We start from the raw sequence: 63,584 nt of genomic DNA, 5'->3' as shown, positions 1-63,584 counted from the left end.
TCTTTGGATCAGAAGGGACCTCTAAATGACAGTTAGTCCAACCTCCCTGCAAGGGACATCTTCAACTAGATCAGGTTGCTCAGAGCCCTACCCAACCTGACCTGGAATGTTTCCCGGGATGGGGCATCTACCACCTCTCTGGGCAACCTGTGGCAGTATTTCACCACCTTCATTGTGAAAGAGTTCTTCCTTATATCTAGTCTAAATCTACCCTCTTTTAGTTTAAAACCTTTATCCTGTGTCCTAACACAACAGGACCTGCTAAAAGGTCTGTCCCCATCTTTCCTATAAGCCCTGTTTAAGTACTGCAATGCTGCAAGAAGGTCTCCCCAGAGCCTTCTCTTCTCCAGGCTGAACACCCCCAACTCTCTCAGCCTGTCCTCCTGGGAGAGGTTTTCCATCCCTCTGATCATTTTTGTGGCCCTCCTCTGGACTTGCTCCAACAGGTCCATGTCTTTCCTGTGCTGATGACCCTAGAGCTGGGCGCAGGTCTCCAGCTGGGGTCTCACCAGAGCAGAGTAGATGGCCAGAATCACCTCCCTTGACCTGCTGGCCAACACTTCTTTTGATGCAGCCCAGGATACAGGTTAGCTTTCTGGGCTGCGAGTGCACATTGCCAGCTCATGTCTAGCTTTTCATCCACCAGTACCCCCAAGACCTTCTCGGCGTGGCTGCTCTTGATCCCTTCATCCCCCAGGCTGTATTGATACTGGGGGTTGCCCCGACCCAGGTACAGGACCCTGCACTTGGCCTTGTTGAACCTCATGAGGTTCACACAGGTTCATTCCTCGAGCTCGTCCAAGTCCCTCTGGATGAGGTCCTCTCTGCACCTCTCCACCTGTTGACTATGCTATCATAACGTGCCACACAGTGTGCTGTTAGCTTCCACTGTTATAAGGGTGCACCATGGGCTGGTGTGCCAGGAACCCCAGGGTCTTTTCTGCTGAGCTGCTCCTTAGCCTGTGCTGGCACATAGGATTAGCCTTAGCTGTAGCTCTGACTATGAAGTTGCAGTGTGGCTGTGGGGTGGGCTTACCTGCTGGGAACAGGCCTTGGGGGGCATTGGTTTAACTTTAAATTACGTGTGTTTGCTCCTGTCTTCCTTTCCCTATCCCACAGTGGCAAAGGCACAGATCCAGAGAAGGAAGAGGAAATAGTCTTGCAAGAGCAGTTTAACTGCACATTGGGTAGTGCAGCAGAAGATGGAGAGAGTGTGGAGAGTAGAATAGATAAGGAATTAAAAGAATGAAGGAATCATTTGACAGAAACCTCACAAAGTTCAGAAAAACAAATGCACCTGACATAACATGTAGCTTAACATGGGTCTAAGGAAGAACTGAGCCAGAGTCACTTCAGAGGTCTACAGTGAAGCAGCAAGAAGCAATGGTCTCAAGCTGCCACAAAGGAAATTTCAATTGTACCGAAGGGTGATTCACTGTGGGAACAGGTGCTTAGAGGGACTGGGAAGTCTTCAGCCTTGGAGGTGTTCAGAAGATCCATGGACAAGGCCCCCAGGCTCACAGAAGGTGAGAAAAATGGAAATTAAAAGTAATCAGTGCAGTAAGGAAGTGCATGAAGAAGGGGAGATCTTGGCCTTGACCTCCAGAAGTCCCCTGAAGGCACTGTAAGTTGCGGAGTAGCAGGCCAAGATGGTTAGTAGGGGTTTTAAAAACCCTCCTGGATAGCTGACTCCATCATGTTAGACTTCATAAATAAGTTACTGTATTTGTTATCCCTAACTGGTCACTGTTTGCCAAACCTTTTGCAAAGTCCAAGGACTGGCTGAACATCAATCTCTCATTTCCATGTTTAATTGGGTGTTCATGGTGTTTATGCCAGTTTTCTAAGTAAATGAGGCCTATATGATCATGCTGACTCTCTATCCCTCCCCAGTCATGTTTGACAAGGAATGGCCATCTCAAACTTCTATGTTTTTAGAAGTTTCATGAAAATGGAGAGTAAGATTGGAGAGAGAGTCCTGTTAGCATCACCGCTGAAGGAATCCACTCCATAATCAAGCTTCCTCCCATGTTTGATACAACTAAATTATCCCACAGATTTAACACTTCTGGGGTTATAACCTCTTAAAGTCTCAACTATGCTGTTGTCTGATGGGATCATTGTTATAATTTTATTAAAAGTCCATGAATGAGTTAAAAAGTGATGATAACATTAATGTAAGAAAGATCCACTGACGACATGTGAACAGTCAGATACAGATACAACCTCTGGCTCAGTAAGTCTTTAGGCTTTAGAGAGCCAAAAATGGGAGAATATACCAGGGAAATATCACCATATGCTTGCTTCCTTCCTTAAACTTCCACATCTGGCTTCCCCTCCCCTCGTCCTTCCCCTTCCCTTCTCATCCCTTTTCTTTAAAAATTTAGATCATGCCTGGAGGATTACGTAGATTCTGTGGCAATGGCCTTGCTTTGAAAGTCAGACTGTAACCTGGCACCAACCACTGGTACTCTGCTGGGCTTGCCACGAAGGCTTACAGTGTTGGGCTTAGCTTTCCACATGTGCTGGTACATCTCCTGCCCAAGTAGATCTCCGTCTCCTGGCAGATGCAGACTCCTTCTGCTTTTGGAAAGACAAGTTGTTATATCTGATTTTGGAGGCCACATTTGTAGCAGCAAAAATGGCTTTGGACCATAGTCTCCCTCAAGTGATGTCCTCCTGTAGACCTCGAGCAGTCCATCCACAACTCTGACCTGACCCTGCAGAAAGAGGGAGGCTGTATGTCGGGTTGGACAAAATTCTGGTCCAGGTTCTTTGTGTTCTGGAATAGCTCAGAAAACAAACCCATGACACATAGCCTTTGTGCAGAGAGTAACCTAATTGAAATGTCCACTGTTTGTAAAATAGATTTCAAAAATACTGTAGCATTTAAATACACTTGTGGTCAGTTAGCTACGTGTATAGGGAAACAGTGCATATGAACTTCTAGACTTACTTCATTCTGTAATTTACTATTGTCAGAGAAGGGTTTCAGAAGCAGCATCTGCTGCTGAGATTGCCTAACAGGTTCCATTGCAAGACTCTTGTTTTCAGTTGCTTGAAATATTGCTATATTTGACCTCTTTAGATTAAATGCTAGATAGCCACTTTGGGTCAGAGCATAGTAGCTGTTTTTGAGACTCAGATCATGATGAGTACCATTATTTTTCAGTATTTTTTTTTTTAATAATCAGGGCAGTGCTATGCTTGGGAGGAGGGGGTATAACCAAAATCTTTATTTACTGTCCTCAAGATATGGCATGGTTTCATGACATTAGATAGGTATTAGTGTGAAACTTGAGGTTCACATCAGCTCAGTGTGGCAATATGGGAATCTAGCTGCTGAAGCTTCTGCAAATTCATTTTTGACTGTGTTCAAGTGGTTCATGCAGCTTTCCCACAGATGACAGCTGCACAAGACCCCGGATGGTTCTTCAAGGACTCTTGCAGCACTTTCCTTCCAGGGCCATTCCTTCTGCACTGAGGAACTGAAATGGGAATCTTGTGCCCTGCCTTGCCAGTGCCTCTTCTTCCAGGCAGGCACAGGAGCCTATCCTGATTGAAAAGGCCGTGGGAGAGGAGCAGGCTACTAGGGACAAGGTGACTATCTGGAGAGTGGGTGAGTCTGCAGTTTAGGGTTGAACACTGACGGGGAGGAGGAAGGTCCTGGAAAAGCAAGAGTCAGAACAAAATTAAATCCAACTGAAATCTGCAGCTGGGAATCAAATTGTCAAGGGAAGAACACACAAGAGGGCAGGGAGAGAAATAACCACTAGCAAGAGGTGGAGTATGGAGGGAGAAGGGTGTCTGCTTGGAAAAATAGGCAGGGGAACGTATGAAAATAAGTTTTCATTAGAAGGATGAATAGGACACCTTGGAGGCAGTAGGGAAAAAAGTCAGGAATGGGTGAATGACTAACCAGAGAGAGTTGGAGAGTGGACTGGGACTCGGTGGACGTTTGAGATAAGGAGGGAATGGTATGCTTGAAAACAATTCACCTTTTCGGTGTGGAAATTATTGCACAAATAAATGTCACGTCAGAGCCTGTTTTTCAGACATCACTGGCTCCGTTCCCCGGCCCCCCTCCACGAAATGAGGCAGTTGCAGTTCGTGTCCCCTGTTTAGGGTGGGTGGGCTCGGACACAGCGTGACCGGCACATGAGGTGTTCGCTGGTGTCGCCGGGGGAGGGGGGGGTGTGTGTGACACGCACGCCACACCGGTGACATCCATTTTGTCGGCGGGAGGGGCGGGCCTCCGCGGGCCCGGCCGGTCTCTGCTGCCGCCTCTCGGACCCGCCGGGAGCTGCGGGACCTCCGGGACTGGTGGCAGCGGGCGGTCTTCAGCGGCGGGCTGAGCCTGCGCCGTTAACTTCAGGGTGGGGGAAGCAGGCGGGAGACCCTCGCCCGTACCAGTGGCACTCGTCACTCGTGGGGCGGCAGCTCTGCCCGGGCTGGCAGGCGCGGCTGGTGCGCCTGAGAAAGCTGGAGCACCTTGTCGCTGCTGCCAGCCCAGGCTAGCTGTCTCCTGGAAGTTAGTGGTCCTGCACTGTCATGTTTCCTCTCACTGCAGCAGCTGCTCCGCTACTGCAGTTTACAGTCTTGTGGTTTAAAGTAAGCCGAAGTATTTAGGAACATTTTACTCTAATAGACGAAAGTCTAAACTGATCCTCTTCAGCCACTGGTTCACTGCTGGTGAAGCCATGTGTGCGGTGAGGACGGGCATCCCTGGGAAGGTCATGGCAGAACCCACACCAGTTGTCCCACGGTGAGATATCTCTAGCTGTGAGTCAGAGGCCCTCGCCCACAGGGAAAAGGCCTTGGGTGTAAACAAGACCATAGGGCTTCTGTTTTGTAGGAAAGATGGTGCATCACCTGTGCAGGCATCGTCTGTGCTTAACAGTCATGGCTGCTTAAAGCTACACCCAGGGCTGTAGGCGAAGGGAGTGCAGAAGGCAGCAGGCATCTCGGTGTGGTACAGTGCATGGAGCAGAATCGTCCAAGGCCCAGGTTTTACTGGGAGGCTGTGGGAGCTTTGCATTCAGACTCGGTGCTGGAGGGAATAAAAGAGGTGAACAGACTCTGGTGAAAATCGCCCTGGTACAGTATGCAGAGGTGGAAATGAGTAAGCTATACTAAGCAGTTCTGAGCCACCGCACAGGCAGGTTTTCCTGGGGCTTACCCAAGGCTCTGAATTTAACCACTGGCAAGAAAACCGGCCTGGGTCAGAAGAGTGAGGCGGGGAAGTGCAGAGTACAAGAAACCCACCGAATCTTTTTACTGGAAACAGGCAAATTACTGCCAAGGTCTTGGTAAGTCAAGGATATTTTACTTGCTACTTACATATCCTTGATTCCCTGCTGATGGATTTCACCTAGTTAATGTTTTTTGATATTTACTCCCTTTGTTTTATGCACTGACTCAGTGTTTCCAGATGGGAAAGTGTGGCTTTTCTTAAGAATTCAGGAAAAGCTTTTTTTCTCCCAACTTCCTGGGGGAAGACAAGCCAGTCAAGCCTGTTTTAGATGGTAATTTTATGAAAACTGGAACACTACTGCTCTTCATAACATCTGGCAGAAAGGTTGCAGCTACACAGCTCTGAGTCATCTTAAGGAAGGCTTTGTCTTATGCAATTTGGGAAAAGTAGTATGTGGTCATGTAATTTAGGAATTTAAGAGAATGCATGTGCCTCTGAGCAGAATTATATTGCATTGGCAAACAATGTTATAATTTATTAACCTTAATGGCATGATTTTGCCTCTTTTAAATTATTATTTTAATATCATTTCCCACATAGTTTCAGTGAATTGTAAAATATATTATCTAGCAGTTTCATCTTATGTATTGTAAAAACAACACAGATCTGGGCAAACAAAATCAAATGCTGTGTATGTATTAAATGTAAATATATACATCAATATCACCAGTTTTCTGCATAAATAGTTAATATTATGCAGATATGTGCCCAGATAAAATGCAGTTTTTTTATTTAACTAACTTCAGCAATCTTTTTCTTAATTAATAGATATATGTCTTCTAAAGAATTATTAATATTCACACACATTATTAATTTACCACTGCTACAGACAAGTTGAGTCAGATTTCTATGAACATATACAATTCCCTTGCAATGACATGACATGACATGCATAATATATCAGCTTGTATTCATTTTACTTCTGCCATGCCCATTTTAAAATATGATTGTGACTTGAAGAGTTGCTGGCAGAGTCTTTACTTTGCCCAGGTTGGAGGACCAAACGTCTCCCCGTGGTTTGTTGGGTATCCTTCATCACTGTTTTCCTGGTTCTCAAAATTTCAGTTAGAAGCATCAAACTGTGCTCCCAAGAGACATCAGAAGTGGGATGACATGCTGTTTTCTTTGTCTATCCATTCTCAGTTTGACAAAGAAAACAGACTAGGCATGTTCTTCAAGTAAAGCCTTTATCCTGACTACAATGAAGTCAGTTATGATTCATCTGTAGGTGTTTCTCTCCCTTGACAATATAAAGGAGTCTTTCAGCTGAGCTTTGCTGGCATGCTTTGCCTATGGCCTGTTGAAACTTGAATAATTTTTTTCATGACTAAAACAAGCTCTGGAGCATGCTGTGATGATTGTAAAGGGTAGAGGTTGTAATGGGGTTTTACATTTTCATTTATAGTCTGGTCCCAGTGTAGCTGGTTTGTGAGGACGAGGGGTTTTCTAGAGTATTAGTGATGGATTGTTTAACTTGTATGGTGGTATTTTGGTCTTGACTTGTGGGCACTGTCTGGAGTCCTACCTGGTGTAAATCTTGAAACTCCTTTCCATAAGAGTCTTAGACCTAGCTTGCTCTAGGGCTAGGTCTGATGAACAGTTGCTCTTATCTGAAGTTCACTTGGAAAATAGTCATAAAGGGGTAGTTATGAGTTCTTAGCCAAGTTCTTACTTGTGGAGTGTTCCCGTAACAACACCCAGCAAAACAATACACTCTTAGTCCTGCTGGTAGCCTCAGAGAGGTACAACATTGAATAGGCCACTATCTTTTCCTTTGTTTTCCCCTAAAAAAGGATCCCTGAAGCATCAAACAAGGAGCAGTGTTAGCACCTCTGTGCCTACCAGGTTGCAGTTAACAGAGTGGCCTCTGGCAAAGTGGTCTTTGGACAGGATGATCAAACAGTTTTTTCCACGCAAAGGCATTGGACCAGTTCTCACGTGGACTCTCCCTTTTCTACACCCTTTGGATTTTGTTCCTAACTTTTAAAAAGGAGGGGGGAGAGGAGGAGAGAGGAGGCAGCCGAAAACTCAGTTCCCCTCCCTTTTCCCAAAAGTCATCTGGTTTCCCGAAAGTGGCTAATACAGACCAGATCTGCGTGCTCCCCCGCGCAGCCTGAGCCAACAGGATTGTGCAACTTGCTGTGGAAATTCCCCTCCCTGCCCAGCGCCGGCAAGCCGGGCACCTCACGCCAGCGGGGAGGCCGGGATGCCGCATCCCACAGGTAGAGGGTGCTGCGATATTACGAATTAGAGCGGTCTTCCCCAGACCCAGCCTTGGGTACGTTTGGAGGAGGGTGTGCACAGGAAGAAAAAAGAAAAAAAGAAAGAGAGAAATGAGAAGGGAAGAGAGAAGAAAACCAGACACGACCTAGGGAGAGAAGGTAAATAGGGCAAGCATTAGAAATGGGAAAGGAAGATATTCTTGAGCATTGCTGTCTGACAGCTAGAAGAGTCAGGACAAGCTGCTCCCCGACCCCAGGGTCTTAGCATAATTTTTGGGGTGCTGGGAAGAATGCATTGGGGGGGAGGTGCTTTCTATCTCAATTTGCTGTGCACCAGCGTGGTGTTTGGAGACACTGATGGTCATAAAGGGAGAACGTGAGTACCAGTGAGTACCAAGATAGAGATCATCTCTCCATTTTGTCAGTACAGAGCCTAGCATCCCTTCTTCATGCTTGGGGCTGCTGTGTGCAGAAAGGAACAGAGATATGAACTTTCTTTTGAGGCAAATCATTGATGTATTCTCCACAAGCTGGAGTTTTAGGGTCTTTGACCTGCCTAGCAGACACGCAGAAGCACAGGTGACATTAATCAATCACGCTGTTTTTTGTCCCAGACACAACTCCAAAGTCCAATTCCTGAGTTTTCAGAAAGGAAGATCTGCTTTTTCCAGATGTGGTGAGTTATTGAATCTCCAATGTGAACTCAGGTTTATTAATAATTTCATTTTACAAATTAGGTATTTCTCCTATAGTACTGTACTGTTTCTCAAATCTGAATGTCTATAGCCCAAGTAGCCTTCAGAACAAGGCAGTGAAGTAGAGAATAGCACTTCTTCATATACATGAACTTCATATATGTGAAGTTCATATACATGAACTTCATATACATGAACACAATAGACCCTTGTGTTCAACTCCTGCAGCATTATCTGCTCTTACAGAGCTGGAGAGAAGCAGAGAGCACAACTGAGGTTGTACTCCTTCTGTGTGAAAGGAGATAGGAGAAGGACAAGCCCCACATAGCCACAGCGTTGGTCATTAAAACTGCAAAGCCAGAAGCTATGCTGCATGCTATGTACCGTCAAAGACTAGCTTTTTCACTAGGGTCTGTGTGCATATGTGGACAGAGAAGACTACTGCAATGTCACCTTCCTTCCTCTTTTCTCAGGTACCTTATCTTCTTCTGTCTCCCTGTCTGGGCTGATGCAGCCTCCATGTATGGTGAGATCTTGTCACCCAATTACCCTCAGGTGTATCCAAATGACGTGCAGGAATCTTGGGAAATCCAGGTCCCTTCGGGATATGGCATTCGCCTTTATTTCACACATATGGATCTTGAACCGTCGCAGAACTGTGAATATGACTTCGTGAAGGTACTGTCCCTGTCCTCAAGTGAGAAAAAGACAAGAAGGCAGGTTAGAGCACAGAACAGCAAAGCTGTGTACAAAGCTCAGGGTTGGAAGAGGAGGTAGACATGTCCTTCCTGTTCTGATCTTGAAGGAGCCCAAATGAGTGAGTGTATCTGCACTAGCAGTCACTAAATTGATTTGAGTTTTCTTCATAACCATGTGAGCATTGTCTGCCAGCTGAGTGTCCCATCTATGCCCCTCCACCATGTGTCTCCTGCATTCGTAGGAAAAGCCGCCTTAGCCATCACTGACACCTCTCTATTGCAAGGCATATTCTTAGTCAGTGAACCATAGGTATAAAAGGACCATTTTTTTAGGGCATTGATTTTCTGTCCCTGAAATTATTCAGAATTAATCCATGAGTGGGCATAGATGATTTAATGCAACCATAATTTGGTTGGAAATGATGAAGGCTAAAAAAAGTAAAGAGATTTGTGTATGGATAGTAGGCACTCAGATAAAGTGTCATGGTCCATTGCACCAGAGTTTTCTATGATCTAGGCACCACAGCTTTCTTAAAACTTAGAGACCCACTAAGATGCACCTGAACTCCATGTTGTTCCAGAAGGCACAAAAGATCAGTCATTTCCAGACAAACAGACAGAAACAAGACCATCCTACCCTGCAATAACTTTGTGTGAAAAGGGGCAATAAGATCACGTGCAGCACCAGAAGACGACCTTGCAGAAGGACCAAGGTGGGACAGTACGATGGATGTGGTCTGCTGAGACCTGTAATAACATATGTCCTTTTGCAACAAACTGATGAACCCATTAGACTGCTCTGCAGACAGTCAGTGATTGGTTTTGCCATTTTGAACCACGCTGTTAATTTTTTCCACAAGTGGTCCTGAGGAAACGATGTTAACAGAGAACTTTCTGGATTAATTTGTATCTGAGAAGTGAAGATGGGTATTTCACAGCTGGGAAGTCAGTAGGAGGGAACACTCCTCAAGCGTCTTACAAATGTAATGAAACTGATTGTCTAAGACCTCCATTCAGCTCTACCTTGGCTGTCTGTCTTCCACCCTTGACCAGCTCTGTGGATCACACAGCAGCCTTGGTCTCTTCTGCTACCTATGCAACATAGCTGTGCCCTGGGAGATCTACCGAAATGTCATGAGAAAGGCATGCAACTAAGGAGCCTTTGGTTAGCCACCTATAAGCTGAAAGGCTCAAGTGTTGGTAGCTACACGTGTTCCAGTAATTAAATGAGACCTCTCTGCATTCTTCTGCAGATCCTGTCTGGCGGCCATGTTGAAGGCATGCTTTGTGGGCGGAAGAAACCTCGTGCCCCTGGCTCCTTGATTGTGGAGGAATTTCATGTCCCTTATAATACCCTCACTGTGAGCTTCCAATCAGACTTTTCCAATGAGGAGCGTTTCACTGGTTTTGCAGCCTACTATGTTGCAGTAGGTAAGGTTAAAACAGCCTCCTCTGAATCTCTGTAAAGTCCAGGCTGGGGGTGGGAAGCTGACAGAAGGGTTTTCCTTACAAGAATTCCTTAGAAGAAATTGCAGCAGTCAGGACTGCTTTCCAATATGGACAGTCTAAATGTTGTCTTAGAGATACCTTTTCCTTGTTGTACACCAGTGTTTGCTTCCCTTTCTCATCTTCCTCCTGCCCTTAGGGCACTCTCCTAATCTTGGCTGATTCATCTTTTCATGCTTGCAGACTTGGATGAGTGCATGGATTTTGTGGAGGAACCTTGCAGTCATTACTGTAATAATTATATTGGAGGTTACTTCTGTACCTGTCCACCAGATTATTTCCTCTATGAGGATAAGAAAACATGTGGAGGTAAGAGGTCTACATGAGCTGTGGTCAAATGAGATATTGTACATGGAATACCTTCTCTATCAACCTTCTCTCATCCACTTGTGAGAAAAGTTTTCTTCCAGTTTTGGAGCAAAGAACATCCCAGTGCAAATCTGAACTGACCATGATTTTTGGGACTTTCTATTAACATATCCTTAACATTCTTCTTTTTTGTGTTAAGGGAATTAAGAAACTATTAAATGACATTCTCTAAAGACTGTGATGAAGGCTCTTCTTAGCATACTGCTACCTGTGAATCTTTTAATCTCTGACAAAACAGGGCGGTTCAATGAAGACACAGAAATGGCCAAGGGGCTGCTTGGCTTGAATAAAAAAATTGCAGTCACAAATAGTGCATGTTGAAATGTAAGGACCTGAGCATGAGAGAAGGAGGCTTAAATCGCAGGTGGAAGGTAAAAGAAAGATGGGTGGAGGAAGAGAGGACACTAAGAGAAATTAAGTGAGACTGAGCAAAATTAAAGATGTGCTGAAGCTGTCCCCTAGTACTGAGGACATCAGGAAATTGCCTAAAGGATGGGCAAGAGTGCAAGGTGGCTCAGACCACTAGAAGTTAAAGTCCCTGGCTAACTGGGTAGAGAGTGGTTCTGGTTTCAGTTTCTTGAAAAGTTGCAGTGCTGTGACATGGTTGATGCAGGTGACTGGGGAGACTGGAGATGTAGTGGAAGCGTGAAAGCTTGTCGGCTTTGGACTGTTTCCTTTCTGAAACCAACCTGTGTTCCTTCCTTAATCCTAGTGAACTGCAGTGGAAATGTCTTCACTGAGCCCTCAGGGGAGATTGCCAGCCCCAACTATCCCAACCAATACCCAGAGAACTCGCGGTGTGAGTACCGAGTGGCTCTGAGGCCAGGCTATTTTGTGGCATTGACCATACACAGCAGGGACTTCGACGTGGAACCAGCCAACTCAGAAGGGACTTGCCGCGACAACTTAACAGTAGGTGTGGGGCTTGGGGATGCTCTGGATCTCCCCTCAATCTCTTCATATTCAGAAGACCCTCTTAACTGCTTAACTTTATTTTCAGCTACGTTGCCTTCTGAAATTCTTGGGAATATCTCTCTCTCTGAATACATTTGGTATTTCTCATTTCTTCTTGTTTGTTATTTTTCCAGATTGTCTCTGGAAAGCAGCATTTTGGTCCCTACTGTGGCAGCAAATTCCCAGGTCCTCCAGAAATCAAAACTAGGAACAACATTCTTGACATAATCTTCCAGACAGACCACGCAATACAGCACAAAGGCTGGAAAATACGCTACTATGGGGATCGTGAGTAGACACTTGGGAAAACATTCCCTCTGCTGCTGAGTTAGGAAGAGAGCTTGTCCCAGGTCAGATTCATGGTACAACAGCATGTTAACAAGTTCACAGGTGCTAGTATTGAGTAAACAAAGGATGTCTGTTTACTAGGGAGAATAATCACTGGGGAGAAAGAAGTTGGGAGCTGGAAGGACAGTAAATCTTGAACAAGTTAATCACTGATTTCCACCAATCTATTCAAAGCTGTAACCTGTCCCCCGAGTGTCATCCCCAACTCTGTTCTTGATCCAAAGAAGGACCGGTATATCTTCAAGGACAATGTGAAGGTGACCTGTGTGGAAGGCTATGAAATTGTGAGGGTAAGTTACATAAAAAAGCGTATATCCTCTCTGGCCCTCTCAGCAGCTTCCTAGTGCCATTTCCCATCAGGTGTCCTGAGCACCTTTGGGGACTCAAAGTTTTCACCACAGCTGCAATAAGTGGAAACTTCTTCCAGCCAACTGCAGCATTTTGAGGACCCTCCACTGGAGTGCCTGTGTCAGATACATTACATGGCCAGTGACTTACATGGGTCGTGTGGTCTTTTCCCTAGCAACGAGACAGCATCGTGACTTTTCACTCCAGCTGTCAGGACAATGGTGAATGGAGCAACTCCAATTTCAGCTGTGTTCGTAAGTGGCCTATCTCTCTATTGTGGGAAGCAGACTGGAATGGAGCCCTTAGGCTCTAGGTCCACTGTATCTCCAGATTAGGAGGATGCTGAAGGACTGGGATGTGAGCATGCTGAAGGGACAGAGGAAGGGAGTGCTGATGACTGTACAGGCAGGAGCTGAGTGGTTCCCCATCATACAGAATAATCATATTGTTGGGTGAGAATGCCCCTTTGATTATATTTGATCATTGTTTTTCTTCTCTACAGCTGTGAACTGTGGTGGTCCTATTCCTATTGACAATGCCCAAGCTGTATACATCTCTGAACTTCATGAGCCGCTGTACAAAGCTGCTTTCCGGTATCAATGTGATGCACCTTACTATACCTTAAAAAACAACGGGGATGGTAAGCATTGCCTGTGCTACACAAACATATTTCTTTGATCAAAGGCCTAAGAATTGGTACTGGCATCATCATGGGACTGGGGTTATATCCCATCAGGTCAAGACAGGGAAAAAGTTCTTAGTGTGGTGTTACAGGCAGTAGTTTTGTGTTGTCTTTGTGTTTATATACTGTAATAATGTCTGTACTTGGGCTGTTGACTTTAAATGCTTTAGCAAGTCCTCTTTCCATTTGCCTGGTGTGTGAACCATGGAGACTTTTGACTCTGGCACACTGTTCTGGTGGAGAAGTAAAGAACTCGAGAAATCTATTAGATTAGGTGCTTCCAAAATAGGGGCAGAAGCACCCTGGTGGGGCTGTGTACTTCTAGGGACATCTCAGCAATGTTTATCAAGCTGTACTTGCTTTGTAAATGAGAAGATTAATACATCATCTTATACAGTAATGCTACTTACCCTCTCTTCATCTTGATTGTATCCTTATGGCCCTCTTTTTTCTTGTTTTTTTTTCCAAGTGGTGTATCAGTGCTCAGCCAGTGGAGAATGGGTCAATGAAGAGATGGGAACAAAGCTACCAAAATGTGTCCCAGGTACTATCAAAAACTGCATATACTTACATGCAGCATATGAAGACCACTGCTTCTTTCATTTCTGTTTTTAAACTTTTAAGCCTGAAAGTACAGATGATCCTTTTTATCTTGTTTGAATCACATTGGGCAGGGTATTTCTGAAAGCTGTGGGCCCCAAAGAAAGGTCAGATGAGACAGCAGAAAGGAACTGGAAACATAAGTGGGCAACATGATAAGAGATCTGGTATAACAGGACCTCTTCAAGTATCAATGTCTGATTCTGCACCAGTTTCCCCACCTTCAAGTGTGCACATTCTCAAGTTGTTCGGTGCTTTACATCTCTGTCTGCATTGCAGGTAGCAAAAAGAGATGTCCAACAATGCTGGACTTTTCATTCTTTGGTCCCTCCCAAGCTACACTGAGAACTGTAGGTTCTCTTCAGACCTCTCCTGGGGGTAGTGTCCAGCTGTCCACTGGGCACTACAGATGCAGGACTATAGGGAAAGGGCATTCATTACTCTCACTGGAAGTGATAGCCTAAACCCTTAATGTGTCCTTCAGTATTGAGCTACACTTACTATGAAAGCTCAAGCAATATCCCTGACGAGGACCTTCTCATCCTCCCTTTGTGTACTTGCGAGACACTGAGGAGGAAAGTGTGGGTAATACTCCTGCTCATGACTGCTGGTAGTTATGGCTGGGTCTTAACTTCCAGCTGATAGAGAGAATTTTAAATCCTATGTATTCTGCACGCTGTTCAGCTTACCCTCTTAGAGGAGGCAGCATGCCTCGGGCTAGTTGTACATGATGCCTGTTCAGTACTCCAAACCCTCAAATACTCATTGGCAAAGCTCAAGACCCATCTGAAGATGATTCAGCCCTCTTAAGGGCCAGCTCAGCCAGTGACTTGGACTATACAAGTGCACAGTGCAAAAGGCAAAGAGTAAGATAAAGATCAGGGAATTTACTACCCAAGTGGAGGTTACAAAGAATATGAAGGCAGACTCTTCCCAGGGGGACATAGCAATAAAAGACAATGACAGGCAATGGGCACAAGCTGCAACAAAGGAAATTCTGACTATATTTAAGGAAAAATGCTTGCCCAGAGCACTGGAAGTGTTGCCCAGGGAGGGTGGCTAATCAGCACCCTTGGAGATGATCAGAGGTCTCCTGGCAAAGCCTCTGAGCAACCTGGCTTTGCAGTTGGGAGGGCAGGGAAAAGGGCAGTTAGGGATGGACAGGTTGAAATGGAGACATCCAGAGATACCTTCCAGCCTATATCTTTCTATGATTATGTGAAATTCTTTAACAAACTGTGCTTCATTTAGATTGGAAGCTACCTACTGGCTATAGCTCCTTAATCTCTGACTATCTGACTAAGAGTTCAATGTAAACAGGGCAGTGTGATAAGAAATCAATTTCCTAGCTGTGTCAGAACGACCAGCCTTATTTATGCCCTTAGTGCTCACATTCTACAAAACTTTACATAAAGAGCATGGAGCATCTCTGCACCCGGAAGACCCACAGATAAAATCTCCATTAACCCACTGCTTAAGATTTTACATACTAAAAGAATGGAGAAGAAAAATGGTAAAACATCCGTGACAAACCTGAACACTTAACCTGACACTATCTGGATTTCACAAAAAAAACAAAATTGTAAAAATAGTGTCATATTTCTAAGAACTTAGGCAAATATTTTTTTCAAAAACAATCCCTTCACCTAGAGGACATAATTCAGCAAAGGAAAAATGCTAACTAGAATGCAGTTAAATTGTGAGCTTTGATTACCCAACACTGGCAGGGTAACAACTGAATTGCTGAACTGAAATTCCCAAACAAGAATTTGAGAATGAGTATTTTCAGCCTAAATTGAATATTGATAGTAGTTTTGCTTGAATTTTCTTGAATTTCTCTGTAAATACTAGTTGCAAACTCTATAACATAGAATATAAACATTAGTTGTATCAGAATCAAAAATTATTTAGAGGACACAGGAAGGAGTGGACTGTGGGGCTTTTTAGCAGTACCAAAGAACCCCCTATTTGTAACTGCTAATTCTCCCACCTGGTTCCTCTTTTTTTCTTTTATTTTCTTTCCAGTCTGTGGGGTGCCCAGTAATCCCATCCGAGAGAAAGCAAAGATTTTTGGAGGCACCCTTGCAGAAAAGGGCAACTTTCCCTGGCAGGTGTATTTTGATTACCCAAGAGGAGGTGGTGTACTCATCTCTGAAAGATGGGTAATGACTGCAGCTCATGTGCTGGAGGGATATGACAAGCCCAACATGTATGCTGGGGTAATCAACGTTGGTAGAGAATCTCTGTACTGGGAGGCCACGCAACTGATCCCAGAGGCTTCCTTCATCCATCCTGATTGGAAGAAGCAGCCCATAGAAACCAGGACCGATTTTGATAATGATATTGCACTACTGAAGCTGAGGGATCCTGTGAAGATGGGCCCAAACATCTCACCCCTCTGTCTTCCTGGTAAATCACCTGAGTATGAGCTGCAAGAGGGGACTCTGGGCTACATTGCTGGCTGGGGCCAGAGAGAGAGAGGAAGACTGCCTATTTACCTTTGGAAGGCCCAGATTCCTGTGGTGGACATGGATAAGTGCCGATCTGTGAAACCAGAGGGCTCTGCTGATTCCAGTGCTTACCAATTCACTGACAATATGATCTGTGCCGGTGGTGACAAGGACAGCTGCAAGGGGGACAGTGGTGGAGCCTATGCTATCCAAGATCCACTTGATGACAGACGATACTATGTGGCTGGGCTGATCTCCTGGGGACCAAGATGTGGTACCTTTGGTCTTTACACCAAGGTAGTGCGTTATTTGGACTGGATTACAGAGACCATGAGCAAGCATGAGGATGCAGAAGCTTGGCAGGATTAGCTCTTTCTCCTTTCAGCACGATCACCCTTTCTAAATGTGATGGTTGCATGTTCAGGATGGCTGTGGTCCTGTTCTGTGTGTATAATGGGCCTACTCATTGTGTCTGTGCTGAGTGGAGAGTCAGGAATATGTATTGGATTCTCCCACTGTTGTCATGTCTGGGAAGGGAATTTCTCTTTCTTTTTTCACTCATAGTAGCATAAGAGGAAGATGCTATTCTGGATAAAGAGGCTCCTTCTGCTTCCTCTCTTTTTTTTCTATCCCATTTTTTTCCCACTTGGAGAAGATCTAGCCATGCCCTGCCTGGCAGGGAGATTTCAATGAAGATGAGAGAATAATTGTTGGTTCCCAAGATAGGTTAAGAGCCTGGTTTCTGGTTTATGTTTTTCCTGTATTGTTCAAAATATCTAGCAGCATTAAAAAATGGCCAAATTGCCTTTTGTGCAATGTGCTATTGTATGTATTGCCTTTCTTCTTCTCAGTCTAGGCCTAGTTCTCCTTGGAACTCCCTAAAACAAGTATCTAGTCACATTTTGGCACTGCCAGCTTTTGTCAAGCTGTAACTGAGTGACCTCACCTCTCTACCTAAGAGTCTTTATGAAGTTCTGTCTGGGATGGTTGCATCTCATTGACCAACCATTACCAGCAATGAGGACTTCAGATTTCTGAATCAAGCTGAGCAGAAGAGACATCTTTAAAAATCCTTTCATTCACCTGTCCTCAGGGATTTATTTTTCAAACTAGAAAAATAGATAAGAAATAAAGGTTGCTTGATTTAGGGAAGGTAGTGTTGTGCAAGATTACCTGACATGTTAGGGGTGCTTTCTGCTCCAGAAAATACTATGTTACTCACAAATACCTTTCCGCTAAGACGAAGGGAACTGGTACAGATGGTATATGAGGAAAGTCAGAGGAAGCTAGGTTTGTTCAGCTTGAAAAGAAGGAAACTAAGGGGGGCACCTAATGGCTGTATTCAGATACCTAAAGGAGGGCTAGAGGGTACACAGAGCAAGACTCTTCAGAAAGGTGAACAGTGACAGGACAAGAGAAAATAGACACAAATTGCAATTAGGGAATCTCCAGTTGGGCTTTTTCCCAGGATGTGGGTCAGCATTGGAATAAGTGCCATAAAAGACTGGGGATCCTCTGTCCCTGAAGATCTTCACAACTTGCCCAGGCAAGGCCCTGAAGCTCTTACGTTAGTCCTGCTGTCAGCAGTGGATTGGACTAGAGTCCTCCTCTTCTTGTCTAAGTTTTTCTAAGAGTCTAGGAAATAGTGAGGAGGATGTATGCAGCTCTTGGGAGATTTCATACAGATTCCTGCACTCAGCTCAAGCACCTTCAATTTTGTGTAATAAGCAAAAAGTTATTTTGTTGTTGGGCTAATAACCAAGGACCTTATACTACATTCCTGAAGAACTGTGACCCACAGGATGTTGAATGCTTTTTACTTTTATATCTGTATGTGCCAACCTTAATCTAGTATGAAGCTTTATCCTTCTTGTTGCTATGTGGGTGGACTCACCTCAGCTTTCATCTTCTGGAGTGCGAAAGCGAAGTGTCCATCCCTAGTAACTAGTCCAGGCTGCAATCTCAGCCCATGTTCCTCTTGTGCAAAGAAGTGACTGTTGTGCAAAGAAGTGGCTTCCTGGCAAAGAAACATTAATGATGCAGCGGTGCCATTGTAACAATATTTTATAACTTCACAGTATGCATCAGAATTTCGTAAGTCATACATACATGCCCAAACATCTGGGCTAATCATGAGCAAAAGCCACTGGAAATGTTACAGACTGCAATGTGTGGCTATTAGGAAGCTTCTGCTTTGGTATGCAATGTATACTTCAGCAGTAGAAACAGCCCAACAAATTACAATTTGGGGAAAATGAATCCATTTTAAGTTCTGAGTGACCTTTCAAACTAAGGTAAGACATTTCCTTAGCTTCTATGACCACAAAGCCATTCAGGCAAGCAGTGTCACACAATTACTCACTAGCTCACTGATTAACTCCTGTCTTTCTGGAAATGGACAGGAAGAGAAACTGCTGAAATCAGTTTAGGAGAGCAGAGGAGAAGAGAAACAGAAGTGTGGCTGAATGGCCCGGGAGTAGGAAACAGGAAAGATACTTATTTAGCTGGGATTGCTATTCCTAGGAGGGTCACAGATTCCTATAGGGATTTTGGGCAAAGCGTCTATTCTCCATGCCTCTGCTTCCCAAAATTTCCTAGTCTCCTGCAAAGCAAAAGATTTTTTAAGATGGCTTCTCAGTAATTTTTCCCAATTTTTACAAGGGCTTAAGAGTTCGGTATTTTGTTGTTCTTGTCACGTGTACTCACTAAGCACCCAGAAATTCCCTGTTCTTCACCTGGACTACCTCCCAACTGCATATGCCTCATTCTCTCTTCCCTCCCCCAGACCAGGGCTTATCCATTGCTCCTGTGCAACTGGACACTTTGGTTTTCCATGCTTTTGTTGCCTTTCATGCTCCCCTCTTGCCCATACAACTGGGATAAATCAACAGAATTCTGACCCCTGGAGATCACAGATGAATTTATATCAGATGTCCAATTTCACAGATCCCTTACCAGGGTATATTATCTCAAAACCAAATGGGAGACACTGACAAGAGAAGATCTGGAGGTGGATCCCATGGAAAACAGTGTGAGAAAGCAACTATGACCTTACCCCCAGAGTTCCTCTCTGGCAGACTTCAGTTCTCTCAGTGACTCACAAGAAAAAAATACTTATTCTGCAGTAGCAAAAACTAGTCAAGAGACAACTCCAGAGAACAGCCATAACCCAGGTGAGGTTGTCTTCTTTCTGAGTCAGCATCATTTTAGAGCTGCTGTCCTGCAGAGATTTATTTTCATATAGTGTAAAAATAGTATAAAAAAAATCCATCTTCAAATTCTGATCAGTAAAGGTTACTGGGCTCTTTTCTCCATGAAATTGGTTGTTGTGTTTCCTGTCTTTTGAATGTGGCATCACACAGACAACTTATATTTGCCTCCTGTGAAACCGTCTGGAGTTTCAGACTGGGTAATCTAATGACTACATGCTATTGCAGAACTGGAAACTTTAGTGGTAGGTAAAACAATCCCTGTATAAAGTCCATAAGTTGCTTTCAGTGATGGGGAATACTTAGTAGTTGTTAAAGACAGAAAAACATAACACACCTGGTTTCTGCAGCAATGATTTTAATATTCATAGAATCTCACTGATGCCAATGGGCATGTGCACACTGTACTCAGCACGAAGTACCACATCGTTCAAGAAAGTCTGCTGCCCTGCAAGCTTCCCACACAAGAGTAAAAAAACAGACTGCCATAGTCTGATGAAATTGTCAGCACTTCAAACAACAACATGTTTGCTGTTATGAGATTTCCTGATATTATTAAGGCTTCATCCAATAATAAGATTTGGAAGAACTAGAATGTCCACAAAGGCATTCCACAAGCTGCCAATGGTACAGCAGCTTTGGTGCATTTTGAAGGTACCACCAAGAATTCATCAAACAATATGGTGGTTTTCAGAAGTACTCATGATGAAGGTTACATGGTCTGCATGTTTGAAAAGCCTTTGGGACATCATCAAAAGCTTTAGATATGCTTTACTGTGTCTGGAAATGTATATGCTATCAGTGATTCTTCAGCTAACAGGACAGCAACATTTAGAGCCTATCCTCCCTTACTATCCCTTTGATCCAGTCCAAATAGTTGAGGATCTTGGTGTAGAAGCCATAACCTTCGGCACAGCCAATACCCCAAGAAACAATACCAGTAGCAACCCAGCGACCACTTTCTGTGTCTAACACTGTGAAGACGCTCCCACTATCCCCCTGGCAGGTATCCCGTTTGACTGTAAGGAAGCCAGCACAGAACATGTTCTCAGAAAAAAACATAGGTATATCTCTCTTCTTACTGTCCAGCCAACTCTGACACTTCTCTTGAGCAACCGCTGGTAGGCTCACATACTTCAAATCATTTGAAATAAAGTTTTTTTCCACACCAAAGCCGCTCACATATCCCACGTACCCATCCATGTAGAACGTGGTGTTGGTAGTATCTGGGAGACAGACAGGCAGTATTGTAGGGCCCAGAGTTACTGGGTGTTTCAGCTCCAGCAGCGCTATGTCCCCATTGAAGTTGTGCTCATCTTTAGGGCTGTAATCTGGATGGATAAAGATCCTACGTACAGGGTGGTTACCCATCTTGTGGAGCTCTTCTACCTTGGTGTGGCCGAGGAAAACGTTAGCCTCCTCTGCTAGCTGGTCCAGACTTACATTGTTGCCTCCTGCCCCTTTGGGGAAGATGGTGTGGGCAGCGGTCAGGATCCAGCGATCACCCAGGAGTGCACCACCCCCACGTCCATGGATGCCAGTCAGAGCCTGCCAAGGGAAACTGCCTCTCCTTGCTGACTTGCCGCCCAAGATCCGCTGGACTTCAGTAATGGGATTGACTGGTTTCCCACACACTGTAGACAAATGCAAGGAGATCATGACACCCTCTGCTGCCCTGGCTTGTCTCTCTCCTTCCTATACCATCACTGTTTGCTTTCACCTTATTTTTGCCTTCCTGGACAGATTTCCCTGTCCTCCCTCACTGACACCATTATCTTCACTCCCCTCCCTGCATGTTGTCCTGGCTTTGTACTGACTGTAAGCATGAATTGGTAAACACCAGACAAAGTCAGAGTTTTTTACTGACCTGGCAAGCAGGCAGGAATCCTCACCTGACCATCTTGATCCACCCAGGTTCCCTCAGGAGAGCAGGTGAATCTGTCTGTAGGATGAAATGGAAGTAAATGAGACCCAGGCCTGAAGGCATGAGGTGGGAAAATAGAACAGAACAGATTAGATTAGATGAGATTAGTACAGAGTATTTTCAAGTGGTTCCTCTCTCCAAGGTGTTTCACATGCTGCACTTGGCCCTTCCATCCCAAAGGTACCCTTTCCCAGGAAAAGCCGCCTGTGGTCTAGTCTGGAATGTCTCCATGTGGGATAGTAAGTACATCTCAAAGCACCTCAGTTCCAGGGGACCAGTAAAGTTCAGGCACTGCTTCTGTAGAAGAAAAAACTGAAGAGCCATCTGAGTGAAGTCTTAACTTCACTCAGTCCACATGCTTACAGAGCACTGTTTGACCTTATTTAGCCCAAAGAAGGGAGAGAAGAAGTAAAGACATGGATTTTAGATTCAAGTTTCTGATTTCTGTAGTTTGCAGAGAGTAGGACAAGGTGGTTTGTTCCAGAAAGAGGAAAAAGATGAGTCAGTTATTATACATGCTCAGTATCTATTTCCTAGGCTATATTGCAGGTCTGCTAACTCACATGTCACCTCTCAACACAAACTCCACTACCTCCAACATTCTTGCTTTTTTTAGAAAGTTTGTGCTGGTGACTAAAAATAATTTATATACAATCCATCTTACACTGTATTAAATTGGTTGGATTAAATTGGAGCCCTAAGCCTGGGGACCAGAGACAATTCTAACTGGAAATTTGAGAGGGCTTTTCACACACAGATTTCACTGTTTGTGTGGGATTACAACTCACCACCGCCTGTTCCAGTGACAATGTGATAATATGGCTCATTGCATCGGTATGTGATCACTGACTGGTAGTTGTTGTTTGCAGGTTTGTTAACATAGCTGAATGCCCCATTGGTCAGGTCTGTAGGGTTGCCACAGTTCACAACTACAAAAAAGAAAAAAAAAAAGAGGTGAATCAAAGACAGCCTTACTGCCTACAGGCTTAGGCTCAACTTTGATTGTGGCCAGGGAGGGTGTCGCCATGATGCGAAGGGTGGAGAGGACCAGTTAGTACAGCGCGCAGAGAGACTGTGTTCCAAAATGGATCTCAAACTGGGATCTTTTGCTTTTAGATGTTACAGCATTGTATCAACTATTTAGTGATATTTTATGCCATTTTGTAAGGGAGGAAAGTCATTTAAGTTTTTGCAAACAGAAAAAATGTAATGAAGGTCAACAGTGGACTAGATGACTTCCACAGGTCCTTCCAACCAGCATATCTAGGAGTCTAAGGCCACAGACAAATTGAGTCATCTTGGCTGAACTCCCTATATTCTTGGAGGGGGAAGGCCACAGCAGGGGGCATAATCCCCATTCTCAGATCACTCACTCTCACAGCGGGGCATGGATTGATGCCATGTCCCATCAGCCTGGCACACAGCCGTAAAGGAAAGCAGCTTTCGATTGCCCTGCATGGGAAAGAAAAACATCTCTGTTGGTTGTACAGAGCCTTACATTCCCTTCCCCACATTAAAATATTATTCTGTCTGCCCATCTTTTCACTGCTGTCCAATAGTTGCCCCTCTGCAGTCTGTTCCAGTTGCTGTCCTCTCCCTTGGCTGCCTTTCCTACATCCTGTATTTGCCACAGGCTACAATTTCTTCATAGCAGGCCAAGCTATCAGCAGCCAGCTACCATAAAACCGTGACAAGTCTGGGGTGCTACTCAGTCCTGGCAATGGGATGGCAAGGGAGGCAAGTAGCATCTTCTGCTTCAAGTCTGATTTAATATCCTTCCAAAGAGATATTCTTGTTTACCAGTGTTTCCTGGGATCTTTGTTCTCTCATCTTCTGCCAGGGCTTGCCTCTTCTTGAGACAGTAAATGCACAAGGAAGGGAGCTAGGAAAGGAGAAAACACTGGAAGAAAGCCTAAAGAAGCAAGGAAAAAACCGAAATTGCAAGAGGTTGCCAGGAGTGAAATCTCCAAAGAGAGTTTTACTGAAAGGTGGAAGATTTACATAAACTGAAGAGAAGCCAGGATATGGCTGAAAGGAGTGGAGAAGGGATCTCACCTCCATCAGGTTATACCCAGTCTTGCAGCTAACAATGAAATAGTCCTGAAATTGATAGATGGGCTGCAGGTCTCTGATGATGGTAAACTGATCCCGTGGGACAGGCTGTGGGCACCGTATTTCTGTTAGAGAACGGGACAAATTAAGTTGGTATTAACAAATGCTGTAGATAGGCTGTAGTAGCCTCTGGGGAAGAAACGTCTTACTCTCTGAGGTGTAGTGGATCTTCCAGCCACGGCTGAACCCTGACTCATCGGTGAGGAAGAGTATGTCCACCTCATTGCTGTTGGTTTCAATGCTTCCAGGTGACTCCTTGCCACAGAATTCACCAATCTCTCTCCCTTGTGCTTGGATCTGATAAGGAAAACATGTATCACAGGGACAGAAACACAGATGCCTCTCTGCCCCAGTATCCCTATTTCAATCCAGACCAAGTATGCCACATGGCACATGGTAGTGGACAGGGCTAGTTGTCTGACCCATCTTTGCTGATGTCTGCACTGACAGATCAGAACAACGGGCTGACCTACCACAAACTCTGCTTCTCCTTTTATCATGGGAATCAGAGCTATCAACCCCTTCAAATTCTGAGATAAAGGGAGATAAAACTGGAAAGGGGGACAACTTTTTTGGCTTCACTCACAGGGGCCTGTGACCCAGAGCCTCTGACCTCAGGACAATGGTAATTAAGCGCACTGAGGGAGAGACAAGGGAAGAGCTCAGTCCTTCATGCTGGGGCATTCTCCTTGTACTGATCCCATATTTCTCATCCAAATGGTGGTGTCCCCACAATTCCTGTCCAGGTATTGTCCTGGTGTCCTGTCCAACACCCTGGCATCAGAGTTAGATGTAGAGTTTGCTGATCTCCAGTACCTTGAGCTGGTCATAAGGACAGTGGACTTGCTGGTGTTCGTCAATCTCAAAGGGTTCCAAGAACGTGAGGATGATAGACAGGCCCTTTTGCAGACGGATGCTGTAGTTACACCGGAGGTCTTCAGGATAGGGCTGAGGGTACTCAGGGCTGCTCAGGTACCCAGATGCCTCTGTGAACAGCTCACTGCTGCACTCCACTGGTGCAGAAGAAGAAAGTAGAGGTCACATTGTGGAGCTGTCTTCTGCAGCCCTGTCAACTCCTCCCTAAGTCACTTCTGCCACCCTTCCTGGCTGAAGGGCTCCTTCCCTGGAACCCTCTGATCTTTCAAAATTTCAATTTACCTTTGCAGGAGTGGTGGTCACTCTGAAGTTGGTAGCCAGTCCGGCAAGAACAGAAGTAGCCACCCACATAGTTATGGCAGAAGTGCTGACACTGAGGCCTTTCATCTTTCTCAGCAGCACCGTTAGGGTCACATTCATCAAGATCTGAAGACATAGGAGATGCAGGGACAAGGGGAGGAAAGTGTTAAACCTCTCTGATGTACACTGAAAGTACATACTGGTCCATATCCTTGCTTACAGCTTCTCTTTATTTCCCTGACACGGAGGAAAATTGGTTGGAGCCACATAGGCTTCTTTCTGCATGCTGAGTGTATTGCCTACTCACCCACAGCTTGGTAATAGGCCATGAAGCCCCTATAGGGAATCACTGTGCCATTGTCTTCATTAGAGAAATCAGAATGGAATGCTAGGTGCATCCTGTTCCCCTTAGATACAAATTCCTTTCTTCCAGGGTGATTGCCTGTGGTTGACCCCAGCCGGCCACAGTATCGGCCCAAGTTCTTCTTGTCTGCTTTGATCTGTCAAGGTTAAGGGGAAATCACTGTAGCCTTATAAGATTCAGCCTGCTCCATGCATCACTATTACCCAGCCATGGGTTGCCAGTACTTGCTCCACCCATTTCTATCCTTAACTCCTTCCCTTTCCTTTGTGGGAACCATGAAAGGAGGCCTGGTGAATGAACAGCAATTGCATGTGGTGGCCGCTAGATTCTCATCTCCAGCCACCCCCTTGGCCCAGGTATCTATGCACATACCTTAACATAGTCATAGAAGCAGGACTCAGATGGCTCCAGGTCAAAATATCTGAAGGTCAGCTTCACCACATAGCCTTTGGGGACGTGTATATCCCAAATGCTGATGTTATTGTTGGGGTATGGCTTAGGATAACTAGGGGATCTGATCTCCCCAAAAAGCTTTCCTGGGACTGGACTGGAACTGTTCACTCCAAAACAGAGGAAGGCCCACAGGAGAAAAGGAACGTGCCTGTGGACATGGCAAGTAAACTATGACATTGCACAAAACTAGGTCATCAGAGATCAGAGGAGACTTTGCGAGTGACTTGTGCGCTGTCTAATGGAATCCACATATGGGAGGCCTAGTTGCAGGTCCAGCTTCTAGCTTGGATTGCTCAGGAACAAGGAGGACAGCTGAAATGAAGACACCAGCACTACCCAGGATTCCAGCAAGGCTTTGTGACCCAGCCAAAGAAGAATGTGTTGAAGAAACATGGGTGAGTTCCCTGAGTGATATCTGCCTGCTCCCAGCAGTCAGGGGGCTGGGTCCCTTAGAACCAGGGAAAGTTTTGTTCCCTTTGATTCTGGGCCAGCAGGTCATTTCTATTTATTGCTAGTTTAGGACCTCTGCCCAGTTCCTTTGGTGAGGTTCTGAAGCTTGAGGTTCTGAAGCTCTCGAGCTCAGTTTGCTGAGGAGCAATCCTGCAGTGGCACCTGAGCAGCTCTCTACCCAGTCGTGCCTTGATCCCTCTCCTCCAAAAGCTGGCCGTCATTTTTTTTCCTCATTCTGCAGATCTCCCCTCTTCCCCTCTGGGGAACGGGACTATCAGCGTTCCTCCAACACAAGCTCAACTGCCCAGACGTCATGATGACCTCAGCCAGAAAGACCCTTCTTCCTCAGCCCTACGTGCTAGCAAAGCTTGAACGGAGGGACAGCGAGCATGAGCTTAGCCCCTTGGACCTATTCTCCTTCCTGGAAGGGTCTAGCCCTCCCGTTCCCTCCCCGCAAAGATGTGGCTGTGCGTCCCCCTCCCCAGCCGCCCCCACTCACGCGTCCATGCGCTCGACCGTCGTGCGCGCACTCCCACCCGTCCTCCCCGCGGCCCCGGCCGGAGCTCCGGAGCGGCGGTCTGCGGGGAGCCCGTCGGCCCGTCGAGTGGGTGGGGAGCGGCGGAGGGAGGGAGGAGAGAGCCCGGCTGCAAACCGCCTGGCTCCGGGCCCGGCTGCCGCAGCCCGGCGGCTGCTGCCCTCTGCTGCCGAGCCGCTGGCCCCCGCGGCAGTGTGAAGGCAGGCTCCGGGGTGTGCTTTTGGGGGCAGCCACATCCTAGCTGGGCAGGGGCCATCTGTCTCTTACGGGCGAGACGGCAGGAAAATGATTGCTGGAAACCCTTCCTAGGGGTTGATGGGCACCTGCTCCGAGTTTGTTCCCCCCCAAGATGTCTGCCTAGGAAGTGTCCCCCACTCCTGGGCAGTTTTCTAGTGCAGGAAGAAGACAGGAAATTTTAGTCTTAACAAATTATTTAAAACTTAAAAAAACCCCAAACTGTCAAAGAAGTAAAGTTTTCTTCTGTTCTGGCTTGCTGAAGAGCACTTCAGAGGTTTTTTTGGGATAGGAACTGGGAGCTTCTTCAGAAGCAAGAAACCTCAGACATTTGAATTAGGTATTAATAAAAATGAACACACCTGCAGAATTAGAAGCATTCTGAGAACAAGTCCTTTTTCAAGTGCCCTCCTTGCTGTTTGTTCTGCAAGCATTTTTAGGAGAAACAAGATCGATAAGGCCTTCAGTATTTAATGGAGAAATGATAGCAACTTACAAACGTATTTCAGGGTTTTATCAACACACTGCCCAAGCCCTGTATTGTATGCCACCAACTTTGTGAAGTTTGAAATTTCTTGGCTTTCCGATTTTGGTGTAAGAGGTAAAGCACAATTTTAGTGTTTTCCCTTAGAATTATGGGTAGCTTCACAGATAAATTAGCAAGTTTCTTGCATTGAAATCATAGGAAATAATTCACAGCTACAAAAGTAGGTTGAAGGAAGATGAAAACAGTGTTAAAAAGAATGAAGAAAGCTTCTTTGGTATATTTATGGAAGTGCATTGAAGACTAGAGAACCTGCTCATCAAAAATCTTTGATTTATTGTCTGAAAAAGATTACATAAAGATGTAATTAGGGCCTCTGTAATAACACCATATGGACCCACACATCAGAATTAAGATTAAGCAGGGGACATTATCCCAGTACTTCCTGGTGTCCAAACATCTACTCTGCATGACGGATCATACTTGGGTGGCCTCACTGATGTACTGTGCCATGCCAGAGCAGGTTCTGCTGGCTTACTGTCCCACCAGAAAGGAAGCTTTTACACAGAAACCACATCTGGAAAGTAGCTGGCAAGCACTAAAAGCCACTCTCCAAGATACCTGTTATGAACAAGTCACCAGTGGAAAGAGTGTTCCCTGGCAAAGCACAGATAGACAGAAGTGACTGAGGATCATTTGTAAGGAAGCTGATCATTTCAATGTGTTTTGACAAGGAATCTTCTATCCATGGGGCACTACGGGGAATTCCCAGTGACACTTTAAAGGCAAATCTCCCATGCCTTTGTTTCCTTCCTCTGCCCCGATAGCACCACCTGGGTACCAGGAGAATACTTCCGCTGGTAAAGCAAGGGTGGTTAGCTGGGGTTATACCTATCATCTGGAGCAGCCCACCTCTAATATATGTCCCATAGACCCACCTGATTTGGACAATACAGCTATGCCCTCAGTCCTGCTCCAGTGCTCCCACTAGTGGCGTTCCCCTTCAGGTGCTCTGTGCAGTCCTCTTTTTATTTTAGGTAGGTGCCAGGAAATAGTTTGTACCATTTTTCCCTTGTGAGGAAGTCTGTGCCTTTCTTTGTTTAACGGAAGAATACACGTAGCACCATAGAATACCTGTAGCACCACAGATCACCCAAACTTGCACCTGTTTGCTGCCTGCTTAACTCAGCTGCGTTACAAGAGGATTGGAAGATAAATCCAATGTCAGAGCAAAGTAAAGAAAATGTAGATCTTCAGCATGGTCAAGGAAGGCAACCTCCTCTCATGGAGAGACTCCTGCTTTGAATACAGTGTGTTCCAGGAGGTCCTTGGGACTAAACCTTCTCTACAGCCTCAGAAGCCATGAGATCATCCTCTGATGTTCAGACCCTCTCATCCACTGAGGAGATGACGAGTTGGGTACTTTATCCTCAAATCTGAAGCAAGGAGGACAGAGAAATACCTCTGTTTGGCCTCCTACAGCTACACCACCCACCCTACAGTACACTAGGGCCACAGACCCAGGCTCACCTGTAAACACTGAGCTGCTTTCCCAGGGCACTCTACCTTCAACCCCTTGGTTTGACTATCCATTGCAGCCTTTTGGGGACCATCTGCCACTAGCTGTAGGGCTTGGGCTTCACACAGCCAGGCCTGTGTAATTCAATGGCTTACCACTTTTTCAGACAAATCATGCCGCTCCAGCAGCTCTGGTTGATATCGAGAAGATGAGCTACACCAAATGAAGGCTCAGGACTCTAATAGTGGGTCTTCCCCCTGGTATGAGATGGTGAGCAGCAGCAGCATCTTGGTAGTCTGTTTCTTTGTCTTCTAAATCAAGAAGCAAAGCCAAGGGTAATACCCCAGAAGGGATGTAGTTCTCCAGCACTAGCCACTCAGAAAGGGGCAAGAACAGAGACAGGGTGTCCTCCCAATATCACATCTTGTCCCCTGCCTTACGCTAGCATCCTGACCTCCCACACACCTGTGTGTCAGTGATACAGTACTGTTGTGCAAAGTCACCATCTGACTTAGGCATCACACCTATAGCATGATTACAAAAGAAAAAACAGTGAATTATTAGTGCCACTAATTATTAACTGAAGCCCTAGAATAGGTTGGAATACTATCCCTTATGATTATTATGAGTGTGCACCACATCAAGTGGGTATGATTCCTACCTATGATTCTGGCACAACCAAATGCTTCCTGAAAATGAGAGGCTGTCATGGATATATGATGGCTGGCAACTGGTCAGAAGCAATCCACTCAGCATGTCACCTCAGAGGTGCATGGTTTGCATGCCAGTGGAAGACTGTGGCTAACCACCTGAAGGCAATAGCTGTCTACCATGAAACCAGAATGTAGGCTCAGAAAATTAAAGTTTGTACCTGCTTTTGGTGCAGGTCCTGAAATTAGTTGATTAGTTGTTGATCACATAGTCTGGACATGATGAAGTGAGCTTGGTGTTGGGAATCAGCAGCAGCTCAGAAGGGCTGTCATTGTATGGAGGAGTGGGCAACAGTTGAACCAGCCTCAGCTGCTGTCAGTCAAAGCTCTGCCTTTTGCAACCTTGTGATACAACAGAGATAACATAGAGGCTCCTTATGATAGAAGGAATGATGGGTTTTGGAGGTCTGCACAGAGCAGATATATGACATGCTGGATGGCGTGGCTATGATTTCTCGTTGGGTTTGATTGTGTACCACCCAGTGGTACTCTGTACTGGTACTGTGGATATTGACAGGGTGCTGCAGCCTGGAATGACCTCAGAGACAACCTTGAAGAGCCAGAGGTTGACCTTATAGGTACAGCTGCAGCTCCCTGACACCTTGTTTATCCTATGTTCTGAAGTAATGCTTCTCTCATGGCACTCATCTTTTCAGTTGCCTGAGAGTTCCTCTTTGGAAAATACTACTTTTCAGATGAGCTGCTGGAGGAAAAAGAATTGCATTTTCTCAGCTTGAAAAAGGCCTGTATTTTCAAAATCTGCCTACCTCTTCGTTCTCTGTGATATCAGAGAACACGCTACATGCTTCTGTGTACCCTTTTGTTGGGAGGGGCAACCACAAATGTCCTTCAGAAATAACTGCCTGTGGGCTTCTGCACATCCCATCAGGTATCTTCATTAAAGAACACCTCTGTCTTTGGCACTGGTCTGGCTTTTCAGAGGACCTCACTTCCTTTAGTTCTCCCCTTGGTCTGTCATTGTAGAGAGGAGCTGTCAACCAGGGGAGCTATGATGGCCATGGGGAGACATGCCAGGAACGCCAAAAGGAGTGCTGGGGCTAGAGGTGGTGTCCGTGGTTTCTTACACCAGGAGAGCCTGAGCCTTCCTCACCCTCGGGACCTCCTCATGACTGCAGTGAACACGGGGCAAGTTCCCTTGGCCCAGCCCTCAGATTTCACAGAATCCTTGACTCTGAAGGACAAGTTCTTGTTTTCCACCCATCCTGCTCGAGGATCCTGGGATCCTGAGAAGAATGTGGTGTCCCGAAGGGACAGAAGATGCCTGGTGTTGGTGGCTGAGGAAGAAAGGGCAGCTGCAGCCCCAGCCATCCGCGCTCACTCGGGCATCAAGTCCTGCGCCCTTGGGGGAGCGGGGGCGGCAGGAGGAGCGCGGGAGCTGTGGGAGGCCGGTCCGGGCGTGGGGCAGCACCCGCCCCCCTCCTCCCTGCCACGCTCTTATTCTGAAAGGAGCCTCCGTGCAGCCGACGGCCCGTCGCCCTCCCCGCCCCGGCCCACCCGGGCCGCCTCCTCTCCCCGCCTCCCGCTCCCCGCAGGCCCGGCCCCGCCGTGACCCCAGCCGCTGCGGGGCGAGAGGCGAGGCAGAAAAAACCACGCTGCTACGGGGGGGGCTCAGCTCACTCGGGTCTTGTTTCTTTTCCAATCCCCGGCAGTTTGTCCAGCCGGGGCATCTGTCCGGGCATCATTTCACTTTTTGGAAGACCTGGACACAGACCTCGTCTTCAGCAGTCATGCGCTGGCAAAAGGGGGACGAAACAAGAGGTTAGCCTGGATCCCTTACTTCTCAGCCCACAGCCCCACCTGCCCTCCCGGCGCCAGCTGGACTCTTGCAGGCCACATGCTGGTGCACGCCCATCCCAAGCCTCACAAAGGCCCAGCGGGTCACACTGCAGGGCAGGTCAGGGACATTGCCTTTGCTGACCCGTGTTAACTTTTAAACCCTGGAGGTGGATGTTTGTGTGAAGTGGTGGCTGCCCCTGAGGAACTGGGGCTGAAGTGGGAGAGGAGTTGGAAGGAAGCTGCAGAGCTGGTTCAGAGCCTGCAGCATCTGCACTGTGTGTGTCCCTCACCCATCGCGATTGGGATTTAGCAAGCTGTGCTGGACCCCTCCTCACCAGATGCAGCTGGTCCCCCTCCAGCCAGTGCCTCCAGCCTCGGTTCCTCTTCTCTCCTCGCTGCTCACACACCAGCTGATCCCCCTCCCAAGAGACAGTTGTCTGAAAAAAAGGAGGAGAGGGGAGGACACGGTCCCAAGACAGGCAGGTCCTGGCAACACAGGTTTCCAGCAATGACACTGTTCCTCTCAGACACATTTTCAAATGCAGTCCCTAGTCTGGTGTCTCTTTGGTGGCTCCTTGGGACTGATGCTCTTTGTGGGAGGTGAATGACCCTCTGGCTTCCAAGTGCAAGAGTACTGCCAAGTGGGCTGATCTGTCTTTTCAGGGTTTTGCTCCAGAGGACAGTACCCTCCAGATCCCAGAGTACTGGGTTTCTGGCTGTATGGTGCTCATCCCCTTTGCTGTGAGTGATTTACTCATAAAACCGCTTATTCCTAGACCTGCAGGGGCATGCCAGCTCTGGGCTGGGCTCTCATCTGGTTTGTGAATCAAAAGCTGAGTAAGTCCCTGAACTTCCAATGCACTCCAGTCCGCTGTCAAACTGCACTGCTTGGGTTTCTCACCTGGCACTTCCGTCCATCCACGGGTCCCAGATCTTCCTCAAACTGAACTCCCAGGTCAAAGTCCATAACATAGTCCCGCAGGGAGGTGATCGTGCGGATGACCATGTGATCTCCCGTGTGGATGATCTCTTTATCGGGCTTCAGGAGGCAAACCAGTTTTCGCAGGACCACATTGATATCTGGAGGATGAGAGAGAGGGGAGATCTGTGCCCAACCTGGGCCTCTCCTCCAGCAGCTCTCCCACAGAGCTCTTCCACTCTTAGCCAGGGAGCCCTAGCCATGATACGTCCTCCACTCCTCCCACCACAGCGCAGAAGTGGTGGTCGCAGACAGAAGGACCAGAGGGTTCCCAAATCCCTTCCTCCCCAGCTTCTGACATTTTTGGAGGCAGAAAGGAGCAAAAGGGGAGGAAGGAGCAGGATGAGGACAGTGGAGTTACCTAAAGCACGCAGGTAATTGTCCATGTTCTCCTGGGAGACGAAGCGGTAATAGCCGGTGAGGTTGGGAGGCATCCCGGGGCAGAGGGACCGGGCCGACCGCGAGGAAGAGAGCAGGCGAGGAGCGGGACAGGCACGGATCCGGGACGGAGCTGGCTCGCAGGGCGGGCTGATGCCTCTCCCGCGGTACGGCGAGGTTGCGGGGCAGCGGCTCTCGGACTTCCCGCTGCAGTAAGAGTCCCTGCGCAGGGGGGCGCGGAAAAGGCCGGCACTGCCCCTGCTTCCAGCATCTCCGCCTCGGTTGCGGAGGACGTGGGAGCGGCAGGTCACCTCCTCGCCCTCCGTCCTCCTCGGGGGCTGCTTGTGTTAAACCCTTGGCTGCCAACCATCGGCAAGCCACCACACCCCCCCCCCCCCTTCTCACACGGTAACGCCGGTGGCTGCGAGCTTCCTCAGAGCAGTGCCCCGGACCACGCTCCCCCCGGCCCGGCCAACCCATCGAGCAGACGCGGCGGCAGGCTGGCAGCCCGGCCCTGCCGAGCCCGGGGCTGATGGGCGGCGGGTCGGGATGTGGTCTACAGCCCCTCGCCCCGGCACTCCCCCGATCTTCACGCCCCCCTCCCCGGGCTGCTCCTCCCGCGTCCCCCAGCCGCTGCAAGCATGCTTTCCGGGACGAAGCACCGGGCGCCGGTTTTGAAGCCCCCACGGCCAGGCGCCCCCAGCTCTCGCCCCTCTCCGTGCCCTGCCCGGACTGCGGTGAGAAGAAAAACCAGCGGCTCCCCCGCACAGCGCGGCGCCGCGCGGCGCGCCCCCGCACCACCTGTCGCGGCGGCCCCTCTCATTGGCTGCCGACCCCCGGCGGCCCCCGCCGCGCCCCTGACGTCATGCTGCAGTGGCGGGGCGGGGCCGGGCGTGGAGCGGAGAGGGGCTGGCGGAGGTGCTGCGCCGTCCCTGCCCGCCGCCGCCGCGGGAGCGAGGGCGTGTGCCGGGCAGGGCAGGGCCGGGCCGGGCCGGGCCGGGCAGGGCAGTGCCGCGCCCGCCGCTGTCCAGTAGCCCCGGGCGGGCTGGGACCCGCCGCCGCGATGGGCGACCCTCGGCCGCGCGCCTCCGTCCTCCTCCCTCTCCTCTGCCTCTGCGCTGCGCTGCCCGGCGGCGCCTCCAACAAAGGTGAGCGACGGAGCCGCGGGCACAGTCCCGGGCGGCGACGGCGGGGCCGGGGCTGCGGCGCCGCGGCTCCGCTGGGACCCGCTGGCTGCCCCCCGCGGCGGGGCCGAGGGGCGCGTTAGCCGTGGCTCATCCATGGCCCCCGCGGTCGCGGTGCGGCTCCGCGCTGCCCGTCGCCTTCATCTGGCACGTTTTTGTCGGGGGATGTCCGTGGTCCCCGGCGGCTCCGGCTTTCTTTGCCCCTTCGGGCGCCTTCATCTCATCCTCTCTCTACTTTCTCCATCTGCCTCCTTCCAGCGCTTTTCTTCCATTCCTTCCTTTTAGCATTCCCCTCGCGTTTTCCCTCTTTCCACCCACTTGTCTCGCTTTTGTTTCAGTTATTGCTGTGTGGATTTAGCTTTCCTTCCCTTCCTTTAGTGTGCTGAGAGAGAATGTGTTGCATCTCCACAGACCCCTGTGGTTTCCAAAACACATCCCCTATCTCCATCATCCAATTCTAATTCATCCATCTACAATCTGTCAATAGGAATTACTGTATGGTTATGTTAACTATGCAGGTTGCTAATATAGAACAGTATCTTATGTACTAAATATGTAAAAAAACCCTAACACTACAGCTGTAACATTCTGCATGCAGATGTTCTTTGAACATGTAGAACGATGGAGAAAGATGTAGGTTTCTAGGTTTGTGGCTGTAGACCCAGGCACAAGCAATTCATCCCAGGGGAGTCAGTGTGTCAATAATCTGACAGGGTGGGAGAATCTGAAAGCATGTCCCTGTGAGGGACTCAAGGGTCATCAGGGAACGTGACACCTTAGGGTGCTCACTGTGCTTCGGCAGAGGTAGGGCCACAGGGTGGATGCAGTGCCGAGCTCTGTGTATGCTGACATTGGCAGGGGCATTTATTTGTACTGCTGGTGCCAAGGGGCCCAGTGGCGAGGCAAGGCCCCTTGTGCTCTGGATTTTCTCTCTCCTTTCTGAATTTACACTCTGAAACATCTTCCCACCTTTTGCAAATTATTTTAGATTCACAGGTGATTTCTTGAAGCTGGTAGGAGTCTGTATCCTAAAAATATTCTCCAAATGTTTTCCTAATCTCCAGGAACACATTTCCTGAGAAATCAAATTGGTGATTCCCAAGTTGCAGGTGGATGCAGCAAAAGATTTATCTCTCTATCATCAGCCTGTTACCCCAGCAACAGGGCATGTCTGGCATTTGTAGCTATGGATTCCCACCTCGGTGGTGTGGTGCATGGACCCATTGCAGAGTGGAATCTGGTAGGGGCAATGGAGAGGTAGAGTGAAATGTGGGCACTTGCACACAGGAAGGATTCCACCTGCATACTGAGCAGGATGGATGTTTCGCTGGATTTCCTATGCAATGCTTTATAATCTTAATCAATACAGTAAGGGAGAAATGCCAACCCGCGCTCTTCGCTGCTATGCCAGGCTGGGTCTGCCCACTCTGCCCTGCTGGTGCATCCCCACTCTGACCTGTCGCCCTGCCTGCTGGCCCACCACCCGGCTCCGGCAGCATCCCCTGGTCCCAATTTGCAGGAGTGCTTGGTAAGGGATACTGTCCCTTTTGAGTCAACACATCATGCCATGCTGGTATGGTTTCAGAGAATACTGTGCTGCAGAGGATGAATTCACATACTAGAAGTAGTGCCCTTGAGGGAAAGGCTCTATATCCTACTCCCCACCAGCTCTGAGCCATGCTGTGCTCAAAGTATTGCTTGGTTGTAATAAATCTTGGTCTCCAGGGGGGTGGGAGAGTGGGGGATTATCTGGGAATGGGGGCTGTAACTAGGCCATATAATATAATCTCTGAGGCCCATTTGGCAGGGAATGGGCACAGGGGAGGGGTTTTTAATTTGTAATGATTTTTCTTCTCTCTCCCCTCCTCTCCCCTCCCCTTCCCTCCCCCCAACCCCTTTATTTCTCCTTTTCCCTGCCCTGGAGCCTGTGTGATAAAGATTAATTTGCTATTTCTGGGCCTGTGACATTTTTCAGAGCCTCCTGCTGGCTGCTGCCTCCATGCCAAGCCTGGCTGGGCTCCAGCCAGCAGGATTAGCAAGGAGGGGCCAAGGGAATATGGTGCTCGCCATGGAGTGGGGAAGGAAGAAGCAAAGGACTCTCAGAGTAGGTTATTACACATGTAGTATGACTGATAAAGTCAGTCTGAGTACATGTGTGTAGATCTTGGGCCTTAGTCCAGAGGATATGAGGCATAAGTGGTAATGGCTGCATGCAATACTTGTCCCCTGGGAATACCCCAAGGGAAGATGTATCCTGGATCCTTTAATTATGGCTTCAGTGAGCTAAAGGATTTAGCATTTGGAATCTGTCTCCAGAATTGGGCTACTTCTGCCTCTTGATTTCATTTTTTTTAAAAAACGGCTCCAGCTTTCCTGGGCACCCAGATGCCTCTCCACATATTTCTAATCAGAACATAATGAGGAGGCCAGAAGGAACACATTGTTTCTGATGAGGTCTCCCAAGAGCCATGTACAATGGAACTAAAGAAAGATAACTTCTTCCTCCCAGTCTAAAATAGACTTCTTTATTTCCAGAGAAGAAGGTGGGGAGGGGTGGTTGTTACCTGCCACTGGATGATATTCTGCTCTTTTCCTACTGAATCTGTTATTGGTGGCTAATACATTCTTGTGCTCCATCCCTTACACCAAACCCACCTCAGCAAATAAGCACAAACCCTGGATTGAAGCTGAGTATCAGGGCATCGTCATGGAGAATGACAACACAGTCCTGCTCAACCCACCGCTATTTGCACTGGACAAAGATGCTCCACTGCGCTATGCAGGTAGGTAGGTAACAGCTCTGGGAAGGGTGGGAGGCAGGGAGAGACCTCTGAAGAGGCAGAGACAGGGTGACATTCATCCCTGTGTTGGATTCTAGCTCTCTCCAAGAAATGACCACCTCCAAACCTTATTCTGGAGGAGGTCCTCAGTGAGGTCTGGAGGCAATTTGGGCACAGCTTGATGTAGGATGCTGTGAGCTGTTTCCCTTCGGGAGAGAAATTGAGGGTGGAGCCAGCTACTTTTTGACGCAGTCCAGCTATTTCCAAAGATCACATGCACAGCTCTGTGTCTCTTAGCACTGAAGGAAGCTGGTAGGGCACACTTCGTTGGCAGTGCTACATCCCCTCACAGAAAGCACAAATCCCTGAAACTACAGATGAGGCTTTACAAGGGTTGTATGCCTGCTGCTTGCTTAGGCTGTGCCTGGAGCTTCCTTGCGCATTCTCCCTCAGCTTTGGGAGAGGAAAAGTGGTCCCTGTGAGCTGAACTTTAGGATTTAGGTGACTGTATCTGCAGTTCCCTGCAGTACTGTGCACATCCTGCGTGAGTGGGTGGATGAGACATCATGGATCTTCATGCTTTGGCTGTCTATCTGCAATACATGGCCTGTTTTAGCTCCCTGAGGGATGCACAGGAGAAATAAGGTGCTCTCCCAGTACTGTGGCTGTGTAGCACTAATAAATCTAGCTCGAGCCTTGTAACCTCTAATCTTTCTTGATGCTGGTCAAGACTCCTTGCCATGGGAGTAGTCTCCAGTAGAGGGCAATCTACACCATTAATGGCTGTAAAAGATGGTGGGAGGAACCTCTTAGGGAACCAAAAATTGCTCGAAATGAGAGGTAATAATGAGGGAGAAAGGAAAGTGTTAGTTAGAAAGGAAGAAAACATGGGAGAGGGAAGCAGGGGCCATAATGTGCTCTCCTCAGTCCTTTCCTTTCTCCCCTTCCTCTCTGCCTTTGTGGGTACCAGGTGAAATCTGTGGCTTCAGGATCCATGGGGCTGGGGTACCTTTTGAAGCTGTGATCCTGGACAAAGCTACAGGAGAGGGGCTGATCCGGGCCAAGGAACCAGTGGATTGCGAAGCACATAAGGAGCACACATTCACCATCCAGGCTTATGACTGTGGAGAGGGACCTGATGGAGCAAATACCAAGAAATCACACAAGTAAGTCCATGCAGTCATTGCTGCGTGTTACAAAATGTCGCAGAAACACAAATACAAATTTCTGTGGGCACACTTCCTTTAGCCAGGAGTATTATTCTAGCCTTGATACTATAACTCAACATGTTAATAAGACCCAAAAAGAAATGTTCACAGAGTCACATGAGTGAATACACTAGAAATGATGGCTGCTTGATAGTTGTGTCTAAGGGTGGTGTTTTATGTTGCTGCATATAGACAGGAGGTCCAGATTACTTTATCATTCCTTTTGCTCTTTCTCTGGGGTGGGAAACCATTGTCCAGCTCCTGTGTACCCATATTGGTGTGCTGGAACCGAGGTCTCTTTCCTTGTCCTCGCTTTTGATGGCTGGAAATCAGACTGGTGCACTTCAGGGGAGTGACTTCTTACACTGAAATTTAGGTGGTGTATGGCTCCTAATCATCTGATCGGTTCTTATTGATGTCTCTCTGCATCAGGGCCACAGTGCACGTTCGAGTAAATGATGTGAATGAGTTTGCTCCTGTCTTTGTGGAAAAGTTGTATCGTGTGGCAGTGACTGAGGGAAAGCTGTATGACCGCATCTTACATGTGGAGGCCATTGATGGAGACTGCTCGCCACAGTACAGCCAGATCTGCTACTATGAGATCCTGACCCCCAATATTCCCTTTCTGATTGACAATGACGGTAAGAATCCGCACCTACCATAAGCACGTCACCCCCTTTCCTGCTTTGCTCCCCATCTGCCAGTCCCATTTGCTGGCAGACCTGTACTGTATGAATTTTCTAGCACTGCCGATCCATCTCTCCTGGTGCAGAGACACAGCAGCCATTTTGTGGGATGCTATAGCTTGCTACAGAGTGGCACTGGGGATGGGACACTCAATGCCTTTTTGGTTGTTTTTGTAGTTGATCAAAAATAAGAGTAATTTCTAGAAGGAATATCTTCGAGGAGACTGTCTTCCCTCCCTTGATCTCTTTGTTTTGCTAACCAGGGAACATTGAGAACACAGAGAAGCTGCAGTACAGTGGAGATCACCTCTACAAATTCACAGTGACAGCCTATGACTGTGGAAAGAAGCGGGCTTCTGATGATGCTGAAGTGGAAATCCAGGTGAAACCCACCTGCAAGCCCAGCTGGCAGGGTATGAAACCTCCAAACACAGTTATGTCTTCCCTTTGCTTTTCCTGAACTAATATTTAGTCCTACTCATTGCAAATGTTTGTATATACATATATAAATTTGTATGCGCATACATATGGTTCAATTCTAGCACCAACCCATCAGTCCCATCAAAGGGGATGCAGCAGACATCTCAGTCTGTTGCAAAGCCACTGAAAGTCAATTCTAACATTGGAAAATCATTCCTTGTATTACTGGAACTACTGTGTATTTGATAAGGCTCATAGACTGTATTCAACATAGATTATTTTTGGGGCTGCTTATCTTGAGGATATTTGGCTTTTCCAGAAGTGTTCATCTTAGTCAATAGAATTAAGGGGAAATCAACACAGCTAAATATCTGCTCTGCCTGATAAGAGAGGTTGACAATCCAAGGAGCACTAGCTGTAGAAGATGAGAATTTGGACTCTGTGCTTCTAGGAAATCTTCCCTTGCACTGATGCCAGCTGCATAAAGTTGTCTTTTCAACATGGAAAGTGCCAAAAATCTCTGTTTCTGGGCTAGTCCACTTGTGTATGTGCCAGATGTTCTGGCCTTGGGTCCTTGACAGGACCTAACCTCTCTCTTTCACTCTTCTTCATTAGGCTGGAACAAGAGGATTGAGTACACCCCGGGTGCAGGCAGCCTTGCGCTCTTCCCCAGCATTCACCTGGAGACCTGTGATGAGCCCCTGTGGAACATCCAGGCCACAGTAGAGCTGCAGACAAACCATGTGGCCAAGGGCTGTGACCGGGATAACTACTCTGAGAAGTCACTACGCAAACTCTGCGGTGAATTGATTCTTTCCTGGACCGAGGGCAGCTTTGGCACAGCACCCTGCCCCTTCCCTTGGAGGGGTTCACAGTGGTAGCTCTGTGCCTCACACAGCAGAGATGCTGGGGGACACATTCCTCACATCTGCTGTGGTCAGCGGGGATGGGAGGACACCATGCTGCATTGGGGGTCAGCGGGCACCCTGCCTGTATTTACAAGGGGGTCCCTGTGCTTTCCTTCCCAGGAAGCCAGAGGCTTCTGTGTATTGCCCCAGTACACAGAATCTGTGGGACTTCCCTCAGCACAGATGGAAAAGTCACCATCCTTCTCCAGATAGGAGGTCTATAGGCAACTCCTCCTCTCCTTGTGCTCTGGGATGTTACAACGAGCCCTCTTGCACCCTCTTCGTCTGTACCCTAGTTCTCAGGCTCCTTATTCTCCAGTGCTGACATTCCTGACTCCTTCCCTTCTCGGTAGGTGCTGCCTCAGGAGAAATTGACCTGCTGCCAGTGCCTAGCCCCATGGCGAACTGGACTGCGCGGCTCTCAGTGCACTACAGCCAGGACAGCAGCCTCATCTACTGGTTCAATGGCAGCCAGGCTGCCCAGGTGCCTGTGGTGAACGGGCTGAATGCCCATGAGGGGCTGAGTGACCACTTCACCCTGTCTGTATGGATGAAGCATGCCGTGGTGCCTGGCAAAGGCAGGCGGGAAGAGGAGACAGTGATCTGCAATACAGTGCAGAGTGGTGAGACACTTTTCCTGGGGTGGTGACACTTCTGCCCATGGCCTCTAACTTGTTAGAAGGGATTGTTCCTGCAGCAGGAAATCTCTTGTGTTCCCAAGTGGGACCTCGGCAGAGGTTCCTCCTTAGGAACACAGCTTCATCAGGTGTCACTTTTTCTGGGACCAGTCAAGCCTGTTGTGAGCACGAGGTGCTGAGTGCCAGTCGTGCAGCCTAGCATGTGCTTCTGGGCTCTACCTGGTGAAACTGCTCTGAGGTGTGATATGTAACTCCCTGTGCTTGTCCCTGGCAGAGGATGGCTACTCACATTACTCTCTGGCTGTGCACGGCTGCCGGATTGCTTTCCTCTACTGGCCATTGCTGGAAAGTGCAAGGCCTGTGAAATTCCTCTGGAAGCTTGAGCAGGTGAGGAAGTGTTTGCGTTTTCCCCATGTCCCTTCTGCTTCTGCCCTCTGCTGATCCATTCCTCTGCTATCTGCTGTAGGTCTGTGATGATGAATGGCACCATTATGCCCTCAACCTGGAGTTCCCCACTGTCACACTCTATGTGGATGGTGTTTCTTATGATCCTGCCCTCATCCACGACAATGGCCTCATTCACCCCCCACGGCAGGAACCCTCACTCATGATTGGAGCCTGCTGGACAGGTGAGTGCCCAGTCCCTGAACGATGCTCTTCCCATATGGGAAACGAGAGTGGAGGGAGAGCCTGAAGAGGTGAAAGAAACACCACCCAATACCAAATGATGCAGACCACATTACAGCCATATTTCCTCCTTGGCACCAAAGCCAATGTGGCTCCTTCCTTCCTTCCAGACCAAGTCAGCAGGCCACAGTAATAATAGCTTAGGGACAAGTGTCATTGGCAGCTTCATGGACAACAGTGTAGAATATGCAATGGATAACCAGCTTTCAGGTAGAGGAGAGTTGGAACTCTGAACCTCATTCAGGCGCTGGCGTTTCTATCAAAGCTTTTCATCAGAGCACAGGCAGTACTATTTGTGCTGCTGGTCATATTGATGGGGATTTCTGTGTCTTGAGGGTCTATATGAAGAAGTCACAAATAGTTCTGTAGAGGAATTGGGTTGGAGGACAAAGATCAGGTTAGGAACATACTTAAGCTGCTACCAGATTAAAACCCATTCTGTGGAGTTGTAAGGCTGGATTTCACAGGTCTTTCAGTTCTCCTGCAAGACTGAAGCAGGACAGAACTAAAGGAATTTGCCTGCTGCTTGCCTTCACTCTAGCAGAAATTTCTAGCAAGATTAGATCTTTACTGTAGTACTGCTTCTCCCAAGTCAGGGATTTTCCTACAGCTCTGTGCTCTTGATTGGCCTTTTGCAACAAACAAATATTAATCAGCTTGGGACACCCTCCTAGAACCATCTGAGTTTCAAAGGGATGTTGAAAACATGGTGTGTTGTGAACATGGCTAATTGTGAACATGGCTAGGACCATGTTCCATAAATGGGAATCAATTAAAATAGATATCATTGGGAAAGGAGAAAAAAACCCCAACCCTCTACTTTCTCCCTTGTATCAGTTACTCATTCTATAGTCTCACCAACCCTTTCATGAGAGGGACTCTGCCCTCTTTCATCTGTGATGTGCTGTCTCTAGGGTTGAAGGGTGCACTGCTTGGCAGATGACTCCAAAGTTGTTCTTTTGGACTGGCCAATACAGGCACTTGTATATATACTTGCTTGATCTTGTAACTACTGTCTTCCAATGCCTTACTGCTTGTCTGAATGTTCTCCCTTTTGCAGAGGAGAAAAACAAAGAGAAAATCAAAGGAAACGAGAACTCCACTGATACTGTCCAAGGTAGGGAAAAGAAAGAAGATGGTTCTCTTCCCCTCTTCACCGTGCATGACTACCACTTCTTGCGTGGTGCCTTCCTCATACAGTTCCCCCAATCCTGTCTTGCCACCTCCCACCATCTCAGAAGGATACCTCTTATGTGGCAGATTGGTCCTTGGTATCTGTGGAGCATGAAAAGGCTGATAGGAGGACTACAGCCTGCTTTGAGAGATGGAGTATGCTTTTCATGTGGAGAAAGAGTCCTCATGCCTGATCATTAAAGCTGGTCTCTGAAGACCACAATAGCCATTAGAGACATCAGGAGATGTCACCTCATCCCCATCTATCTATGGAACATATAGTTTCTTTTAAAAGAAGACCTCACAGGAAGCAGAGTGAGAAGGGGACAAGAAATTGTTTCCATCTGGCATTCAGCAGTTTGGCAGAAACTTCTCTACGCTACCCACCGTTCACTGCCCTAGTCTCTGTTGGTCTGTTTTTCTTGCTTTCTCCCATCTGGAATTCAAAAAATTGTCACCTCCATCCCTTAAGCATCCCCTGTCTTCTTGTTGTCTTTGCTTTTCCATCTCCTGTGCACCTCTCTGTCCCTCTCTACCTCCTTTAACATCTCTATGTCCCTCACACTGTTGCTTTTGTTGTCTTGGCTTTTCCATGACCCATGCACCTTTCTGTCTCTCTGTACCTCCCTTAACATCTGTATGTCCCTCACACTGTTGCTTTTGTTGTTTTTGCTCTCTTCCTCACCATGTCTCTCACACCCTCCACCTCCCATTGTTCCCCTCAGGAGATCCTCTGTCGATACACCACTACTTCCATGGTTACTTGGCTGGCTTCACTGTGCGCCCTGGTAGCTTGGAGAGCCGGGAGGTTATTGAATGCCTGTATGCCTGCCGTGAGGGGCTTGATTACAGTGACTTCGACAGTCTGGGCAAAGGGATGAAGGTATGCCCATCTGCCCAGCTTGCATGGGTCTCCACTACTCTCCTCCCCAGCCTTGCTTCCCAGGACTTTGCTTGCTCCCCCACCTCAGACAGCTCCCCACCTTTCTCCTTTGTGTGTCTCAGCGTGAACTCTTGGCATTTGCCAGGGAACTCTGAGTATTTTCTTCTCTTCCACCTGTAGGTTCATGTGAACCCCTCTCAGTCCCTGCTCACCTTGGAGGGTGACGATGTGGAAACCTTCAACCATGCAATCCAGCATGTGGCTTACATGAATTCACTGCGCTTTGCTACCCCTGGAGTCCGGCCACTCAGACTCACCACTACTGTCAAGTGAGTGGACAAAGCAGCACCTCTGGCTAACTTCAGCTAGAAGGTTACTTCTCTTTTGACTAAAAGTACACTCTCTCATCTTGTATTTTAATTCTAATTGATGGTCTTGCTATGTGTAAAAGTCTTCCTGAAAATAAATTAAAGTATCCAATATCCAAATGGATACTGTAATACTGGGTCCTGGGGTCTATGCAGATAGCAGAATTTCTACCTTCACTCATGGTGTTTCATACATGTGGGCTGGTTTTAATTTTGTCTGTGGTTTGTGGATGTGACCAAGTCACCTGAAACCCAGTGATGTCATTCCTACCAAACCTCTCTGTCTTGCACAGCAGGCTATAGGGAAGCTTTAGGAAGACTACCAGAAAAATGATATTCCCTTCACTGGCAGTAATGGGCAGGAGGTGTTCGTTTACAATGTTGCTGTTGGAAGCCTGGGCCAACTGATGCTTTCTACTGCTCTCCTTCAGATGTTTCAGTGAAGAGTCCTGTGTCTCCATTCCTGATGTGGAAGGTTATGTTGTGGTGCTACAGCCTGATGCCCCCCAGATACTATTGAGTGGCAATACCCATTTTGCTCATCCTGCATCAGACTTTGAGGCTCCTGATGGGATCCCCCTGTTCCCCAACCTCCAGATCACCTGCTCTATTTCTCACCAGGTGGAGGCCAAGAAGGATGAAGATTGGCATGGTACTGGTGAGTGGAGTACAGGGTGAGGTATAAAAGACAGACTGGAAAGTCCCACAAGAGCTCCTGTCCTGCAGAGGAAGTAGAGTCCCTCATTACACATGAAATGGGAGGGAGTTTACAAATACAGAAGCAAGGCACATTGTCTGTCAATATGTAGGCTAATCGGTTCTTATCCCTTTCTGCTCCTCCCACCCAATTCCTTTGCCTCACTCTCTCCTCCTTCTTTCCCAGGCTGCTCATTCCTAATCTCTTTTACATTTTACCTAAATTTCCCTTTATTGAATCTAGCACTGGATGGATGTTCTGCCTGTTACCCTCTCCACTCAGGCACTTACTCAGTCTCCTCCTGCTTCCTTCTCTCCTGCTTTCCTTATTTCTTTACCCCTCCCATCTCCTTCTCCATCACTTATTCCTGTGAATTGCCCAGTCAGGTTCCTCACACTGTATAATATCTTGTCACTCAATTTCTCTCCATCATCCTCAGATTAAATCTCTGGACTCTGTGCTCTACATGTCCTTTCACTTCTTTCGTATCTCTTCTGGTAATGGGATTTTTTCCCATAGTTTTCTGTTCAGCAGCTTTGCTTTTCCTTGTACAATGATGAGTTTCTTGAGTTAGAGCAGGTTGGTCTTAGCCCTGCTGAAAGCAGTTAGTCATTGAATGTGGTTGCCATTTTAAAGCAGATGATAAGATCTCAACCATGGTAACCAGCAGTCCTGAGACAGGGGAAAACTTTCAAAAGCGCTCAGAGTCTGGGAATGTGTGATAGAGTTGTTCCTAATTTGCACATTCTCATTGTCAACAGAGTCCTTACAAGCCAAGATGTGTTGTCATAAACCAGTCTGATAATAGTATGCTGTTCCAAAATAAAGTGACTTTATTATGTGCATAAATAATGTCATTAGAACCAGGGGGACTCCCCCAACAAGTAATTAGACTGACAGTGATTTTACTCAAGGTCAGTGCTAGCCAGAGAAAGAAAAGTCATTACATATGATGTGAGTACTTCTAAGTAAGTGGGTATCTCTGAGTAACTCCTGCCTTCACTGATGGCTGTCTGGATATATGGCCCTGTCTTCTTTCTGTTTGCTTCTCAGTGACAGACACACGAATGTCAGATGAGATTGTGCACAACCTGGATGGCTGCGAGATATCATTGGTAGGAGATGACTTGGACCCAGAGAGGGAGTATCTGCTCCTGGATGGGGCGCTGCTGCAGCAGCGGGGCCTGGAGCTCGTTAACACTTCTGCCTACCTGACCATCACAGGTATGTCCTCTCCTTGGCTACAGCTATCTTGGCCTCTCTCACTGCCTGGCAGGCATCGCTGGGAGAAGCACTTAAGCCGGTGTTAGAGATGTGTTGGTGTACTTTGTGAGACTCTGAGATGTAACCATTTTTTGAACTCCTGGCTTTTGGAAGTCCCAAGCCATTTCCTTGGGCTCCTCTCTCAGCACACAGTACTGAAAGGCATGATGTCTGAGCTCTCAGCCAGGCTTGTATCACTCCTCCCGACTCACTCCTTGGGATTTGGTGTTCTCAGGTGCCAGCAGCATTTTGCATGACATGACTTGGGGAAAGCAGATCCCACAGGCTGTGGACTGGTACAGCTCTATTGTACTCTCCAGAACTTAACAGGGCTGTTGCTCTTGATCCTTCCTTCCCTTCCACTTGTTTTAGCAATGCAAGCAGGGATTTCATCAGGTCCTTTGCAGCCAGCTCCATCTCTGCTCCCTTCCTAAAACTAATGAACCCAGCATTGCCTTGGATTCCTCTACAGCTCCTAGTTGCTACAGTGTTATGCTGCCAGATAACTTTGAAGCAGGATTTCCTTACCTCACACCAAATCTCTTTTCTCGTCTTAGGCGTGGAGAGCATTGCAGTTTATGAGGAAATACTACGCCAGGTCTCATACCGTATCAGCCATGGTGCTGCTCTTTATGAAAGGAAATTTCACCTATCCTGCACTGAGATGAATGGACGCTACTCCAGCAATGAGTTTACTGTTGAGGTACAAGATCAGTACATGCACATAATAAGTGTAGGCATGGAGAGGGCATGGTGGGTGGGAATGCACACAATGTAGAATGTACCATGAACACAGGGCTGAGTCTCTCTCACTCTGGTCTTTCTGCAGGTGAATGTCCTTCACAACATGAACCGAGCTGCTCATCCTAACCATATTCTGAGTTCCCAGCAGTTCATGCACCAAGGCCGTCATTTACCCCCAGAGCTATCTGGGCATAGTTTGGCAAGCACCCATAACAGTCCAAGTATGTAACACTATCTTTTGGGTTTATTCCTTTAGGTCAGGATGCCGATTTTCTGATATCCTGATAGAATCTATAGCAGAGGATTCCTTTCAAGCTCCCTATACCCATGTTATCAAGTTCTCATTATCCTGTCCCACTTGTCATTAGCAAATGCACTGCAGTCTGTGTGAAATTGTGTTTTTAGACCTTGGTGCAACAATCCTCCTTTTCTGGTGCGTTGTTTTCTTGATGTAGAAGCAGTCTGGAATTTATACCTGTGAAGATCTAAAAAGAACAACTGTAAGCTAGTATGATTTCACTCATACACCTTGCAAAGGTGTTATGCAGGCTTGGGTAATGTAATTTCAGAAAGAAGCTTCAACAGCAGGAGAGAAACAAGAGAATCAAGACTGCCCCTGCTCTAAAAAAAAGAGATGGGACTAGTTAACAGGGCAGAAAAATACAGGAGACAGCACCACACAGACAAGAGGAGGATTCTTGCCCCCCAAAACAGAGGAGAGTGGCCTGAAAGCTAGACTAGAGTTTAGATTTGTTGGTTTATGCTGGCAGCCCTGTGCCACAAGTGTGACCACAGTCCATTTGGCTCCTTCTAGGCTGTGAAAGCTCTAGGACTGTTACAGAGAACCTGTGTTGGTTTTGGACCCCTATTGTAGGGAACAAATGGAAGGCACCTTTGGTGCTAGATTTTGCTGCAGCTTCTTGCAAGCAGCTGATCCCAAGCTAGTCCAGTCCTGCAGCTGGCACTGAGCCACTGCAGGGACAGCCTACATATGTACTGGGAAAGCACCAAAAAACAGCCTTTGTTTCCCGCCCCACCAGGCTTTGCCTGATGACAGCAGAAAAGGAAAAGCTGTCCCTGCTGTACAGAACCACCCAGAACAAATCCACACAGGGCCTGGGTAGATTTTGCAGTGAAAGGGGTTATCTGAGGAGTCAAGGCTCAGCCCACAGGCCTAGAAAAAAGGGGGGTGGGGGTTGGGCTAAGGGTCTTAGATGAATTTTTAGGTGAAGTTAGATGAAGTTTTCTTCTGTGGAGAAGCCAGGCTGTGACCATGGCACTGATTAGAAGGCCATCACAGCCCTCAACTCTGCCCCATGTGCAAACCAGACTTCTTTTGGCTTCCTTCTTTGTCTACTGCTTGCACTGAAATCACACCCTCTGAAAATCATCCTCATATTCTTAGAGGCTCTCCCCAGCACATATTTCTCTCTCCCATGAGGGGGATACCAATGGCTGCTGTGTAACATATTCTGGCAATTTCTGTAGCTAAAGATGTGCAGAATCTACAGGCCAGGCTGACATCAGAGAACGCCTGGACCTAGGCATTCTAGAGAACCATGCAGGTCTCAAGTGAAAATACAGCAGCTGAAGGCAGGAACTGCCTGTGGCCACAGCAGCAGCAAAGTCAGGACGTGTTCCTGTGCAGACCAAAAACCCAAGCTCTGCCCAGGAACCCCAGTTCCTGCAGGTCGGGTTGGAAATGCATGTTTCTGTTACAGACTCTAACCACACCTTCTCATTTTCTTTCTCCAAAGTGGTTCCCAGTGCTGCCACTGTCATCATTGTAGTATGTGTGGGCTTCCTGGCAGTCATGGTGATCCTTGGCATCCTGCGCATCCACTCCCTGCACCGGCGGGGAGTGGGGCAAGAGGTCCCTGGGGCTGCTGAAGGGGGGCACACAAGCACCCGAGGCAAAGAGAGCGACATGTTCTGGGATGACTCAGCCCTCACCATCACAGTCAACCCCATGGAGGTGAGGAGCAGCCACAGTGGCTGGGGCTGGGCGGGCAGCTGGGTTGCCAGATCCTTCCCCTTACCCCATGTCTCACCTCCCCAGTCCTACCAGAGCTGCCAGGAGAGGGCAGCAGAAAGCGGCGAGGGCAGAGCTAGTGAGGGCATGGAAGACGAAGATGACAGCACAGACTCGGAGACACCCGACTCCCCAGACAGCAATGACGTGGATGACCGACACATCATTGGCAAAAGCGATGGCTCTCACCGCTACTAGGAGCTTTAAAACACCAGTCCAATGGATTCCCCCAAAACATATGGACGGAAGGAGGAGGTGTCTTAACTTCTTCCTTCCTCCACCATGTACACATGCGCTCATTTGTCATTTCTGCCTCCCATGTTCCTTCATCTTCTGCCATTCTCATTGTGGACATTCTCCACATTACTGAACCCCCATCTGGCTCTATAGAAACATGTGTTAGGGCACTTGCACATGACAGTGGCACAGTTCAAACTATGATAAGAAGGTGCTTGGAAAGAACAGAAATTTGGAAGGAGGAGCCAGCCATAAGGCTCAGAGTGGGGTCTATCACAACCTCTCCCCTGATATTATATATATATTGTATATTTTTTCAATGTTGTCGTTTGAGGTTTATTCTTGTTTCATGCAAAAAAAAAAACAAACCACTGCAGCTTGTGTCGCTTTGTAAAATTGTCGATACTCCTAAACTAAATGAATGAAGGTAAGAAGGATGAGGAAACAAAGTGGATTTTAAAATAAATGGATTTCAAATAAAATGATCAGGGCTTCTGCAGTTTTTCCACTACAAGCAGGGAAAGGAATAGTCAGTGTAGCTTCTAATGTGAGACTGGAGATTGTCCAGAGCATGTATTTACTGAAATTACTGCCTTATCTTGGGGAAGGGTTACATTTTTTAGTGTATGTGTTGGAACAAGAAAAACACATCACCCCTGACTCTACTCCCCTTCCTTTCTGAGAGTCAAAATACTCTGTAAACAGAGTAGCCCTCCCCAGGACATGGGGCTAGGAACCCACAAAGGAACAGAAGGCATCCAAGCCTGTCACAGGCAAGTGTAACACATGCAGTAGACTGAATTCTTGATTACAGAAAAAAAGTAAGGCTCTTCCCATACACTTAGTGTATCATCAATTGAAACAGGCTTCATCCATCTTTTCATGTGACCCACTTTCTTTACCAGCATAAAAGAGTATTTTTCACACCAGGGGTTCCAGCTTGTAGCAGAACAGCCCCAGCACTTCTGAGGGAAGGAGGTGTCCTCCTCTTTCTGTTGGGAATTGAAACACAACAGATACTGTCAAAGCATGGCTATGAGTCCAGTAGCATGAGTTGTTAGGGTAGTGCTTTGTAGCAGGTTGTGCTTCTTCCCTTTATCTACTTGATCTGATTATTCAGACCTTGCAAGATGAAAAGAGGCTGTCAGCTGCCTGACACGTCTCAGGGCAATGGCTGCAACATGTTAAGGACCCAAAGGAAGAGTCTGCAGTGGGACCTTTGCTGGCAGCCAAGGTTGAGAAATCCTCCTTAGGGGCAGGAAGGAAGCACAGTAGGTGAGAGTGGAAGAGCCCCTCTGAGGGCATGAAAGGTCTCAGCACAAGATCTCCGCTTGCTGCAGTTCTCTCAGATGTCTCAGCTCTAGCCTGTCTTCATGCCCACTGTGCCCACATATGGTTGTTACTGGCTCCAGAACAAGTGAGCTTGCTAAGGCTGTCTAAAGATACTCTTACGCTTTCTCCTTTGTCTCCCTCCCAAGTTCCATGCCCTTGTGTCAAACAGGGAGCTTACAGCAGGCACTGTCAAACCAGTGCCCTGACATCTTGAAGCACTGGAATAATTCAAGTCTCCAGAAAGAAGAAAGGCTACATTGTGCACATTGGAGCCAAAAACTTTGCACAAAATAGTCTTACGACCTCAGAATGCTATGCCTGACCCAGTTTTGGTATACGATGAAAAGCACCACCTCTCAGAGCATGGAAAAAGACCAAGTCTCAGGACCATGAGGTCCCTGTATCTCTACAGCAGCCTTAGTCAGGTGCCACAGTGTCCTTACAAGGTGGAAGAGGCTAAATGTACAATGAGTTCATAGGTAGCCATCATGATAGCTGTGTTTGGGATCTGGCGGATCAAGTGAGCCAGGAGCCCTCGGTATAAAGCCAAGGGTCCCTCTTCATGAACCACAAGCTGCAGAGTCTGTATAAAGGAACAGTATCGTGACCCTTCTTCTCGCAACCGTGTTCGAATGACCTCTGGAGAGACAAAAAGGGAAGTGATATTAGCAGATTCATCCTACAGGCATGGCATCTCCCATTGAGGGGAACAGAAGCAAGAAGAGTGGACCCACTCACCATGTGGATATGCAATGCATGAAGCACATGTTTTGGAGACAGCAGCAGCTCCCATTAGTCCAAAGAAATCATGGCTGTTTGGTGCAAGTGTGAGTGGTGGGGAAAGGCAATGATGGCTGTTTCTCAGCTGCTGTTTCAGTGCTTCATAGATGACAAAGTGTATGATGGTCTCTGACACTCCAGCATAGGAGGCAGTGATACCACGGTAAAATCCACGAAGGCCTTCAGTGCGGTACACATGCATGGCACATTGGAGAGCACTGCTGGCCATCTTCCCCTTCACCCTGTAAAAAGCAGGGAGGGTTAGAACACATACTGCTCTAATGACCTAAAATGCTGTTGTGAACACAACTGTATGACTCTCCCCCAGCATGCCTTGAAAACCTATGTTCTGATGGCAAGTCACAGATCCCTACCAAACCCTACCCCCAAACCAGTCCTGATTTGACACAGAGTGGCTTGCATTGCTAGCCTGCCTTACCTGGCTTCCAGCTGCATCCTGGTTTTCACTAACCAGATAGGGTTGGTGAGTGTGGAAGAGGTAATGCCTAAAGAACAGAAAAGGAAGACAGCCATGAGCACCAGGATCACACTGATAGTTTGTGAGGAGGTGCTCATCCACCAGCTCTCTGAATCTTGCTTGGCAAGCTGCACGCATTTGCAATTTGAGAATGACCTTGAGCTCCCATGGGACAAGAGACATTTAGGGCAGACTATTTGATTCTCCTCCTCCCCCATTCCAGCCTTTGTCTAGTGGCAATTAGCTCCTCTGCCTCCAACAGAACTCGACTACAAGCCCTGGTCTTACCAAGAGGCAAGAAACAACGGGCTAGACTTGCAAGTGTGGAAGCATTTGTTAGAGAAGTGGGATGTATCAAGAGAAATGATTCTATGAGTGGTCTAAATTACACACTGCCCCTCTCACAGCTGAATAGAGCTCTTTTCCTGGTATCAGCTGAAGGGGTATAGACTAGATCCATGACTTGAAGAGATGGGCCCAAGAAGAACAAAGAGTGAGAAAACATTTTGGTTACCCAAGCTTCAGGTGTGGAAGGAGAAAACTTGAGAGCGCAGGACTGATGGGAGCAGCAATGGGGAAGGAATTAAGCCCGTTTACACTTAGAGACAGAAGGACCCCTTGGCCCTGATTTGAGACAGAACAGGCTTACCTGCACAGGCTGCTGATAGCATGTGTACTTTCTTGGACTCCGGTGCAAGGACAGCATTGAGCCTCTCCTTAACACCAGAATAGGCAGCAAAATATATAGCCCTGGTTGGAAAGAAATACAGAAGAGGTTATAGAAATACAGAAGCTCACCTATGAGGAGCAGAGACAGCGCTGCTGTATGGTCTCACTCCAATTTTTCTTACTCCCAGCACTGGTTTGCCTAATGTGACATCAGATACCATTTATACTAGGCCCACAGTAATAATCTCATCTTAGAGCTATGATCAGAAAATGGTCTGTGTGAAGGGGTCCTGTGGCACAATAAGCACAAGGCCCAAACTGTTTTCAGAATGTAGAGCAATAGCTGTCATGCAGGCCCTTTAAAACGTGTACAGCATGAGCTATCCTTAGGGATTAGTACTCACCGGGAAGGAGCAACCCCAACAAGGTTTGGACCCAGACCTCGGAACAGGGATCGCATGCCTTCCTTCTCAAGAATGGCCCTACAGAAGGAAATGAACAGAGAAGTCAGCAGAATAACTAAGCTGGGAGCTCTCCTGTTCCTCCTCATTCTTTGTTATTCAGGACTTCTTGTAGCATTCTCTCATCATCTCCTGTGTTATCCTTTTTCTGCCCTACTCTCATTTTCTCTCCAACCACTTCTCTCTCCTTCAGTCATTTCTTCCTATTCTTGCTGACACCACCACTCTGGGTCTCATCAAACCACAAGCTGAGAAATTTCTCACAGTCCCAAAAGCTGCCTTGCAGACTCAGAGTTCAAAGCATGGATCAACTGTGAGAAACAGACGTACTTGTGTTCTGATGAAACTTTCTACGGTGCTTGCAGTTTCCAGAGCCTCAGCTTAAATGGTATTTCCATCTCTCTCTCTCTCCCCCCCACCCCTTTCTGCCATTTTTCTCCACCTGATGGCCAAACCTTCACCTTCCTGGTGCTAACACGCACACTGCCCTATCCTACTCACCTCAGCAATTTGATTACTCCAGGAGATGGTGGGGTGGGGTTCATCAGCCTCACACTCATCCCCGGCAGTTGTATCTCTGAGAGGCACAGGGGCCGCAGTGTCAGTTGGGATGACTGTAGACGTGTCTTCACCACTTCCAGGGGACAAGTCAGGATAGCTCCAGCTGTGCCACCACATCTTAGGACATAACAGCACATGTAAGAATGACCCCTCCACAGGAACAGGGCAATAATTATGACCCTGCTTGTCCATAACTTCTTCCCTCTAGGAGAGGAGGTTAGGTCCCCCAGCCTGCATCACACATGACCTCCTACTCTGACATTGATTAACGTAATAACAGCTTAGCTTGGGACATCTCTTGGCAGCCTCACTCTGAAATCTCACTCAGTATTTGAGACAAACAGTCCTAAGTCCATATCCTTATGGACTCAGCAGTCCCTCAGCTCAAAGCTGCTGATCTTTGCATTCAGAATTTCCCAGAGCAAACATTTCTGCTGCCCAACCTTGCTGCAGTGCCTTCTGCTAAGATCACCAGGCACCGTGCCTCACACCTCCCCACAGCAGCACTGGCTCAGAGAAGGGCAGCACAAAACTCTCCCACCCCTCAGCCTGCCTGTGTCTCCAACCCATAACCCGTTGCAAGGCCCCGTAAGCAAGATCTGTATTTTCTGCCAACAGCCAGGCTCACCCCCAGCTTGAATAAAAGAGGACCTTGACCTTCAGCAGACAGAAGCTATTTTTGGAACTCATGAACCGTCACCATCAATCAGTCTAGTCACAGCTCAGTAATGCTGCATACCTAGTAATGCTGAAAGAACATGTATCCCCTTTTTCCCACCCAGGGACAAATCAGAACCAATACATTTGGTTCTCAGCTTCTGCCTCCTCAGATCCTTTGACTGACAATTCTATTCTTCTAGAGGATGCTCAGTACCTGAAAGACTGTTTTGAGATGAATTTGCATGTAAAAGCCATGCAAGAGGCTTTGATGAACACAGTTATTCATATCTGCTACAGCCAAACTTAATTTGTTTCATAAGAGATGGAGGCTTAAAAAAAAAAATCTCTCCTCCAAAGAAAGAAAAGCCAACCAAAGAACTACAAGATATCAGGGAAGAATCAGGTGTATCAACAAATATACAGGACAGCAAATGGCTAGAGTTCTGAAGAATTATTTTGAAAAAGTCTATACAGCTCAGCGCACACATACATTGCTCTCACAGCCTTTGCTCCTAGGGCTTCATTTACTACTGCCTGCAGGTTAGGGGGAAAAAAACCAACAATACATGGATGCCTACTGCAGTGAAGTCCAAGAGCTGAAGATCTGGCAGCTGGAAGGTTATGCAGCTAATGATGCCAGCAACTAGCAAACAATTATGCTACTCCATTACACTCATGCTGCTTTGTCAAGCCCTTTGCAGATCTACGCAGTGGTGATGACCTGCAGAGCACCCGATCAGCAGCAGTTTCCCTCAGGATATATGATGAGTGGTAGGAGTCTGGGATTAGGTAGAACATGACCAAAGAACTTAGCTTGGGTTCAGAAGAAAACACAAAGCAAAGCAGTAAATGTCCTGGCTCAGGTTCTCCGGATGAACAAGCTGATCAAGCACGGACATCAAGACAGCCTATGTAGTGATCCAGGAGTTGCATGAGGCAGAGCCTCCTTTTACAAAAGCCATGTTGAGTCTTCTCATGTAGACCATATTAATTCAGGAGTCCAACAGTCCTGTTCTTTACCATAGTTTCTACTAATTTGTCTGATACAGGCTCCATACTTACAGGCCTGTTGTTTTCTTGACCAGAAGTGTAGTTTCCAGTTCAGGAGAAGATTGAGTACAATGGTGACAGATCAAGATGACTAAGAAGTCTGAACAGAGCAGTTTCAACTTCTTACTTAAAAGCTGAGCAAACACTACAACAGGATACCAAGCAACTACTTTTTAAAATGTTGTCCTAACAGTGCATAAGGAGGCACAACTTTATGTAATGTTTTCATAATATCTCATTTCTTCACAAAGTCCCTACGTGAGCATGGTCAGGATATGAATTTGAACCCATGCTTCCAGTATATATAAAAATGCCTGAATTCAAGTTCCTCAAGCTACTGATACGTATAGATAATAGCAAAAAATTTAAAAAGCAATAATAAGAGTTAAAGAAATTGTTACTCCTCAGTGTGGTGGTCATTTAATCAGCAGTAAGAGAGTCCAAGGTGAAGGGGGACCTCTAAGCCACTATGGCTCAGTGGCAAGACTAAAGATTTTTCAGGGAGCAAAGAACACTGACTAAACAAAGCTAAGGAAATAAGGTGTACCAGTTGTTCAAAACTAGATGAAATCTCAACTATGATGCTTTATCACACGCTACATGATGATGCAGCTGCTCACAGTGTATGAAAGGCGTAGGTCTCCAAAATTCTTCTGTTTCAGGAGAAATGGAAAATTATGTACTCTCATAACAACGAGATGAACTATTTTTCAGTCCAATGCTAATGAAGCCAAGATTGAACAAAATCTACTCAGAACAAACATTTTAAAATCAGTAGGCACAAAAAACCCATGGCCATGGATATTAAAAATAGCTAACTGAGACCATACCTACAAATTTAAATGCTTAAGAAATGTTAGGGGATTGGGGAAATATACTGGCCTAGAAGAGTGCTAATGTCTACCAGGACTAAAAAAAAGGTGCCTTTGTAATGATTTATGCTGCTAAGGTTATATGGTTATATGACCTGAGATTCATGCCAGAAGGGAATCAGAAAATCAGGTCACTATAGACTTAAAAGACACTTTGTACTAATAGGACGTGGGGCTATATTGTTTTTTTTAATGTAACTTACCAAAAAAAAGCTGGACTCACAAAAGCAACTATGAAGATGTAACATACTTCAGTTTTGCAAAAAGTGAGCTTGCTGTCTCACAAAAACACACTTAGAGCCTTAGCACTCTGTATACAGCATAGATGCTAAATAGATTAAAATCAGACCACAAAATCTCAAAAAGAAGAAAAAAATATGAGCCCCACTCTTTCCCTGTCCTGATACCAGTTGTCAGTAAAGAATCAACAGCAGTGGTCCAGCAAGAGTCTAGGAAAATCACTTCTAGACTAGACCTAACAGTTTTCAGTTTTTCCACCAGCAGACACAAGGTAACATTTCACTCTTGATAAAATCCATGGGTGATAAAAGATTGTAACAATACTGAACAAAGCTGCAACAACTAGCAAGTAACAAAAAAACACCTGGAACTGAGCAGTCACCGTCGGTCCTTATGCTGGGCTTAAACAGACTGGTTTAACAAAACCAAAACCCTGAAGTCATTACTCTAAAAGCAGGAACAAAAGCAATTCCTGCAAAATATGATGAAGAGCAGCAACTGACAACCAGTACAACATGTACTCTCAGAGCAAAGCAGTGGCAAAAAGAGCTAATTGAAGAAGGTAGGTAATTTTACCTTAGAAAACAGTACTTGCTTCTAGATCTTGCTTTCACATTTCAAAAGGAAAACTGGAAAGTTTGAGGTGGCAGAAAAAGAGGATCAGTTGAAAGAAATACAAAAAACACTGTTAACATTTTTTCAATGATCTGAAAAGTGTATGAGAACATGCACAGAGGTGACAAGGTTTACTGGTAATTCACATTTTAGCCCTTACTTAGGCTAGCCAAAAATTGAGATGGCTTGAAGATCTTCATAATAGCAGCGATGCTAGGTCACACAAATCTGCAGTTAAACCAGGATTCCACCTAGGAGACAAGTGAATAAAGATCATCTATGGAAGAGTAGGAGAAATACTCATCTCCAGAACACTCTCCCAGCTTCCTGCAATTTTCAGCTCAGAGATTTCCTCAGCCAGAAATGTTGCATTGCATTTAATAGCCTTCAACACTTCTTTTTTTTTAATTAATATTTTTAGAATGCTTTCCGGACACATAAAAAACTTCTACCTTCTAATATCCTGTAGCCAGGAGTCCCCCAGTTTAACTGCACACTGTGTTGAGAGCTATATTCTTGCATTAGTTTTGAACAAACCTCTCCCAAGTTTCATCTGGTGGTCCCCAGTTCTCATACTACAAGATAAAGTGAAGAACTGTTCCTTCATCAATGAGATCTGTCTCATTAGGTAAAATAATAATATTAACTATATACTGAAGCAATAACCTGAACTTTTAATGGGTTTTAATTAATTGTAATTCAAGGATTACTGCTTAATGAGCGAGGACAGGATACAGACTAATGAAGCTCCCACTAGTGACACTCCTGTCACTAGTCAAACTCATGTTTTTTCAGGAATCAAAATGGAAAATGAGGATGAGGAAAAGCTTAAGAAGAAAGCTAAGAAATATGAAAAAATATATTAAGAAAGGCTAAGAATCAGTGACTATGTAGTTCAAAGGATAAATTAATGAAAGAGAATAACATATACAAAATAACACTGGGAACACAGAGGGCAAGTACATATAAACAAAGATTGACATAGCACAACAACTGCATTAGCTGCAAAAACTGGAAATGCAGTAAATAAAAGCAATTAAATTCTGTACTTTATTGCACATGCTATAGCATGGACCTCACTGTCACACGGACTCCAACAGGCTGGTGGAAGTTGGAAAGGGATTAGGTGGCTGTCTAGGCAAGGGAGTTTTGCAGTTACTCAAAGTCCGAAGGACCACAGTATCTTCTGCTTTAGGACATCATAAACTTAAAGCTCCTTGTTTTGAGACTTAAATGATAAATGTTCCTTAAAAGAGAGGAAGGGTGAAACCGCGTCAGAAGGGACTTGAGGGCACGCTGTGAATTCAGAGGCACTGCTGGGATCCTGCTCCAAACACCTGACTCACCAGAATCAGCCACGCTATATAAAGTCAGAGAACAGATGCAGGAATCTCCGCCACGCACTGATGGAGAGTTGGCTGCCCTGCCAAAGCCAAGGATACTCCACCGTTTGCTCCACTGAAGAGGCCTCATGGCACCTCTCATTCCCCCGTCCTGCATACCGCTTCCCTCGCCCCACCCCCGGCCGGTAAACTCATGCTGGATGAAACGCCAGGTGAAGGCTCCCGTGATTCACAGGGAGGCTCCCCTTCTTCCCAAAGTGCAGAGCCATACATTCACCCCGGCGCTATGGCTGTGCCATTCCGATGAGCCTACATTTGATCCTGGCACCGCAAAGAAAGCGCGGGTGAGGATTATGGGGCCCAGGCGGTGTCTGGTGTGGGGCAAGGCAGGGTCCCCCCTCCCCCGGCTCTTTTGCAGCTGCTGCTGGACGTGCGGCCCCACAGTCCCCGGCGCAAAGTGTGGCCGCAACCGGCGGCCGGCCCGCCCGCGGGGAAGAGGCGGTGCGGGCCGCCGCCGCGGGCCTCGCTCCTCTGGGGCGGGCAGGCAGCCGAGAGGCCACGGCGAGGACGAGCCGGGGCGGCGGCCGGAGGGAGGCCCCGGCCTGGCAGCAGGCGGGAGCAGAGGACGGGCTCGGAGCTCCCCGGAGAGAGAGGGCCGTAGCAGCGGGGCCCGGGCCGACCCGGGGGAGAAGGACGGGCCGCGGGCCCGGCGAGGCTCCGCGCCCAAGGCAGCCTCGTTCCCCCCTGCCCGCGTGTCCCGGGACAGAGGCTGGCAGGCCCCAGCCGCCCCGCGCGGAGCCACTCACCCTCCGGCGAGCAGGTGGAGCAGGGTGCTGTGCTGCGGCATGGCCCCACGCTCTGCGGCACCCCCCCGCGCCGCCGCCACGCCGCGGGCCGCCACGTGGCCCGCCCGCCGCCCCGCTTATTGGCTCCCGGCCGGCCGGAGGAGGTGCTCGGGCGGCCGCGCCCGCCACCGGCGGCAGCGGGAGGGGCGGGCCCGGAGCGCGGGAAGCCAGGGGGGCTGCGTGGGAAGGCGGCCCTGCAGAGCTGCCGCTCCGCACGTCCGGCCCGTGGGGGCCCGGCGCCCTAGCCTGCGCCGCCCTGAGAACGGTGCCTCCTTCCTGTGTGTTCTCTGGGCTGAGCCCAGGCCTCGCTTCTGCCGGGCTGGAATTCCGGCCCCGTACATTTGTACTCTCGTTTCCCTCCTTCAAGATTTTAGGGTGCTAATCCACACAGCTCCTTTTGCTCAGCCACTAAAGCTCTTTTATTAAAAAAAAAAAAGGCAATCAAAGAAACCTCGTCTTTGTTTTGCGAGGGTGGGACTGAGCCAGAGGTGGCAAAGTAATTTCTTTGAGATCAGACCACAGGGAAGTGATGCATCCAAGAGCAGAGCCTAGTCATTCCTGACTGTCATCCTCGCTCCGTGGGACCACAGATTCTTCCTTGGTTGTTTGGTTTTGTTTGAAAATGGGTCAATGTGTTTCAGACAAAAAAACCTCAGAACAAATTAGACTCAGGATTTTGAAGTTCGAAGGATCAGTATGTCAAAGATGGGGAGTATTCAGGGCCAAAAAACCCTCTGTTGCTTTTGCAAATGCAAAGTTTCAGATGGTGTCAGAGGTCACAGAATATCATGTTCCTTGGAAACAAGCAGAATGTACATCAACATCATGCTGTTGGCAAAAAGGCACACGTCATACCAGTTTGTATGGCTAGAAGGGTAGTCTGTAGGTCAGGTGAAATAGGCTGTCAGGTCAACTCTGTACTACTGTAACCAACACTCTCGGCACCGAGTGACACAGGACTGAGCATCCAGTTTGGACACCACGCTGCTACAAATGAGGCAAATGTGGGGGAGAGAACTCACAAAGAGGAACAACTCACCTGGGCCATCCAAGCAGGATGATTGAAAAAATTGCAGTGTGTAGTCTAAAGAAGAAGGAATTGAGGGAGACATAGCAACTGACTTCAAGTACACACAAAAATACTTCGAAGAGGAAATTAATAATTACCTTATCTGTGGTGGAGAAGAAAAGAACTATCAGCCCATCAATAGTGCCTGTCATTACATGGGCAGTGAGGGGAAGACCAGTAAAAGGACTGGCCTTCTGGTCAGTGAAATGGAAAATCGACCAAAGACACCAAGAAGTTGCAGGTATTTTTCACTTGTCTTCACTGTGATGGTGGCTAGGTGAATACCTTAAATAGCACCAATGACAAGTGGGTAAAAATTAATTCTAGATTTCTAAGCACTTAGGCAAAGTCAATGCTTTCAGACCAGTTAGGCTTGATGAAATCCATCCTGTGATGGTTGGAGAACTGGCTGAAGCAACATCAGACCCACTGGCAGTTGTCTTTGAGATGTCAAGAGGATGGAGAGGTTCAGAAGACTGGAAAAGGCCAAATATATTGGCTACTCAAAAACAGAAAAAAGATCTGAGGAATTACTGGCCAGCCAGTGTGACTTTACTGTCTCCCCCTGTGATACTGGAACAAATAAACACTAAGTATACAACTCTCATTTTCCATTTGCCAAAAAAAGAAATCGAGTCAAACCAATCTTTCATGATAGACAACAGGCCTTGTGGATAGTAAGTAACAGCAGATGTTATATATTTTGGCTTCAGTAAGGGTTTTTATTCTGTTTCATCTGACAGTCTTACAAACAAGCTAGAAAACATGGGAAACTGGATCTACTGAAATCGCTGTTAGGAGGCTCTGATGCTGATTAGAAAACTGTAAGATTGGTTTTCAAGTGGTACACTGTCTATCTGGGGAAAAGTATCGAGAAGGAGTCCTGCAGAGATCTGTTCTCAGTGTGGTATTAATAGTTTCTTCAGTGATTTATGCAATGGACTAGAAAGTGTGACTATTAAATTTGCAGACAACACTAATGTGAGAGGGGTTGCAATGTATTTGGAAGACAAAATTACTATTCAAATGATGTTGATCAATGGGAGAAATGGCCTGAAAGAGTAGAACCTCATTTAATAAAAGCATGTGCAAAGTTCTGCACTTGGAAAGAAATAATGAATTTCACAAAGTTAGGATGGAGAATAGCTAGGCAGAGACCTCCATTTTGTCACTGGTCCCCATCAGGCCCAGGACCTTCAGCAGATTTCTGGCTATCATCAGACTCAGACTGGCTGAAGCGTGCAGAGCCTGGAATAGCCTTTTCAGGAACTGTACAATTTGCTTTTCTCACCTCTCTAAAAGTTATTGAGGCTCCCTGATATTTCAGTTCTTACTGACAAAAAAATTTACACTTCCCATGCAAGGGTCCATTGACTTTGCTCCTTTTCCTACTGACTTTAGATCAGACCCTTTGCTTTCTACCTGCAAACAGAAATATTTGTGGCTTCAGCAGGATACTTGTCCATCAACAACTAAAGCTGTGGTTGTGCTGGATGTTCAGCCACCACTGCCACTTCTGATTCCATTAGTTGCATCACTGTCTTTTGGGACTGTAAGAGATAAATGGGGCCATCGAACTTTTCCTTCTGTTTCTGTTGCTCTGGCTCTAAGACCTAGAAATTCTCACTCTGCAAGGTCTCTTTCTGTACCTTCAGGTGGAGGGGGACCCATGCCTCACTCTTAGGCAATGGCAGACTGTGAGTGAGCCATGGAAGATGCTTTCTGAAGGCCTCCTACTGGATGTCTTCAGACTGGTGCAAATGATACCATGGCATTTTCAGTAGATCAAAGGATTGGTTAATGTTGGAACTGGTTCAATGATGAGCACTGCTTTGCAAGAGTCTTAGTGAGCCTGAAGGCAGCCAAGAGACACGGAAAAGAAACTGTTTTCCCAGGAGAAGAGAAAGAGGGGAAGAAAGGAGAGGATATAATTTTCTTTAGTGTGTCTTGTCCCTGCAGGCAGCAGCGATGACCCTGGATGCATTCCTATGGGGCCTGTTCTTGCTGCTCAGAGTGAAGAAGGGAGGCTATGGGGACTTTTTTTACAGAGCAGTCTTTCAGAATCCCTGTCCTGAACCAGTAGGCCAGGCTGGACTGCTATCACGGTGTCATGGCTGGTGTCATGGGCATACTCCAAGACCCTAATACAAATGTTTATAAATCAAAAGTGCTTCATCTTGACTTCTTCACTGCTCAGTCTGTAATGGCTTTTGGATTTCTGCCCATGCCTTATCTCAATGCCCACACTCTCCTTCTCCATGTCTTCGTGCAGTCTATTGTTTTTCCTAGGAGCTGTCCATAATCTTTCCTAATAAGCTTTCCTAATCACTGTCCATCTGTTCTTCTTGAAAGTAATTCAGGATTCTTCCCAAAAGCCTCCTCTCTCTGTCTCTCTCTTCAAGTGCTCTTGCTAACCCTTGCTCACACTGAGCCTATAAAGGATTGGTATTTGGTAATAGTGGGTGAGTTTTGTTTGTCATTGCAGGGTCTTCATTCTGGAAGGGTCGAGTTAGTGCACTTACAGTCCTAGGATGACTACAGTTTACAGGCAAGTAGGGAGCAATATCATAAGACAGACATCTGGAAGAGTGGAATGTATTGTGCCGGTGTTACAGAGTGTGTGCAGCCTGGGTCTCCATGTGTAAGCATGGTTATGTAAATGTCTTTTCAAGTGTTGCCATCTTAATGCAGCTGCCTGCCAGATATAGAGCGCTTCCACATCAGTGCCTGAATGAATGTCTGAAGTGTGCTTTCAGAGCGAATCTCCCAGTAATCCCTGCTTGCTGGGCTTTGGTTTGTGCTGCAGAACAGTCTTGGTGTGCAAACTAGATTCCTTTCAGGTGGTACTAAGCTAGTAGATGTGCTGTACATAGGAGCACACCTCATTCATTTCAACCACTAATTGGTGTGCAGTCCATGGGACCAGGGAAGACATAATCCAAACTAAAGCTCCCCAAACATGTTTGGTGCAGATGTTGGATTTCCATCCCCAACTCTATCACTTTAAAGATTTGCTTCTGTTGAGCTATAATACTTGCTAGCACAGAACTGGCTGTAGATATGTGCCTTTCAAAGCTGTAAGGACAGCAGTCAAGAAAACTGGCTGACAAAGAATAGTGTCTAAACCAGCACCAGATATCAATTTTTAGATAGATAAACTGCATCTGGGAAGTCTGGAGGGAACTCTGCAGAGGAGCATATTCCTTTTGAAAAGGAGAAGATGTGATTTGATTCTGAAAACAATTTATTTTTAGCACCCTAATGTCACAGGAGGCTGTACACACACCATGCAAACTCCTCTTTCTCCTTTTCCTGTTCTTTTAGAGGCTATACATAAATGAGCTCTGATTTTCCAGGTGTTTTGCTCTTCCTTTGGAATCACACGTGTAGAAGGATGAAAACTGTAAAGGAGTTGACATTTCTGTGGCTTATCTGAAGCCATCACATACTTTTCAGATAAATGCAGGCACTTTTAACCTCTTACTGCAAGCTGCAACATTTTAGTAATCCCCAAGCAAATAATACAATAGCAGTCTGTCAGCCAGATGAATGTGTGCTATTCACAGATACTACGAGAACCTCCCGTTCTCCAGGAGCGTTTAACGAGGCTCGCGCCAGAGCCCTGCAGCCTGCAGCAGGCGGGCTGCACTGACCGCCGGCGCAGAAATCGCTTACCCGCCTCTGCAGCTCAACTGAGATGAGCCGTGAACGGGACAGTGAGGGACCGGTGAGCAGTGAACGCCGCGGCAGACCTGCTGCTCTGAATCTATGCAACATATTTATTGACTCTGTGATGTAGTTTTAATGCTGCATTATAACATTATGCGTATTGTGCAGTATATGCACGTACCATCTACACACCTCTTCGCTCCAGCGGCGGGCAGCAGGGACTGGCAAAGCCCGTGCTGGCATGCCCGTCCTCTCCGCCACCGGTGTTGGGCGAGCGCGGGAGCGCCGGCCTCGGGAACCGGCCCCAGAGCTACGGGAGAAAGGCGGAGCGAGCCCGGTGGTCATGCAGCGACCGAGGGGACGGCGCCCGGCGGCGGGCGGTGACACGGGGAAGCGCCAGCGCCGCCCCCATGGCTGCACCTGAAGAACTGAAGCCGCCCGGGCGCAGCTCCAGCTGCATCGGCATGTCGCCTGCTGCAGGGAGGCCAGGCAGCGACCCGCCCTTGCCCCGCGGGCGGCGGGAGGGACTCGAGCGGCTCGCCCGGGCCGGGGCCGGGCAGAGATAGTCCTCCGGGAGCTAGC

General features: G+C 47.3%; 5 protein-coding genes across 5 annotated transcripts; 2 read left to right on the top strand and 3 right to left on the bottom strand.

The window, feature by feature from the left end:
- Positions 1 to 4,700: 4,700 nt before the first annotated feature.
- On the top strand, positions 4,701 to 16,495 carry C1S (complement C1s; the record flags this gene model as incomplete). Its single annotated transcript, XM_082003397.1, has 11 exons — positions 4,701 to 4,765; positions 8,645 to 8,849; positions 10,123 to 10,300; positions 10,559 to 10,684; positions 11,457 to 11,656; positions 11,833 to 11,986; positions 12,221 to 12,336; positions 12,570 to 12,648; positions 12,897 to 13,034; positions 13,546 to 13,620; positions 15,702 to 16,495. The coding sequence occupies 11 exons, from the start codon at positions 4,701 to 4,703 to the stop codon at positions 16,493 to 16,495; spliced, it is 2,130 nt and encodes a 709-aa protein (XP_081859523.1).
- Positions 16,496 to 20,166: 3,671 nt separating this feature from the next.
- Positions 20,167 to 26,321, bottom strand: C1R (complement C1r; the record flags this gene model as incomplete). Its single annotated transcript, XM_082003275.1, has 11 exons — positions 20,167 to 20,969; positions 21,203 to 21,277; positions 22,048 to 22,188; positions 22,633 to 22,711; positions 23,315 to 23,436; positions 23,521 to 23,668; positions 24,188 to 24,384; positions 24,530 to 24,673; positions 24,855 to 25,047; positions 25,284 to 25,512; positions 26,314 to 26,321. The coding sequence occupies 11 exons, from the start codon at positions 26,319 to 26,321 to the stop codon at positions 20,167 to 20,169; spliced, it is 2,139 nt and encodes a 712-aa protein (XP_081859401.1).
- A 4,674-nt stretch (positions 26,322 to 30,995) lies between these two features.
- On the bottom strand, positions 30,996 to 32,506 carry RBP5 (retinol binding protein 5; the record flags this gene model as incomplete). The annotated part of the gene is made up of 4 exons (XM_082008140.1): positions 30,996 to 31,049; positions 31,429 to 31,530; positions 31,995 to 32,173; positions 32,434 to 32,506. The coding sequence occupies 4 exons, from the start codon at positions 32,504 to 32,506 to the stop codon at positions 30,996 to 30,998; spliced, it is 408 nt and encodes a 135-aa protein (XP_081864266.1).
- Positions 32,507 to 33,446: 940 nt separating this feature from the next.
- On the top strand, positions 33,447 to 48,328 carry CLSTN3 (calsyntenin 3). Its single transcript, XM_082003491.1, has 18 exons — positions 33,447 to 33,598; positions 36,295 to 36,417; positions 37,385 to 37,580; positions 38,055 to 38,263; positions 38,572 to 38,721; positions 39,344 to 39,529; positions 39,990 to 40,259; positions 40,549 to 40,661; positions 40,741 to 40,903; positions 42,022 to 42,078; positions 42,860 to 43,017; positions 43,198 to 43,346; positions 43,817 to 44,043; positions 45,136 to 45,306; positions 45,903 to 46,048; positions 46,175 to 46,310; positions 47,847 to 48,064; positions 48,149 to 48,328. Exons 1-18 carry the CDS (start codon positions 33,514 to 33,516, stop codon positions 48,317 to 48,319), a joined length of 2,928 nt encoding a protein of 975 aa, XP_081859617.1. The 5' UTR covers positions 33,447 to 33,513; the 3' UTR covers positions 48,320 to 48,328.
- A 1,801-nt stretch (positions 48,329 to 50,129) lies between these two features.
- On the bottom strand, positions 50,130 to 58,266 carry LOC309403383 (solute carrier family 25 member 36-like; the record flags this gene model as incomplete). The annotated part of the gene is made up of 7 exons (XM_081997492.1): positions 50,130 to 50,329; positions 50,429 to 50,712; positions 50,910 to 50,976; positions 51,598 to 51,698; positions 52,022 to 52,099; positions 52,580 to 52,756; positions 58,226 to 58,266. The coding sequence occupies 7 exons, from the start codon at positions 58,264 to 58,266 to the stop codon at positions 50,130 to 50,132; spliced, it is 948 nt and encodes a 315-aa protein (XP_081853618.1).
- Between the last annotated feature and the right edge of the window lie 5,318 nt (positions 58,267 to 63,584).

The sequence above is a fragment of the Phaethon aethereus genome (assembly GCF_964289735.1).
Source record: "Phaethon aethereus genome assembly, chromosome: 1".
NCBI lineage: Eukaryota > Metazoa > Chordata > Aves > Phaethontiformes > Phaethontidae > Phaethon > Phaethon aethereus.
The sequence above is the reverse complement of the archived record's forward strand: the minus strand, read 5'-3'. Positions and strand labels throughout refer to the sequence as shown.

Excerpts from the sequence above, each read along its gene's own strand:
- CLSTN3 (XM_082003491.1), top strand. The coding sequence starts at position 33,514 with ATGGGCGACCCTCGGCCGCGCGCCTCCGTCCTCCTCCCTCTCCTCTGC. Across the intron at positions 46,049-46,174 it reads GCAATGAGTTTACTGTTGAG|GTGAATGTCCTTCACAACAT; the intron begins GTACAAGATCAG and ends GTCTTTCTGCAG. Across the intron at positions 48,065-48,148 it reads TCACAGTCAACCCCATGGAG|TCCTACCAGAGCTGCCAGGA; the intron begins GTGAGGAGCAGC and ends TCACCTCCCCAG.